At 36.8% G+C, this 72089-nt stretch overlaps 1 protein-coding gene and 1 long non-coding RNA gene across 7 annotated transcripts in view; one reads left to right on the forward strand and one right to left on the reverse strand.

Moving 5' to 3' along the window:
• Positions 1 to 16763: 16763 nt before the first annotated feature.
• Positions 16764 to 43924, reverse strand: LOC149801887 (uncharacterized). Of its 6 annotated transcripts, none has more exons than XR_016420742.1 (5): positions 43821 to 43924; positions 24404 to 24651; positions 20961 to 20978; positions 19228 to 19337; positions 16764 to 16844 (listed from the first exon to the last, which is right to left on the reverse strand). It is a non-coding gene; the product is annotated as an uncharacterized LOC149801887 (long non-coding RNA). The 6 variants fall into 6 exon arrangements; XR_016420738.1 differs by having other exon boundaries at positions 20961 to 21007; XR_016420740.1 differs by lacking the exon at positions 20961 to 20978.
• Positions 43925 to 68365: 24441 nt separating this feature from the next.
• Positions 68366 to 72089, forward strand: part of LOC149801888 (uncharacterized) — a 7204-nt gene continuing 3480 nt past the window's right edge. The window contains exons 1-3 of the mRNA XM_089956267.1: positions 68366 to 68558; positions 70173 to 70230; positions 70611 to 70798. Of these exons, the coding sequence (XP_089812393.1) occupies positions 68424 to 68558; positions 70173 to 70230; positions 70611 to 70798 (381 nt within the window). The 5' untranslated portion in view covers positions 68366 to 68423. The remainder of the gene's footprint in view (positions 68559 to 70172; positions 70231 to 70610; positions 70799 to 72089) is intronic.

Genomic DNA, 72089 nt, shown 5'->3' on the forward strand with positions numbered 1-72089 from the left:
GTTAGTCATGATCTAGGTACGATCAAATTTATGTTTTTTAGGGGGATGTTTTCCTTCACGTTCGCGCTTTCACTATAAGAACCCACAGTGTTCGTTGTTCAAACCATTCTGCAAAGAATAAAAAGAAGATGGCGTCAAACCAAATCGACAAAATACAAACCTTGCAAGACGTTTTAGACAACTTAGGAATAATGGAACAGATGCTATTAAGACTGGTTGAAGACCATTATTCCTATAGTCCCCATCGTGTGAAGATGGAAATTAATAACTTAAGGAAAGCAAAGGACAAGATTAGTGGTGTCATGAAAGAGATCAAGGAGGAGAAGGAGGATGAAGAGGAAAGAATAAGAATACGCAATTGGAACGAAAAAATTGAAAAAGAAGAAGAAAATGAAAAGAGGAAGAAAGAAGAGGAGGAAGAGAAGAAGAATGAAGAGGAGGAGAAGAAAAAAAAGAAAGAGAAGAAGAGTGTAGGAGATAAAATAAGAACTTGGTGGAGGAAAAGAAGAAATTAGAAGAAGAAGAAAAACCCAAAGGCCCTTTTCAGGGCCAGCCATATATCTCGAAAAGAGATAGTCTTTCCATTGCCTACCCCTTTTTTAAAAATTTTTTTTTAAAATTTAAAAAAAAAATCCCATGTTAAATTCCCCTTGTACGTAGAGTGACCCACGATTTATTGCCATGTTAAATTCCCCTTGTACGTAGAGTGACCCACGATTTATTGCCATGTTAAATTCCCCTTGTACGTAGAGTGACCCACGATTTATTGCCATGTTAAATTCCCCTTGTACGTAGAGTGACCCACGATTTTTCGCCATGTTAAATTTCCATTGTACGTAGAGTGACCCAGGGGTCCCTGTAATGCTAATTCCCATTGTACGTAGGGTGACCCCTTTCACTACTTTTAATTTATAGCGTAAACGTGCTAAGAAATTGAACAATTTTTTGAGGCTGCAACCGCCATAAACAGAAATACAGCAAATAGAGCTTGCTGTATTTCTGGCAGCCACAAAAAGGAGGGTGGGGCAAATAACAAAAGTGTCCAGCATCAAAGAAAAGATAAATGTTGATCAAAATTAAACCAATGAATTCTGTATTGCCAGGGCAGTTGAGCACCCTCATACTCCCCGCTAGTTAGGATATATCCAGCATGTATGGAGGATTGGGAAGAAACTTTAAAACGGAGGCGCGTACTTCCTGAATGCCCTGTTGGTCTTCCGGAGCTGTTAGAGTACCCTCGTAAGCTCCTGGCGGTCGAAAAGGTAGGTAGACACAGATTAGTCCGGGTCGAGTGAATGATATCCCAGCAAAGCACGGTCAATGCCTATGGTTCTAAGTCTGTAAACCCACGAGACCTGAAAGAGGAATTAGCACAAGGCGCAATGGCGATCTTAGAAAAAGTGATTAAAGGGTTACAAAGCTGAAACCTTTCTACCTAACCTTATGCATTTCTCAAATGCATCTGAAAAGGCCATATTGATTATTTAAACTGATAGAGAGAACACGGTCAAATCGTCCGATGAGAACCCTTTATATAGCGTCCAAGCCAGCTTCCCCAGTGTATGTCATGCCCTGACCAAGATATGTAATTTAAGGCAAGAGTACAAGTTTGCTATCAACTGCTGGCTTAGTGCAGGTGTCAGACATATACATAGACATATTTTCAAATCCATCAGCTAAAACATATATGCATGAACCCGAAGAAGCGAAATGTACAACAACCAATGTTTTGAAAAATTAAATTTTTTTAAGAAATAATTATGTTGTATATTATTTCGTTTTTTTTTCCTTCTTCTTTTCTATGGATTAAATACATACGTCTCATCAAATCTCGGCAAGTGATTGCCATTTTGGGACCAGTGAAAAGTAAGGTGGGGCTAGTGAAAAGTAAGGTGAGGATAGTGATGAGAAAGGTGGGACAAGTGAATTTCTGAAACCACTTGTCCTGGACTAGTGGTCAAAACAAATATTTGCTCAGCCCTGGAAATGCATGATTTTTGTGTCATTAGAAGATGGTTTGTTTATGGTTTCAACTAAGGCTTGATTGTCAGTGTGGAAATAGATACATTTATTGGATAAGTGTTCTCCCTAGACCACAACTGCCAGAACGATGGGGTATAATTCTAGAAGCGTTATATTTTGATATGCCCATGTCTGATCCCAGATGCCATAGAAATAGTGTGTGACCCGGATGGCACTGTATCCGACTGAGGCAGAAACATCTGTGTAAAAGTCCAACATGTCGGAGGTCAGCCAAATGTCAGGTAATAATAAGGATCTACCGTTAAAACCGGTTAAAAAGTTTTGCCAGTCCCTTAAATCTTCCTTTACATCTTTTGTTAATCTAATGTGGTTTTGCGATGCCAATTGTCAAGTTGATGAGTCGCCTAAGAAAAGCTTGTCGCGGCAAAACAACCGCGCAAGAAAAGTTAAGAGTACATATGATGGATTGCAACCCCTTGAGGGTAATTTTATTTCAAGCAAGATATAAATGTAAGAATGTATTACATTTTTCTAGTCTGTCCGTGAGAAGGCGAACCTCCATTCTCACGAAATCCAGTTCGTATCAGAGTTACAGCATCGTTGTTGACGGAGGAAATGTTTTATCCGCAGCCATAGTAACGCCGATGTCGGCACATACAGTCAGGAAGAGATCGAGCTTCTGCTGGTATTGGACACGAGTTGCACCTAGTATCAAAACTCGTCCAAAATATGCGTCATGTATGTTATACGTAACTTTGTGTTCGCATTGAAGATAATTGCAAAAGGTCTCAAATATCTTGCAACTGGAACTACAACCCATTGGTAATCATTTGTCAAAACAATACATGTTCCACCACAAAAAGCCCAAACAATGATATTGCATGGGACAAATCTGAAGAATATGGAAGCATTTGATATGTCTGTTTTTGCCATAAAATCCCCCTACCCAGGTGTTTTATACATGTAGCGAGCCTACTGCGATATGGACGTTCCTATTTTTTGGAACAATGCTAAGTTCAGGGCCAGTACTGTGCGTATCTAACTGAAATTTGAAACTAACATCCTGCGAGTTATTCATAAGGGTAGAAAAACCTATGTATGAGTCCGCCCATTTGTTTGCCTTAACTTTATCAGGGATTAGAGTTGACGGAGTAAACGACGAGCGTACACATTTTCATTGTGAATGCCCCCGGAGGCAGAAACGATTTGGACAACGTTACCTGTATCCACCGCTGTACCTGTAAGTGAAGCCTTAGTTTCCACTATGGCGCGGGAGACCATGGATGTTGCTGGTTTGTTGTCTGTTGCTACGGAGGGTCCAAGTTGAAACCCAGTTTGTGGACCATTTTCCATGGACGTTCTGCGCATAGCTACAAGCTGATCATATTTGGCATGGATCTCCTGTGTCACATGGGTGGTGAGCCTGTCGGAGACCTCTTGCGTTATAACATTAAGAAGATTGGGGTCCATCCAAGCCCCTTCGCTAGATGATCCAGGTTGAGGGATGGCGGCCGTTGGCGTTGACAATGGTGCCTTCTTTATAGACCTATTCACCGCCTCTTGGATTTTGGACTTTGATTGTCTGGCTCTCTTCACTGCCATTTGCAACGCAGCCCTCTATGTAAGGGGCATGCTGTAACGAATGCCAGAAAAAGTTATTTACATACATTTCAGTGTATTACTACGTAGTAATCGTTGCAAATGAATAACCTTTATTGTAATGTTATGAACACCACTATTCACTGTAGTGGGATGAGGCACAAACTTGCTAATATGAAGAAAGAAAAAATGAAGAAAAGAACCAAATTTGAACGTTATGAAAAGTATGGGTCATTGTTTTAAGGTGCGGAATGCAACATCACCAGTATCAACAGAACAATTACAGGTCAGTGGGCCTAAACGAGCTTGGAAACACAATACCCATTAACACGGAACGAAGTGTTGGAAAAAGAAAGCATGAATGACTAATCACGTGTCAATTAGTGAGGTGCGGGACCCAAGTACGCCAAGCATGAAACTCGTAGCAACCGTAAAACGTAAGGAACCAACTGGTAAATACACATGTCACTGATACGGAATCAAATGTTAAACATACAATCCAATGGTACGGAACCAACTGGTAAACACACAGGCCAGTGATACGGAATCAACTGATAATCAAAAAAAAATCCAGTGGTACGGAACCAACTGGTAAAACACAAATGCCAGTGATACGGAATCAACTGGTAATCAAAAACTCCAGTGGTACGGAACCAACTGGTAAAACACAAATGCCAGTGATACGGAATCAACTGGTAATCAAAAAATCCAGTGGTACGGAACCAACTGGTAAACACAAATGCCAGTGATACGGAATCAAATGGTAATCATAAAATCCAGTGGTACGGAACCAACTGGTAATCACAAAATCCAGTGGTACGGAACCAACTGGTAAACACACAGGCCAGTGATACGGAATCAACTGGTAATCATACAATCCAGTGGTACGGAACCAACTGGTAATCAAAAAAATTTCCAGTGGTACGGAACCAACTGGTAAACAAACAAGCCAGTAATACGGAATCAACTGTGAAGCAGAAGGCTAACATAGAATCCAGTGTTACGGAACCAATTAAAATAACAGGGTCCAACTAAATACTGCTGAGCCCGAGAAAGCCACACAAGACCTCACAAAATCATGTAAAGTCAAATCAAGAAAGCGCACTTACATTGTCAATCCGATTGATGAACAAACCAACCAAACCGAAAGACCACTTGTCAACACAATTATGCAGAACGAAAGGACCGAAAATTGGGCGACAAAGTTCGAACAATCCTAAAGTATTAAAGTATGACACCATCATGTTGGAAATGTTTGTTATCATTCCACAAACGGCTCCTCCGACCGACCATTGATAGAAAATGCAATCTTCCAATATGTTACAACGTTTCGTCCATAATCGACACAACATAACAAAGGTACACAAAGACAGAAAAAAAGCGTATCACAGGGTTCATACCGAATTTAAGAATGACGAATTCAAAGACGTTCCAAAACAAGGACCACAAACATAGATTTCCAAGACCTACGTTCGCTAACATTTATTGTATATGAGAAAACAAAGAATGCAAAATAATATAATATTGTTTAATGATTAAATGAAACTGAACGGGTCTTCAAAAGAAAGAAACTAGAAAAAACTCTACTACATCTAAATCTAACAACATTGGACAATTTTATTTGTGATTAAGGAAAGAAATTAAAATGTTTGAGTTTATTTCAATTTTCAAATACTTTTAAAGACCCCAGAGTAATCAGCTTGATTTTCCCAAACTTTCAAGGCCTTGAAAATGGTACCTCATGCACGAGACGATGGGAAGTATATATACGTTTAAATTTATGGTTCTCTGATTTAAAGTTGCGTACGACAGAAAGATCGAGCCAGATAATTGTGTCGACTATTCTGCCCCAACCCCATGCATATAAATTTTAGAATAGCGCCGAATATTAAAATCGGGACGCAATACATCGTCTATTTCTGATTTCAAATGATACTGCAATATTTTACAGATGGAATGACCCAGTATGAGTGAGACATAATGTATAATAAAAGAAACGTTAGCAGAATTTGCGGAATGGAAACAAGTTAATGTAAGTAAATACTTAACTTCCAGGACTATTCCACTCGGTCCAAATTCCAGGCTCAACTGAAGCCGCAGTCCTTATCAAAAAGAATCCCTCCGCGCGTTGCCGTAGCGAGTATTGCGATTGGCCAGGCAGAACACGTGATTAAAAGCTTTAAATATATTGGCCCTTGACAGCGCGTTACCCGACAAATCTGGCGGGAAATTGTAGACCCAATCACACATCCCATAAATGTCCTTACGCGAGCGCAAATCGTTATATATATATATATATATATATATATATATATATATATATATATATATATATATATATATATATATATATATATATATATATATATATATATATATATATATATATATATATATATATATATATATCCATAAGAGCGTTGGAAGAGTTTGGGAACAGCATTAGTCGTCATTTAAGAAGAATTATTATTCCTAACAAAGATCTCTATCCTGTTAACATTTTAACGTCAGTTGAAATATCAAATCAAAACAGTTCAGGTATGAGACAAAAGTTAGGACTCATCCTAATTTCCTCCCAAAATTCCCTAACGCTCGTAAATCTTGAAGAGCATTTATATAGTCAGCGAGGAGTATGTGCCCGAAGACCATTGGAAGAGTTTGCCAAGAGCTTTAGTCGTCATTTACGACGAATTCGTATTGCTAAGGAAGATCGTTATGCCGTTAACATTTTCAAGGGTTAAAATGACTGAAAGAGTTAGAGCGGAGCTACAGCATAATAACTATCCATTAAAAACAATAACGGTATATAAATCTCGCATCCTTCACTGAATAGTTGTCACGTATTGGCTAATACGTTTCCAATGATCTGCCTTATTGGCGTCAGCTGCAATATCAAATCAAAACAGTTCAGGTATCAGACAAAAGTTAGAACATATCCTAATTTTCTTCCAAAATTCCCTAGACGCGTAAATCTTGAAGAACATTTTTGTAGTTAGCAAGTGCATTTGCCAATATTTTGCAAGAAGTAAGATTCCAATGTAAGATATGTATCTCGTTTACGTCTTCAAGAGATAACAGCTATCCTCAGATGCCCTTTTGTAATTCTTACAAAAGTCTTCCAATTATATTATCAAATCTGGTCAACTCTTTAGGCATAAGACAAAAGTTGGTTCATATTCTATAACTTTTCAAATGCTAACGTTGGTTAAAGCTATTGAAATGCTCTTGAAATGCTCCGAACTCCAGAAGAGCATTGGAAGAGTTAGGGAAGAGCTTTAGTCGTAACGTAAGATGAATTCGTATTCCTAACGAAGATCTGCATCCCGGTATCATTTGCAAGTGTTAATATGATTGGAAGAGATATAGTGGAGCAACAGCATACTAACACATCATTAAAGACTAAAACGGTATATAAATCTTGTTTGCTTCACTTAATTATTCTAACTTATTGGCTAATACGTCTCCAATGATATCCCCTATTGGCGCCAGTTGAAATATCCAAATCCAAATTTTCTTCCAAAAAACTCCCTAACTATCCTAAATCTTGAAGAGCATTTATATAGATAGCGAATACGTTTCCAAAGATTTCCCTTATTGGAATCAGTTGAAATATCAAATCAAAACAGTTAAGGTATGTTACAAAATTTGGAACTTATCCTAATTTTCTTCCAAACTTCCCTAACGCTCGTAAATCTTGAAGAGCATTTATACAGCTAGCGAAGAGCATTTGCTAATACGTTACAAGAAGTAAGATTCCAAAGGAAGATATGTATCTCTTTAACTTCTTCAAGAGCTAAATGGACTGGAAGAATTATAGATGAGCAACAGCAATCCTCAAATGTAATTTAGTAAATGAAACAAAAGTCTTCCAAGTCAATTTCCAAATCGTGTCAACGCTTCAGGCATAAGACGTAGGTTGGTTCTTATGCTAAGCTTCTCAAATGCTATTGAAATACTTTTAACTCCAGAAGATCATTTGGAGAGCCAGGGAAGAGCTTTAATCGTGATTTAGGTACAATTATTATTCCTAAGAAACATCTTTATCTCGTTAGCATTTTTAAGTGTTAAAATGATTGGAAGAGTCATAGTGAATCAACAGCATATTAACAAACACTTAAAGACGATTACGGTATATAAATTTTGCCTCCTTCACTTAATTATTGAAACGTATTGTCCATTACGTTTCCAATGATATTCCCTACTGGCTTCTGTTGAAATATCAAATCAAAACAGTTCAGGTATGTGACAAAAGTTAGGACTCATCCTAATTTTCTTCCAAAATTTCCAAACGCTTGAAACTCCTGACGAGCAATTATATAGTTGGCGAAGAGCATTTGCCAATACGTTACAAGAAGTAAGATTCAAAAGGAAGATTTGTATCTCGTTAACGTCTTCAAGAGCAAAATGATCTGGAAGAATGATAGCAGAGCAACAGCAATCCTCAAATGTCCTTTAGTAAATCTTGCAAGAGTCTTCTAATTATATCCCCATATCGGGTCAGTTGACATATTACCTCAAAATTCTTCAGACATAAGACGAACGTTGGTTCAAATACTCAAGTTATCCAAATGCTTTTGAAATGCTCTTAACTCCAGAAGAGTATTGGAGGAGTTGGGAAAGAGCTTTAGTCGCCATCTAAAAATAATTTTCATTCCTAAGAAATATCTGTATCCCGATAACATTTTCAAGTGTAAAAGTGATTGGAAGAGTAGTGGAGTAACAGCATTATAACTAACCCATAGGACCATAACGGTATATAAATCTTGGTCGCTTTACTTAATTTTTGTAACTTATGGGCTAAAACGTTTCAAGTGATGTCCCTTATTAGCGTCCGTTGAAATATCACATCAAAACATTTCAGGCATGTGACAAAAGTTAGGACTTATCCTAATTTACTTCCAAACTTCCCTAAAGCTCGTAAATCTTGAAGCGCATTTATATAGATAGCGAAGAGCGTTTGCTAATACGTTACAACAAGTTAGATTCCAAAGGAAGATAAGTATCTCGTTAAAGTCATCAAGAGCTAAATGGACTGGAAGAATTATCGCTGAGCAACAGCATTCCTCAAATGCCCTTAGTTAATTCTTACAAAAGTCTTCGAATTATATTCCCAAATCGGGTCAGTTTACATATTACCTCAAAACTCTTCATGCATAAGACGGACGTTGGTTATTATGCTAAAGCTTTCCAAATGCTACTGAAATGCTCATAACTCCTGAAGAGCATTGGAAGAGTTAGGGAAGAGCTTTAGTCGTAATTTAAGAACAATTATTATTCCCAAGGAAGAGCTGTATCTCGTTAACATTTTCAAGTATTAAAACGATTGGAAGAGTTATAGGGAATCAACAGAATGATAACAAACACTCAAAGACGATAAAGGTATGTAAATCTTGCTCGAATCACTTAATTACTGAAACGTATTGGGTAATACGTGTCCAATGATATCCCCTATTGGCGTCAGTTGAAATATCAAATCAAAACATTTCAGGTACGTGACAAGAGTTAGGACTTATCCTAACTTTCTTCCAAAATTCCCTAATATTCGTAAATCTTGAAGAGCGTTTATTTAGTTAGCGAGGAGCATTTGCCAGAACGTTACAAGAAGTAAGATTACAAAGGAAGATATGTATCTCGTTACGGTCTTCAAGAGCTAGATGAAGTGTAAGAATCATAGCATAGCAACAGCAATCCTCTAATGTCCTTTAGCAAATCTTGCAATAGTCGTCCAATGGGATTCCAAAGTCGGGTCAGTTGACATATCACCTCAAAACTCGTCAGGCAAAACACGATCGTTGGTAGTTATCCTCAACCTTTTCAAATGCTCTTGAAATGATCTTAACTCGAGATGAGCATTGAAAGAGTTAGGAAAGAGCTATAGTCACCATTTAAGAAGAATTAGTATTCTTAAGGAAGATCTGTATCCCGTTAACATTTTCAAGTGTAAAAATGATTGGAAGAGTTACAAAGGAGCAACAGCATTATAACAAACCCTTAAGGACTATATCGGTATATAAATCTTGGTAGCTTCATTTAATTCTTCTAACGTATTGGCTAAGACGTTTCAAGTGATCTCCCCTATTGGCGTCAGTTGAAATATCTAATCAAAACAGTTCATGATTGTGACAAAAGTTAGGAATTATCCTAATTTACTGCCAATATTCCGTGACACTAGTAAATCTTAGAGAGCACTTATATATAGCGAGGAGCATTTGCCAGTAAGATTCCAAAGGAAGATGTGTATATCGTTAACGTCTTCAAAAGATAAATGAGCTGGAAGAATTATAGCTGAGCTAAAGCAATCCTCAAAAGCCCTTTGGTAAATCTTACAAGAGTCTTCCAGTTCTATTAACAATTCGTGTCAACTCTTCAGGCATGCGTCGAACGTTGCATCTTATGCTAAAGATTTTTCAAATGCCGAAATGATCTTTAAACCAGAAAAGCATTGGAAGAGTTAGGGAAAGGCTTTAGTCATCTTATTATTATTCCTAAGGAAGATCGTTAAAATTTTCAAATGTTAAAATGATTGGAAGAGTTATAGTGGAGCAACAGCATAGTAACAAACAACTAAGCCGATAACGGTATACAAATCTTGCTTCCTTCACTTAATTATTAAAACTTATTGGCTAATTCGTTTCCAATGATATCCTCTATTTCCGACAGCTGAAATATCAAATCAAAACAGTTCAGGTACGTGACAAAAGTTAGGACTTATCCTAATTTTCTTCCAAAATTCCCTAACGCTCGTACATTTTGAAGAACATTTATATAGTTAGCGAAGAGCATTTGCCAATACGTTACAACAAGTAAGATTGCAAAGGAAGGTATGTATCTCGTTCACGTCATCAAGAGCTAAATGTAACGGAAGACTTATAGCAGAGCAACAGCAATCCTCAAATGTCCTTTAGTAAATCTTGCAAAAGTCTTCCAATGGCATTCCAAAATTGGGTCAGTTGTTTATTACCTCAAAACTCCTCAGTCATTAGACGAACGTTTGTTCTTACGCTCAAGCGTTCTAAATGCTCTTCAAATGCTCTTAACTCCAAAAGAGCATTGGACGAGTTAAGGAAGAGTTTTAGTCACCATTTAAGAAGACAATTTTCAAGTGTAAAAATCATTGGAAGAGTTACAGTGGAGCAACAGCATTATAAATAACCCTTAAGGACCATAACGGTATATAAATCTTGGTTGTTTCACTTTATTCTTCAAACGTATTGTTGGCGAATACGTTTCAAATGATCTCCCATATTGGCGTCATTTGAAATATCAAATCAAAACAGTTTAGGATTGTGACAAAAGTTGGGACTCCTAAATTATACTAATTTACATCCAAACTTCCCTAATGCTCGTATATCTTGAAGCGCATTTATATAGTTAGCGAAGAGCATTTGCCAATACGTTACAACAAGTTAGATTCCAAAGGAAGATAAGTATCTCGTTAACGTCTTTAAGAGCTAAATGAAGTGGAAGAATAATAGCTGAGCAACAGCATTCCTCAAATGCCCTTAGTTAATTCTTACAAAAGTCTTCAAAGTCCCAAATCGGGACAACTCTTCAGGCATACGACGAACGTTGGTTCTTATGCTAAAGGTTTACTCCAGAAGAGCATTTTAAGAGCCTTAGTTGTCATTTAAGAAGAAATATTATTCCCAAGCAAGATCTGTATCTCGTTAACATTTTCAAGTGTTATAATGATTCGATGAGTTATAGTGGAGCAAAACCATAATTACAAACAAATAAAGACGATAACGGTATATAACTCTTGTTTGCTTCATTTAAGTATTCTAACGTATTGCTAATACATTTCCAATGATAACCCCTATTGGCATCAGTTGAAATATCAAATCAAAACAGTTCAGGTACGTGACAAAAGTTAGGACTTATCATAATTTTCTTCCAAATTTCCCTAACGCTAGTAAATCTTAAGAGCATTTATATACTTAGCGAAAAGCATTTGGCAATACGTTATAAGAAGTAAGATTCCAAAAGAAAAATATGTATCTCGTTAACGTCTTCAGAGCTAGATGAACTGGAAGAAGTATAGCAGAGCAAGAGCAATCCTCGAATGTACTTTAGTAAATCTTACAAGGGTCTTCCGATTCTATTCCCAAATCGAGTCAGTTGACATATTACCTCAAAACTCTTCATGCATAAGACGGACGTTGATTATTATGTTAAAGCTTTCCAAATGCTACTGAAATGCTCTTATCTCCAGAAGAGCATTGGAAGATTTAGGGAAGAGCTTGGAACGTTTGATGGTATAGTAGTGTGATGGATAGTTTTTTATGATGTGATGGATAGCATACTTTTTGGCTTTCATCTCCTCATGCGCCCTAAGCTAACACAGAGCATGTTGGGATAGCGAGTGTGGGGGTGATTGATGGCAAAGATTATGTAATGGATAGTAATTTTATGAGGTGTTGGATGGTATAGTTGGTGTTTGAGGGTATGTTTGGGAGATTTCATCTCCTCCTCTTAAAGTTTAAGAGAACACTAGGCGATTGGGATAGTCTGCGTAATGAGTGTTGAATGGAATAGTTTGTGTGATGGATGGTATTTTTGTGAAATTATGGATAGCATTTTGTCTATTTTCATATTCTTCTCCTACATTCTAAGCTAATACACGGCGTTTTGGATTGTGTGTTTGGAGGCTCTTTTGTGTGTATGTCCGTGTTTTGTTTGTCTCAAAAAAACACTTTATAATCCCTTTGTCCCTAAAACCCTTTCTGAGGCCATTGAGCCCACCTCCTATTAACTCTTTAATCCGTTTAACATAGAATTTCCCATACTTACCTACTGAGGTCAGGTCGAACACTGTTACTATGTCAACTTCCAATTGAGGTCATCTACTTGTAGCACAGCTACGTATTGAGGCTATAAATATATAATTCGGCTTTTCTAAAGTATTTCCTACAAGATAAGATTATAAATAGATACTAGTGTTTTTTTCCATAGGATTTCATACAAGTTGTTGCTATAAATACATACCAGGATTTTTCCATGGGAATGATCTACAAACTGAGGCTATAAATATATACCAAGGTTTCACCATAGGATTTCCATACAAGAGAAGAACCCCAAACGACCTTTTTCAGGGTCACTTCCTTACCTTGAAAATATATACACTTTCACTTTTACCCCCAAAAAGTTTTGTCTTTGTGTTCTATGAGCATTTGTTTCTTTGCGTATGTTTTTTTTTTTGTTTGTTTATGTATGTCTAAGTTTTATTTGTCCTATAAACCCCTTTGTCCCTATAATCCATTTCAAATAACCTTTTCCATACCTACCTACAGTAATGTGTATTGAGGTCAACTCGAATATTGTTACAATAGTCCGCCCAATTGAGGTCAGCCACTTGCAGCACTTTCTATTTTTCCCTAGTGTCCAGTGCCTTGACTTCACCCATGTTCCATTTTCTTGTCCTTAGTCTGCCTCACCATGTTAAATTCCCATTGTCCCTCGTTTCTATATTCACCCTAGCAATTTGCTTGTCCCTAGATTTAATATTCACTTTTTAAAAGGTAAAGTTCCCAATGATCTCCAAAGGTCCCCCATTACTACTGATAGTTGGGATGTGACTAATTACATTATCAAGACTGTTTCCAATCTGAGACATTGTACCCATCTGTAAAGCAAACACAATTAATGCTGTGTTTAAAAACAGTATTTTACTTTAAATGGGACTCCAATGCTTGGAAAACTCTTGATTTATCGAACTGAATCTGATAATGATGCGTGTACGAAAATAAAGCACATTAAGCGCTTCACATCAATCATAGGTCACATTGTATAAGGACTATAGGAGTAATTGCTAGTTATGTTTGATGGCCTACATCGTGTGTGATTCGTCCTCTCCACTAAATATACACCATACAGAGCGGAAAGTACTACATCTGGATAATATGAATGAATTGTTTGTTAATATGGAGAAAGAATATTATAACAATATAGGTCAGATAACGGAATCCATCACATTGTCTGCACGCACCAGCACCATGACCCTTCGACCAAACATACCCCTCCTCTATTCTCTAACCTCTTTGGTAATATTCTTTCATGCAGGTACGACAGAACTAAAGCATACAAATTGAGTCATGCTGTACTTGTCGAAGGACCCGTACCATTTTAACATTACCACGTAATTCACAGGTGTTCAGGCACGTTGAAAATAATGTGTGGTGTTGTTTTTAAATTAACGCATGTTTTACGCTTTGATATACATTTCGGATCTGGATTATAATCTATGGAATGTGATATACTGAAGAAAAATCAAACACAGGAGAAATTGTAAAAGAACGGGAATAATGGCTTTAATTTTCAAACGCTTTTATTTTCAATTTTAAAAATTAGGACTGAATAAGTAAGAAAAGGGGAAATAAACTACGCATTAATTTACCCTTTTCTCCATTATCTATGACTTTCAAAAAAACTTCGTAAACACCCTTAAAAGTTGCTTACAGTTACATATTACGCCAATACTTGTATGCATGTTGGCATGAAGGTTGGTAGGTAGGTATATACGACTACATGCATCCACCATGTATGCATATTGTATGTTATATTTTTATATATATATATATATATATATATATATATATATATATATATATATATATATATATATATATATATATATATATATATAATATCGCTGACCTCATTATTATTATTATTGAGGGGGTTTTTTTGTTTTAGAATCCAACTGTTCACCTCAGATAGAAACCAAAATTATCTTCGAAAAAAATTTTAATTGGAATACTCATTAAAGAATTATAGGTCATTCTTTTTCTAGCTCACTTTCATTTTATTTTGCATCGGGACTTTCTCACTTCGTCACGAGGTACAAACCATTCCTGTCAATTCCAAATTTCAGCCTTGGTATCTGAGAAGAGGACTAGATTAATAATTATATAAATAATATTTACTGATTTCCACTCTACAAGTCTGCAGGTATATTTTCATTGAACTATATCTGTACAAATGTCTATTTGTTCGATCGTGAAAATTTGTCATTCGTCTCCCATTTATTCGCTACACAAAATGACATCAAAACACGTCAAATTAGAAGTTTATTTTGTTTTAAGTGAGGTAAATCATATACATATGATTTTATCAGTATTTTAAAGCTGCTGGTGTTATCTCCAGGTCAGTATTAATAGCATATAGACTCAGTTGCAACGCCCTTTTCTCTTGAAAACTATAAAGCTTGGAAGAAATCTTTATTATTTCTGTAAAAATGTTCTTCTTTTTTAAACAAATTTCCAACCCTCGCCATTTGTTCAATTCTGAAAGATAGCATTCTAGGACAGGTACAAAATCTTATATGCTGAATTCATTCATTTGTAGTTTACTCGGTATTGACTTGTATGTGCTTGACCGACTGTTAGGATTGTCATTTCGGGGATGTGTTTACTTGACCGACTGTTGGATTGTCATTTCCGGGATGTGTTTACCTGACTGACTAAAATAAACTAAACAAAGCTGTTGTCAAACTTGCCAAAGCCGTTGGCAAATATTTGCTTCCGTTGTCATTCGATCAAAGTATTCATCACCTGGCAGAGTAACTGCAAGCATGCATATACAGATAAATAATACTTGTAACGTTGATAGAGATTTGAAAAGACAGAAAGTACCAAACACATATGACTAAGAAATAAAAGGAAAACACCTGTCGAACATTAGTAACTGTAAAAATGATGGATGTATTTATTACAAAATAAGACGTATTTATAAGAATTATATAGAAGACATACTAGTTCAGCTATGTGCAAGATGAGAAATTGTGGCATTCAATCCAAAGCAATTCCTTTCGCTAATTAAAATGGAGCAAAACCTTTGTAAACCATTCCTTTGGAAACACAAAATTTCGAAGTGTCAGTGGATATTCCCTTTCCTATTTTTTAAAGTTGTTTCTGCATTTCTTTTAAAAAGAAAAAAAAAATGTTTGTTGATGAAGTGATGACATTCTCTTGAATCGTGATTGATTTTCCACAGTGTCTAAATAGAATTGGTCTTCCCAACCATTTCCAATATTAAGTGACTTTGTAATCTAATCCAAGTCTAGATTTACCAGCTTGTCTCTTTATTACTCTTATAAATAGCCATTGTGTTATCTCATTATTTATTCGTTATTTAATTATTAATAGATCGGCCTTTCCGTCGTCACCCCGCCTATATACAGCAGTGATTGCACTCTTTGGTATGTTTCCCTTGTGAATGTAGATATTTCTTTCATCGTCAACCTGTTCTACGCTTTCCTCAGGTAAAGTAACTTCAAGAATGATCTCAACCCGATTCTTGTACGCTGAAAGTACTCTGTCTGCATCGCCGTAGTTATTATAAATCACTTCTTTTCCTGTGCTTTTAGGACCGAGTTTTGTCAGATAAACAGCTCGTCCGAATGCTGCGTCACGAAGTTCGTCTGTAGACTCTTTGATTACACCACTCTCCATTATTCCTTTATACCCTTCCCATGATGTGTGATGGTAAAGTTTAACTGTAATACAAAATTATTTATTGACTCCTCGCTCACCAATCTATGATTGCAAGACATTCCTATAGTCAATGACTTATTTAGTCCTATTTGAATCGTTCCCTAATGTTCAAGTTGACCCGCTAACTACATTATGCACGTTAGGGCATATGAACCCGCATGCAAGGAGAATACAATAATGAAGATTATCATTAACTCCCTGACAGTAATCTAGATTTCAGACTATAAGCCAATATTATTCCACATGCAAACATAGTGTAATAGGGGAATTAATATCAAATACCTGACTGTATTATAACGCTTCACTGGGAAGTACGCCTCGCACCTAAGATGGATGCGTTTGATGAACCATACTTATTTTTCTTTTGTGAAACTTCTGATTTAAAGCTTTACTTGTCTCAAAGTTTATTGACAAATTCTTCATATGTATATGTTAGTACTTGTCAGAAATTATAAAACTTTGATTCAAAAGCAAATAATACAAATGTACTTTATAATTTAATAAAAGAACTGCATGTCAATCTGGACTATCGGCAAAACGTACCGCCAGCAAATTAAAAAGATGTGCAAGATACTGCGACATTATTATTCTGTCTAAAAATATTTAACGTGGTTTTTGATGGTTGACCTCCTTAGCCCTAATGTATTCATGTTGTGAAGGGTAACAAAACTTCAGACAGAGGAGAGATACCTACCGTACATGGAGATGATATACTGAGACCGACTAGCAGATTGGTGGGTGAATATGGGTTTTCACTATAACGATTTTTCACTGGAAGATAAAGTAAAAATAAAAATGGTATAAACAAAAATAAGTAATCAATTGCGAGTCAGTTATAGGAGAATGAACTCATTACTTGCTACTTATGCGTTGCCCCTTTTTTGTTTAGAACGATTAGAACTGAATTTCTCGAATAACATTTGCTATTAAAAATATATTGCCGCATTTCAAAGTAACTTTATCGGAAAAAAAATAAAAACAGAAGTTTATATATAAAGCTGAAAGTGTCCAATAAAATTTCCCTACACACACATCTCTCTCTCTCTCTCTCTCTCTCTCTCTCTCTCTCTCTCTCTCTCTCTCTATATATATATATATATATATATATATATATATATATATATATATATATATATATATATATATATAAAGAGAGAGCGGATCCTCGTTAATCCGGACTAAGTTTATCCGGAAACCTCGCTATCCGAGTATAATTCAACGTTAATTTGCTCCGCTAATCCAAAAATCTGTGTTCCAAATCCAAAAGTCTAAATCGAGGAACGAAGTGATAATTACTGCAATACTTGCTTCAATAACCCGAAAATAATCTCCTAAGATAAGAAAAATAAAAAATAGTTAAATAACAGATTTGGAGGTGTGTCAGTTTAACCAATCTCTGGTTAAATTCTAGTACCACGTAAAATTCTAATATCATGTGTTTCGGAAAGCGTAAAGCAGCGTGACCGTATTGTACCTAACAGTTGCATAAACAACGTCTGTTGCTACTCGCCGACGGGGCGTCAATAATTATAATAATTAAATAAAGACACTGGGATCAAATCGTCCACACATTTAACATAACACATGGTTAATAAAGTATGTGTGTCATTAAGTATCTTTGTTGTTTATTGTATATAACAGTCACAGTTTGTTGATGGCTGTACAAAGAAAGTTCATTGATTTAAGCTTTGGACAGTTAAAGATTTCATTTCATAATAAACAGCGACGTCAGTTTTTGGCTCATTTGCGGCTGTTAAATAAGACTTCTAAAAATAACTATTAGTTTACTATAAGCCTTTTAACTGCAATATATCAGATTGTATTCGTTGTACTTACTACCTTGTGTGTCATGGCGACACCAGTGCCATGGCGACACCGTCAAGCAATAGTAGATTAGATGAGATACCGGCCAGCATAAAAAGGATTTCCCAGTATTTTTTTAAACTGATATTTATCTACAAGTGCATGTTATAGAAGAGTGAAATAAGCACAAGACAATACTGAATTAACAAATTTATTTCAACCATCGTTGAATATACATGTACAGCTAGCAAATACGTGTACATGTATGCGATATGACAACATTGTAAAATAAAAATTGTGCGTGATATGTATGTATGTTTGTATGTATGTATGTATGTATGGATGGATGGATGGATGGATGGATGGATGGATGGATGGATGTAATCGCCTTGTCTACATCCTTTCTTGATTTCAACCTTCATGAACAGTGTCATTTACAGTGACACAATATTAAATATTTTCGTAAAAGTCAGTGCTAAAAGTAAGAAGAAAAAAACCCTACAACTTTAACAATAAAAGACCATGTAACTCGCATTTTTTTCGAGCAAAACGTAACTTAATAAAAGTACGGAAATTTTTTCCTTCTTAACTGAATTTCATGAGGTCTGTTTGATAGCTATTTATAATTGATGAAAGTAAGTTTAAGTTCATTTGCAATGCGTTTCGATGTGAGTTTTTATAAACGTACAGTAAAGAAGTGGCTTACTATTTTCTTGAAAAATTTATTTGGCTTATCTAATATATATATATATATATATATATATATATATATATATATATATATATATATATATATATATATATATATATATATATATATATATATATATATATATACACTCTTATATACATTATATATATATATATATATATATATATATATATATATATATATATATATATATATATATATATATATATATATACACACTCTTATATAAATATACATAAACGTAGACACACACACATTAATATATTTTAAAATGATATATATACAAATATGACCAAGAGATAAGTCAAGATTGTAGATGCATCAACGATTTTCATAAATATATCTAAACCATTTCAATCAATAAACAGAAATTATGCCTGTGATATACTACTAAATTAATAAATGTGTGCCATTCAGTTTCAAAACATTCCAGTTTATTGTTTCTTTTGGTTAATGACATCTCACAGATGTAGTATCATTTTAAAAAGTATTTAACCAAAGGTAGAGATACGGGTTTCCTTTCATGGAACATAATATATATGTATTTTTTATATATCAGCAATAAAAAATTAATTGATTTTCCATTCTTGAAGCCCCTTATTTGATACTAATCTTAACAGAAAAGAATCCGTTCTATACCTTGTTGCGGTATCCGCCGCAAGTTCTCCGAAACCAAGAAAATCAAGCCATGTTCTTCTGTTTCTACCCTTCCAAAATGCATGTGGTTTTTTTCTTGATGCATTTCTCTCCTGTTATCAATGAGCCAAAATTCATTTGTGATATCTATCAGTTTCTTTCCTGGTCTTGAGTTGTTCAATGTAACATAATTATATGTATCATGTAACCATGGTAATGCTTCATAGCTAAATTAAAAATCTCATACTACTATTATGACACGAGTCATTTCAGTTTTCAACTGTTGATAAAAATTAGGAGAGTCTTTATTCGGACCATAACTATCTAATAACGATACGTTCTTATTTTGTATTCGCACATCTATAATAATCTTTTTCCCTCCGTGTCTTTTTGTATTTGCGTTACTTTAAATTCGAAATTGTTGTTAAGAACTTCTGCTGCTCTAGACTGACTTGAAGAATTACTGAAAAGGCATTCCTATCAATACAGACTATGTATATAATATTCTTCCTTCGCAGCAAATATGTATCGTGTAGAAAGCAATTTGAAAACTGTTTTTGTTTTAAAAACTGGAAGACATCTCTCATCTTGCATTTGTCAATTAAACCCACACAATTCATGGATGCAAGGACCATTTTATCAGTCATCAGGAAAAATCCGATAGTTACATCTATATGGAAAAGCTACTCTGGGCAGAGATATCTTGCAGTTCAATAAATCAGATCTTAATATAAATGTACATAAAATACTAAGACGCAAATACAATTTATTGGTACCTTTGCCTCTGACATAGCAAAGGACACCATTAAAGAGAGAGAAATGACGATAGTGTGAGAGAGAGAGAGAGAGAGAGAGAGAGAGAGAGAGAGAGAGAGAGAGAGAAATATTTGGATTTTTTACGTAGCTTTAATTCATTCATATCACTACGATGTCCGCAGTGTGGCAGTTTATAGGGATGTCTAGCACTGGGGCATTATGCCACAGACATGTAACGTGATATCCCACCCAGTCACATTATCCTGACACCAAGCCAAACATGCAAAAGTCTTACCCGTCACACAGCAAAAGCATGACAATACTATGGCAAATGTAAAGGTCCTACCCGTCACACATCAAAAGCATGACAATACTATGGCAAATGTAAAGGTCTTACCCGTCACACAGCAAAAGCATGACAATACTATGGCAAATGTAAAGGTCCTACCCGTCACACAGCAAAAGCATGACAATACTATGGCAAATGTAAAGGTCCTACCCGTCACACAGCAAAAGCATGACAATACTATGGCAAATGTAAAGGTCCTACCCGTCACACAGCAAAAGCATGACAATACTATGGCAAATGTAAAGGTCCTACCCGTCACACAGCAAAAGCATGACAATACTATGGCATGGCAATACAACCTAAACACAAGCAGTAGGTGTACGGCAATAAGGCAAATACAAGGGCTCCAATTTAATGCTAAATACATTTCACAGTCAGTGCAAATTTAGAAAGATGTCATAATTAATTTACGATGTTTTATATTTATCAGGCAAATATTATGTTTTTACTGATAAAGGGATTTCAGACTTGACCATTCGATTAGTGTTGTTTCTTTAAAAAAAAAAATTGAAAGAAAAATAATTTACTTTAAATAACTAATTTATGTTAAAACGAATTTACAGTAATGTGTAGCACCTGATACAGAAGGTAAGACAAGACAAGGAATTAACATATTTCACACTATACTTACACTAGTGTGTCCCGTTTCCTTGAGAGAACAACGAGGAATCATTAGGTCTGTATGTAGTAAAGTTACATTTGGTATACTAATCATTTCCTAAAATGAATTACATAATTATGTTATTCATGTTAACATATTTGTTAATTTATATTTAAGTTATGTATCTCCCTTTATCATACTCGTATTCAATGCCTAGGACCTATACCGAAACCTAGTAGCTAGCTTGAAATTATATTTTATACTTTCCAGTTTGTTTTAGTATATTCTAAAAACAAAAGCCAAAAGAAAAATAAACCAAAAAATTAGATCTAATTCTGGAAGTAGGAAGAGTCTATTGTATTAAATATGCCATCTCTCTGGAAGTATCATTTAAAAGAGAAAAAAGAGGATTGATAAATATGTTCCTGATATAATGGAAACGTAGAAGGATTGTGACTGTGAAATGTGTACTATAGCCTACATTCAAATACTACTGAATCTAACAGTGTCTTGTTTCAGTTTACTAGTCAAATATTAGATAACGCTTCTTTCTCAACTATCTATAGCATCCTTCCTTTTCTTCCAACCACACATCTAAGTTTTCCCCTTATTCTTATCTAAACGTTCTCAATTTTTCAAAATGACATAAGCTACCTAAGCCAGTCTACCTCTTTCTATTTTTATTCCAACTGACAGGTCAGTCACCATTTTCTTCTTGGAGCCTTGCATTAATTTAGCACAGGACAACACCAATTCCATATCTACCCTGCAAATGAATCTTATTATAATGGGAGCTGGATCATAAACTAAAATAGGAGTTATGTGTGCATTTACACACCATATGTCGTGTACTCTTTGCTTGTTGACACCTAAGTCTTTCTCTTGCACTTCTTTGACCACTTGATAGATCTTCTCACCAGGATCATCTTGTCTCACCCAGTAAAACAGAAGGTTCCATTTTCTTTCATGCTTTTCCATGAGAAGAATTTTTCCTTCCATATGTTTAACTGACTCTTCTATCTTCTCTTCCAGGGTCCGGAGCTATTGCTTACTATCGTTCTGCAATTATGTCATTCTCTCGTCTCTAAAAGTTAGGTTCTCCTAAGTATCGGTAATGTTTAGTTTCACTGCTTTAATCTCCACCTTATCAGCCTGAATTTCTGACTACAGTTATTTTTATTCTTGTACATGTTGTTTACTTATATAGTGTTTTATCTTCTAAACTTCTTCTCCTTTGTAATTTTGATCTTCCAGAGCAGCTTGTTGTCTTCTTTATATGACGCATATGGTATAGAGTCACCCGTCATTTCAGATTTTAAAAAAAATAATTGATCCTTCATATACATTTTAATCAAAGCTAGCATTGGTTCCAAGTTGAAATTAGTGAGGACGACATATTTAATATTTTTTACTCTTGAATTTATTCAAAGGGTATGTGTTATAAATCTTTCAGTAGAAAATTATTACATCTCGAAAATAATATGTGTTTAGCGTAGAGAATCAACAGTTCTTTGACCTAGTTTCTATACATGCATCAAATACCATTGTAAAAACAATTTATTACATTTGGTATACGTGTGCCGTTTTGCATCCGTATTACTTTCGCGCCAGATATCAATTAGATTATATTTGGTACAAATATGAATTACTGCAGCTCTTGCCTTTAGGTTATATAGGGAATAATAATTGATTATGTTCGGTACAAATATCAGTTACTGCAGCTCTTGCCTTTGGGTTATATAGGGAATAGTAATTGATTATGTTCGGTACAAATATCAATTACTCAGCTCTTGCCTTTGGGTTATATAGGGAATAGTAATTGATTATGTTCGGTACAAATATCAATTACTGAGCTCTTGCCTTTGGGTTATATAGGGAATAGTAATTGATTATGTTCGGTACAAATATCAATTACTGTAGCTCTTGCCTTTGGGTTATATAGGGAATAGTAATTATATGTAATAGGTTCTTGATTCATAAACTAAGCTGAAATCGCCTCCACCATGTATATGCTGAATTTTTACGTCCTCTATATTTTGTCCCATTTCAATGTAAAAAGACTGTAGTGTCAATGTTAGGACTGTAAATGTTTATAAGCGTAAATTTGTAATGTTGCGTTGCATCTAGTAAACTTAACTATTTTGTTCCGCAGATAGTTCAGCAACTTCCAAAGATAAAATGACAAATCACGAGTCCGTCTGCTAGTTAAGAGAAAAGACCCAGGTGATGTACAACGCTTATGTCCTCAACAAATATCTTTGTTCCTATGTTTGCTTTTGAATTATCCCACCTTTTTATTCCGCGTAAGTTTCAGTCAATTTCTTCATATCCTTATCTTCCAGTCCATACAAATAATAAGGTTGTTCCTGTTTATCAAACTCTTTTCTTAGAAACGTTATTACAAGGTTTTATTCAGTAATCAGTTCGTTTTAATTTGCTAGGATTCTAGACCCTGGATTTTCTGGTTCAGATTGTCATTCGCGCATTGTAATTCTTTTATCTCCCCTCTCAATTTTTCCACTTCCTAATCACCTTTTGCATTTGAATGCATACAACTTAGCTGAGTTTGGACACTGTTTTTTAAAGAAACATACACTTTGAATACCATTTCATGCAAATTTAGTGAAATTGTTTAAATTTGTTTCAGTGAATTCTATTTTTGTATAGCTCTGCTTCAAAGACATCACCACCGACTGACTGCCTAAAAGAGGTTTGATAGAGGTGGAGGTGGTGTGGTGGATACCTTCTTCTTAAAAAAAAATAACGGGATATTGTCACATATACATCTTCCCCAACATAGGGTGCTTCTGTTGTTTTTTCAATGTTCCCTTACTTTCTTTCACGACTAGACGTTTTCAAATTTGCATATTCACGAGAACCTGTTACGTTCTGCTACGAGTAAATATTCTGAGACATGGTGCATACGATGCACGTAACCGTATACGACCATGCACGAAATACCTCGCAACGGACATTTGTTTATGGTGATTAATCAACACATGATTATTAGTACATGTTAAATGCCTTAAAACATCATAATTGTGTCAACAGGTTTAACAAAACCCGTCAGGGGATACCGGACACACTAAGAAAACAGTTCCTCGTAGTGAAAAATAAATACTCGTTCAAAAGACTTACTATATTATACTTTGTTTAGCAGTATTTTGGGTGTTTCCAGTTCGACAAAGCCGAAATTGTAACTCCCGTTCTTACAGTCTAGGTAGAATAAAATATAACAGTAACATTTTTATTTTCAGATTGCTGTCTTAAATATATAAAATGTACAACTTTGATAATTTTCATTCTCTGTCAAACGAATTAACATTTAAACTGCATATGTATTATTTGAATAGAAAAAGCATACACCTAGGTCGGAAATACTAATATTTTATCGATATGTATGTATGTATGTATGTCTGTATGTCTGTATGTATGTATGTAATCATGAAGGAAGTGGTTAGTTACATATTTACCTTTCTTAGTAATCTATTCCACAGTTCAAGTGCTAGCGTTTGAGACTGACTCTCATTTAATAACTTCAACAAAATGAAGACTGTACCTTCTGTCTAATGATTCGCTTTTCCAAAAATTTACTCGCTTTGTTTTATTTCCATTGTTTCCATTTTTCCAAGAAATTGTTGACCTTGTTTCATTTCCATTGTTTCCGTTTTTCCAAAAATTTGGTGACCTTGTTTCCTTCTCGTAGTTTTAAGATTTAAACCTACGCAAAAACCAGGTGAAGTTGTTTATTTCAAGTAAAATGCAAGCCAATAAAACTAGCTAATGATTTGAACAGCTCTGATGTGTGCCTTTCTATAAGCAGTTTTCTTAACACATTCTGTTTCGTTTTGACCTTCAATAAATTGAGTATTTGTAAAAATATTTTGAACGAAATTATTTGTGTCTATGTAAATAATAGAGAGCATCATTATATCGTTATTGTCTTAGTATTACGACTCTTTATTTCATTGTATGTGTGTACGTGTATGGAGACATGTTTTCCGTTTGAAAATGTTTGAATTTCTGTGTGGTTATTTTCAAAGTAAAACTGTACCACGTCTTAATATCCGTTAGTAAATATGCAATTATGGAACAAACGTACATATACTGAAGAAAGGTACCTATGTATGGATGGAAGGATGGATGGATGGATGTTTGTATGTATGTGTGGATATACGTGCATATGTATGTCTGTATGTATTATGAACGCACGCACGCACGCACGTACCTACGTACGTATGTATGTATGTATGTATGACTGATTGACTAAGTGGATGCCAAGAAAGAGATTAACCATTGTTAGTAAATCAACATACAGAAAATAGTTCCATGCAAATATTATAAATATATAAAACGACATATAATGATAAAAGAGAAAGTATCAGTCTCTGTCAACACACACACACACACGCACACACACCTATATATGTATAAATATCCCAATCTATACGTGAAGATCCCCTTTTTATATATAAATCGCGCCGACTATTTGTGCAGAACCCCTGTTATGTATAAATACCCCAGTCTGAATGTGCAGATCGCCTGTTATGTATAATTTCCCCAGTCTATACTTGCAGATCGTCTTTTATTTATTAATACCCAAGTCGGTATGTGCTGAGCCTATGTTGTGTATAAATTTCCCAGTCGTGATGACTATTTTTAAGAACTTTCAAAACAATTATGTAGCCGAGGTCTACCATACGTATATTTCTGTATTTCATTAGTCAGATATCGCTCAGGATTAAACTTCACGTTAAGTCAAGTAGTAAGGAAAGTTGTCCAGTATCAATGTCTATGAAATGGCGGTGTTTTGTTGTAATGTAGTAGTAAGGAAAGTGACCCATTATACGGGTAAAGGGCATGGTGGTATGTTTTGTTGTAATGTAGTAGTAAGGAAAGTGACCCATTATACGGGTAAAGGGCATGGTGGTATGTTTTGTTGTAAAGTAGTAGTAAGGAAAGTGACCCATTATACGGGTAAAGGGCATGGTGGTATGTTTTGTTATAATGTAGTAGTAAGGAAAGTGACTCATTATAAGGTTAAAGGGCATAGTGGTATGTTTTCTTTCGATGGAGTAGTAATCAAAAAGGCTCAGTAGTAAGGTTTAGGACATGGTGATAGGTTCGTTTTCTTTTGTGTTCTTGTTTCCTACGGTTATTGGACTTCATTGCATTTTGTGCCTTTACACAGTAATGTGGTAAACTGGACTGTGCCCATGCCAAAAGTCCTTAATATTACAAAATGGATTAATGTCATCGTACTCTGATACTAAACGAGACCACACCCATATACTAAAAGAAGTTAAAGAGGTTTAATTAGTTCCAAGTACTAATCAGAGTAGCAGCAGAGAGACTGAGCCCACCAACTATTTCGTCAAACAGGACCATCTATCGAAAACTTTTCTGATAGAAGGTCTTATTTCACAAAAAATAGCCTTCTATTCAGAAACTATGATAACTAAATCCTCTTTTCTGGCTAGAAGGGTTATTTCGACAAAGATAACTCACTATAAAAAATATTTCTTCGGGTGTGGTGTCGACGAAACAATTGAGGGCTCAGTCTCTCTGCTGCTAGCGATGTAAATATTTTTAATCCTAAAGGATTTCTGCTGTGAATTAAAAATTTAAGTTAACAATAATGGCTAACATTGGAGAAGCATATTCCGCTAGACTAGCTCGAGAGCGACTAGAAGCAATAAAAAAATTTCTTCCTGTACGAGATTCTGTAAGACAAAAATTACAGGTGAGACAGCAAGTTCAGGAAGGTTTCGCAGAGACCACAGGGGAATTATTTAAACCTATCACTGCAGTCACTGGAAAGGTTTTAACCGCAATCGCAGGAAGAACTCCCGAGGAGGTTGCAATCGAGGGTGGAAAACCACAGCGAGGTTTGCTTCAAGCAATAGAACAATTTAGTGAACAACAAGTAGCAGCCGCAGCTGATCCAGGTGCAGTAGGTCCACTTGCAACTGTCAAAGAAACATTTATAAACAAATTTATCGAAGATGGTATCAACGAAATAAAAAATATTCCATTGAGTAACGTATATGAACTTAAACAGTTTTCTGTTTGGATCGTTAAAAATTATAATCGCAGACATGAATTTTTAAACCCAGGGGCTGCTAAGGGTATGTCTCAATCTGAGTGGAGGGATTATGTGTATAAAATAAATCGAGGTATCTCCCGAGTATCTCCAACTGATGATACCTGTAATTTTATAAAAACAGGAGTAATTGGGGTTAATAAAGAACTGAGAAAACAAGCAGAAAAAAAAGGAAGAAGAAAAAATCGCGAAAATACAAGCGAAGGAAGAGCGAAAGAAAGTTACAAGACAGAAATATCAACCACCACCTGAACAACAGCAGGAACCTAAACGACGTGGAAGACCTAAAAAAGAGAGACCAGCGTCATCTTACTCTGCTCTAGAAGAAGGGGTTCCAGAAGAAAGAGATATTCTTGAAGATTTGGGGGTGTTTGAACCTAAAACTGGATCGGGTTTTATTCCCTGCCCTGATAATATCATCAATGATGTATCACTGCTAGAAGTTCTCATCGGAGGAAAACGAGCTGGAAATAACTCACCAGAAATAATTAATGAAGCGGCTGATATCTGTCAGCGACTATTTCGCGGCGGCATCATGGATTCTCATATCTATCGAGAACTTATTGATGAGCTCATCGACGATTAGAGAAATAACAATTAAATAAAATGATAGTACACAATTCTCATCGTAGACCAGTCATGGTCAGGGTTGTAAATTCACGAGTACCTGTATACAGGATGACTTATGGAAACGGATTAGGCGATGTTGTTCAGGGTTTATTTGCGAGAATGGCACCCAAAGCAATACCGATCGCAAAACAATTATCGATGAAAGCCATTGATGTTATTAAAGATAAAGCTATTGGCGCTGTTGGTAGCGCTGCCGGTAAAGCATTCACGGCAATCAAAGATAGACTAGCACGACTGATACGCAGAAAACCTCCGCCGGTAAAATTACCAGCCACCACAGACATGCCAGCGGATGTCAGTAAAGTAATAAATCAAGCCGCAAATCAAAAGCTAGCCTCGCTAGTCAACGAAATTCCTGAACAAATAAACACAAGTTTGGTCGCGGGAAGTGGTCTTCGTTTTAGACGGTAACTTTTACAATAAAATGTTCAAACGGGAATCCGACCCAGCATTCGACATAAACGAACCGGTTCTTAAAAATGAATCAGTGCGTGATTATCAGTATTACTCTTATGACGCACGAGAACCAAACAGACGAGGACGAATTGAACTTCAGGTTCAGGATACCAGTAGATATTTTCTGCCCGCTGAAGCATTTATTGAAATAGAAGGAGAAATTATAAAAACAGATGATACAGTATACGGGGATGCGGTTAAAGTCGGTTTTGTCAATAACGGAATTATGGCGCTGTTTGATAGTGCTATTTATATGATTGATGGAAAAAATATTGAAGCAATTCAGAAAGATGTTGATGTTGCCACAACAATAATTGGTCTAGCGAGATATTCTGATGATTATACAAGATCAGCCGGTCCATCAATGATGTTTGCCAAGGACGCATCTAATTTTCCTAACAGTGATCAGTTTATTATTAGACGACCAAGAAACCGTGCTGCTCCTCCTGTTGATGCTGAAATCGAAGACATGATTATTAACGCTAATACAGAATTTAATTTAGGTTTCTCTGCACGTAGACAAATGCTAAAAGGTAATCGTAGAAATTTGTCATGTGCCATTCCGCTGTCGCACATCTTTGGATTTTGCAGAGATGTCAGAAAGGTAATTTTTGGAGCAAAACATACGGTCGTGCTTGTTAGAAAAGGCGACGACAGTGATGCGCTATGGCGACCTCTAGGTGACCCTGGTAAGGTAAACATAACAAAACTATCACTGTGGATGCCGGTAATGACTCCTTCAATTACTGAAGAACCACGACTGCTTTCTTTTATGGATCAAGGTGGTAAAACGCTGCTATCGTGGCTTACAACAACCACAGATAGTATTCAAAGTAACGTCAATGGTATATTCACATGGCATATAGCATCACAGCAGGGGGTTGCCGCGCCGCGACATATTTTCATTGCTTTTCAGGATGTTACACGAGTGGGTGATCAAACACGTTCGCATATGATATTTGATCAACTTGGTATCACTGACGTTTCTCTGAGAATAAACGGGCATCAAGAACCATCTGAAAATATACAATTAAATTTTGGTAATAATCGTGTTGCACGTGCATATCAACGATTGACGAAATATCTAGCGCTTGATTTAAATATCGACACTGGTTTGCAAATATCGCAATTAGATTTTATATCTCATTATCCAATCTATTACTTCTCGCTGGAGCATCTTGATCTAACCAGACAGTCTGTCGTTGATATTCACTTTCGGGCTACTGTAGATAGAGACCTACTAGCAGCAGGAGCTATAGCTAATTACAGACCAATCGCGGTCATACTTTCCGATAAATCAATGTTGCTTGAAGGTGCTGGCGGCCGAATGAGAGTCATCGATGTACCAGTGGAAAATATGTGAACAATTAGATCAATATCGTATTAAATAAAATGTCATATCATCACGCTAACGTCGCTCTGACCCCTGGTCAGATTAACAAACTAAAATCAAAGCAAGCATCAGCGTCAGGAACGTCAATAACACTTAAACACGGACAACTTAGTGGTGGTCAAAATAAATTATCGGTTACTCAAACACAGCTTAATCAAATCAACAAAGCCAGAACAATAGGAAAGTGAATCAGACTTGATTTTACTGCCACAGCTGTCCGTGACATGGTTAAGTCCGGTGGAATATTTCCGCTTATTCCAATACTTGCCGCAACACTAGCACAAGCAGCAGCCGCAGCAGCAAAGGCAGCAGCGTTAGGAGCAGTTGGAACCGCAGCAGGAATGGCCCTTAAGAAAGCGGTCGGAAAAGGATATAACAAACAAGGAGGTTTCCTTCCTGGTCTTGGTGCTATTAAATCCCTGCTTCCGCTGGCCGCAGTAATGTCAAAAAAATTAGGATCAGGATACAAAAAAAAGAAAGGGTCCGGTCTCAGACTCCCAGGAACCGCAGCCGCATGGTACCCAAAACGGTTTTAAAAACGCTTCCAGCAAGTAATTTTGATTTACTTGATGCTGTTAAACAATTACGTATAAAGAATTTCAGAGATGTATTTATTCGAGATGAATTACCAGCACGACCGCATAGCACAGAAACCGGAATTATTAATCTCGACAACAAAGAAGGTCCTGGAACTCACTGGGTTGCTTACGCGATCGATCCACGTGGAAATGTATATTTTGATTCGTACGGGCTAGCACCGCCAGTTGAGTTTCTCAGGTATACAAATAATACTTCACAGCGACGAAGACTCCTATGGCAGTCAATGTTACCAACACAAACACTGACTGATCCGCCCATTTGTGGTCAGGAGGTTTTAAACGTTCTTGACGCGATAACAAAACACCCTAAAACTCCTCCGCACAAAGTCGTGCATGAATACACGTTGAAATCACATCTGTGATTTCCAAATGTGATTTCCAAATTTAAACAACCCCATAACTAATAATGGTTGATATTTACGGAAGATCAAGCAGAACCAAGGAAGAAAAGAAAGATATCGATTTATCGAGGTATGCGACCAAAGATGAAATTGATAATCTTTTAACGTTAACCGGGATAGACCCAGATGAGGTTGTTATTTTTCAGGACAGGCACGGCAAACTAAAAACCAGTAACATTAAGTGGAATGACATAATTCGCAGGGTTATTGGAGCTACCACGGACAACATTGTTGTATTCACTGACAGCGGCAGAATCAGAGATTCGTTGATATCAATTGCGGCGCTTCGAGATGATGCACGGAAAGCCGCTCGGGAACGTGTAGCGAAGACCGGTGATACAATGACAGGAGAACTCAGCATGAACGGTAACAAAATAACTGTGTTAAAAGATCCGGAAGGTCCCGAAGATGCCGCAAACAAACAATATGTAGACACCATTGACGGTAAACTAACCACGTTGCGGGCAGAGTATGATGTTCACGTGGGCGCGTTTACAAGACTTCGAAGAAACTTCGCAAAAGCTGATGAATCCATTGATAAGTTCTTTGGGGTTCCTCGGGTCATCGACATGAAACTTTCTGAAATCATACCAAATCTTACCGTTAACGCCAACGATATCAACAAGATTAATACCCGGTTAGGTGTAGTCAGAACAGATAGAAGTTTTTCAGATCAAATCGCGTTGATAGAAAATAACATTAACACGATCAAACAAACACAGCAAAACATCGTAGCGGGGATTCCTGAGATCGTTAACAAAACCAGTCTGATTAAAGTCCCCACTGGAGTTACCCCCGGGCATATCACCAACATCGTATACACGGTATCATCGGGATTCGCAACATGGTCCCAACAAAATAATACTATCAAATATACAGCAACAGCCACTGGCGTGTATAGACTGTCTGTATTCAGTGCCGCTAAGTTTGAGATCTTTACAGCATATCCCTGGAGACATTCCTCCGACAGGTTTTCCGGGGTTGTAACTGTAATACTAAACAGCGGGACCGAAGAAATATTTATACTTGAAGCCGCAGACAAGAAATTAACCGCAACATCTTACTGGTGGTGTTTGGAATTCGTCGCAGAAACACCTCAATTGGTTACCCTGTGATTTAGTCACAGGGTAAAATAATAAAATGAAATCAGCATCAACGACAACACTAATGACAGAGTCATTAGACGCTCAGCAATATAGATACGATCAGGTACGCGAATGGCAGTCAACGCTAAAAAACACTATTGACAAATGCGCAACAAAGATAAAAAAATACAAACGGCGTGTAACTGTGCTAGACACAATAGTGTATTCGGTATCCGCGGTAGTTGCATCCACGGGTGTGCTATTATCAGCGCTGACACCAGTGACAACTGCAATCGCGATTACAATCACAATTTCAGCATCAACGACGATTGCAGGAGTTGCTAATATAATTGCGAAAAAAATATCCTCGTGCGCGCTAACCAAATTACACGAGTATGAAAAGTTAAACAACGCGGCCACAAGCACCTACTCGAAATTGTCCTCGTTGATATCATCCAGCCTTGACGATACAGTTATATCCGATTCCGAATTCACGCTGATCGCAGCAGCATACAACGGTTACGAGCGCACAAGGAATTTTAATTTGAAAACGATGAAGATAAATAATGACGGAGATACTTCAAGAGATAGCCGCAAATACAGCTCCGGTAAAAACATCAATGATAACAATATCTTCGACGCAACCAGAGTTTAATATTAATTTTCCAACTGCAATTCCAGTTACCGAAATCGCGTTGGCACAATTACGAGTATATCACAGTTGGCCCAACATCAGGTCGACATCATTTCACGGACAATCTCCGAATAATTCATTTGTATTTTCGTATCAGAATAAACCCAGTACCGAAGGTACCGACGGCACACCAGATTGGAACGTCATTTATTTACCAACAGGGTCTTATCAGATAGAAGAAATCAACAAAGAAATACAGCGTCAAATAAAGCGTATCACCGGAAAAGAATCAAAGATCAATATATCAGCACACGAGCCAACGTTGTCAACGATCATCGGAATCTCAACACCGGGTTACCACGTAGACATTTATAACAGTTCAATCAGAACAGTATTAGGATGGCCAGCGGAAAAACCACCAGCGATACCACCACCACCTGTCCGATTATATCACTGACGAACCGGAGGAAGAAGATTTTTTCGAGGAGAAGGACCTTGTAGTAGAAAGGATGCGTACTCTCGGGGCAATGATTGATCCAGATGGTTATAATCCAGAATTTAGATTTAATTTTTTATTAGGAAAAATCGGCTGGTATTTGTTCTACAAGAGCAGCATTATTTCCAGAGCTTTTTATTCGAAGGAGGAGATTACTGATCTATTTAATTATTATCGTGAATTGCACAATCAACGACTAAAGATTTTACGTTCGCGCTTTCAATCACATATCAGCGATATAACAACCCCCCGTAATGATATCATCAGCGAAATCAAAAAATTAAATAAAATCGCAAATTACATGAACACTTTGAACAGTAGATTAGTTGAAAGCATAGTCGATTCGATCAGGTACGAAAAAAGACAAATAGAAGAAGATAAAAAAAGGGTAGCAAAACTGAAATCGATCTCTGATCAGCCTGGAACCCCCATATATCCTGAATTAGTATATCTTACAGAAAAAATAAAAAAAGAAGAAAATCTACGTGCTCTCCGAGAAGCATTAGTTAAACTTAAAATCAACGAAGATGAACTTGCAAATTATAAATTTCCAAGATACGTTTCCCCGGTCATCTTACGAAAACACGTCACTGATGTCATCGATGAATACTTCCCGGATATTCTTGCCGCGTACAATAAACGATTACTACCACAACCCATTATCCTCAGCGTTGACAATTCCACAACCGGTGATGGCAGACATATTTCTCCGGGAATCGTAAATATCACTGATGTCGTCGCGGTCAATCTTGTATGTGACGCAATCGACGGTAGTTACAACATAGACACAACAGTATCAAGTCAAGCCCAGCAAGGGTTTATACTGTATTCATTTACTCCTAGAGAACCACCTGGATTTTTGATTGTGCAAGAGCCAATCAATCCAGTATTGTGCAAGAGCCAATCAATCCAGTATTTCTGCGGTGTTTGAATCCGACGCTGACAAGGATGAATTTTAAAGTCACTGACCAACAGGGTAGACTTTTGGACCTACGTGGCGAGACTGTTAGTATTAATTTGCTGGTGAAATCCTAAGACTTTCAATTAATAATATGATATCATAATAATGTCCAAAAAATCTTCGAATTACCAGAAGTATGATGATGATGATGAAGATCTCTCTGACAGTTCTGACGCTAGCGTAGAAACACAAGGTTTTTCCGACGACAGTGATTTTGTTGTTAGTGATGACGAAGATGTCTCTGAAATCGCTAGCGTAGAAACACAAGGTGTTTCCGACGACAGTGATTTCGCTGACAGTGACAGCGACGACGATGATAGCCCGGTTGGCGTTTCCAGAGACATCACCATCAGCGACAGCAATGTCGTAATAAATTATATTAAATGAACGCGAAAATAATAGTATGTATCAACACGTGAAATGTTCCATCGTTGACAAGCGCGCGCTTGAAGAATTCATCCGAAAAATATTTACCGGAAATCATTTCCCGGGCGTTGTTAAAATAGTCATCGATAGGTACGGCAATGATGATTTTTTACTGACAGATTTTCAGCTGAAGCAATTCCGCGAAAACAATATCACGATGATTACTTGTGACGCAGACCAAATCCTCAATGTTGTTCACTCGTGCATTTCACGGGATCATCTTGATAAGATACTGCAGTGAAAATCCTTGAAAATATTTTACTTTATATATATTTTTTACCACTGACAATTTTCCTCGATTTGATAGGGTATTTGCTAGTAAAAACCAGTGAAATGGACAATTTCTCTGGTTTTGATAGGGTAATTGCTAGTAAAAATTAACAAAACAGACCAAAGTCACAGATTTGATAAGGTAATTGCTAGTAAAAATCAGAGAAATTGTCCAAAGTCACAGATTTGATAGGGTAATTGCTAGTAAAAACCAACGAAATCATGCAGTTTGTATAAATTTCATATAATAATTATTTCACTGCGGGATTTTATTTTTTCTTATAGTATTTTTCTGCAACAGACCAAAGTACTCATTTTGATAGGGTATTTGCTAGTAAAAATCAGAGAAATTGTCCATTTTCCTCGATTTGATAGGGTAATTGCTAGTAAAAACCAACGAAATTATCCAAGTTGCTGATTTCATAGGGGTATTTTGCTACGAAAACCAACGAAATCGGACAGTTGCACAATTTGGACAGTAAAAAAAATATTACTTTTTTTTTTACTTCCTTGACGCTGTCAAGGATTTCACTTCCAAGTAAATGCAATCAAAGTGAGGTATTTACTTCCTCGTGAATGACTTCGTCATTCGTGACAGTCATCCTTGATTTCATCATTGACGCTGTCAAGGGACATACAATGTTTCAATTTTCTGACCCGGTTATTAATTATCTTCTTTGTTTCATACTCAGCTGCCAGTGCCAGCCTGATCTTTTCGATTGCACGAGACAGTGGAACAAATTCATTTATTTGTGCCTCCGCTACGCTGGCCAGCGATTTATACAAATTATTTTGAATCATCTTTATGAATCGATATTGAGTAGGAAGAATATAACGCCCTGCACATTTAGCTTCGTATAATGATTCAAAATCAGACAGAATAGTTTCAACATTTAGTAATATATTAAATCCTTGTTTTTCTAATTTTTTAATAGCATCAATCACATTATTGATATTTTCTCGATTCATATTTATATATATTTTTATATCTTTAAAATAAAAAAACATCACATCTCCTTGAGCTTCTAGCTTATCATATGATAGGCTACCAAACTCAGGAGGGAGCGGAAACACTACCCCCGATTGAGCTCCTAAACTGCCAAATAACAGTCTAGAAATCCCAGAGGGTGTGTTTGCGAACGACGAGACATTCCCCATTTGTGAACCTCCTAGCTTACCATTTGATATGCTAGCAAGGCTCATATAGGGACAACAAATAGTATTTACATCTGTAAAGCTTCTAAATTGCCACCGCATTTTAGCAAACTTATACAGTAGTATAACTTATCTTAAGACGGCACAAACACATAGTATTTACATCTGTAAAGCTTCTAAATTGCCACCGCATTTTAGCAAGCTTACACAGTAGTATAACTTAATTCTAACATATCCTAGGACGGTACAAACATATAACTTAATTCTAACTTATCCTAGGACGGTACAAACATATAGTATTTACAGTAGTGAAGTGTGGCAGTTTATAGTGATGCCTAACACTGGGGGCATCTCCAAGCGAAAGTGAAACTGCCTGTGTGCATACCCCCCCAAATCGAATCCCAGGGGTAAAATGTACCTCCACGATTCGACGTGGAGGAGGATATGCACACAAGGCCCCTGCTTGGAGCCCCCAACTATTATAAAAACCCTATAAATCGGGCCCGTCGACAGTATGTCCGTAACGAGGATTCGAACATGACATTTGATAGCGCCGGGACGAAAGTCAAACGCGTTACCATTGTGCCACTTTCCAATCTGATAATACAGGGTTTAAACATTACTGATCTACCTGTGAAATTCATACAGGTAGTTATTTACTTCCTTGTGCAGAAAATCGTCTGCTCGCTGTGTTACCTATAAAATACCTGTAGCGGTAAGTTAACAAATTCTGAATTGAAACACTGATTTATGAAAATACTGACAAATGCGAGACTGTATACAGTAAAAAAATACCGCACTGGATACCTGTGAATGCGGAAGTGTTATAGCGCGCTGTCATCCTTGACGCTGTCAAGGTGACAACGGGGAAATAATTGTATCATTGATTTTCACGCAGTCACTGCAGAGTTATCTCCGTTTGGAAAATCCTCGCGATAACGAAATATAATTTTCTGATTATTATACTTTTTTTGCCAGAGCTGATTTGGTTATTTTTTCTGCGACTTTTCGTACTGAGGGTGAACAAATACCGAAATACTTGCCAGCTGAGGTCATTGAGCGAAATGTTATTTCTTCTTTTGTATTTAAATTTATAGATATAACTGCCCTAGACTCTCTCTTCCCCCCAGTATTCCCAGCCCTACAATTTTCGCTCTGCGTCACAACCCTCAAATTGGATAAATTATTATTAAGTTTATTACCATCAATGTGATCAATTACAAGACCTTTTTTGATCTCTCCGCGGAAACACTCGTACACAACCCTGTGAATAAGAAGAGATTTTTTTTCCAACAATAAGTATTAAATAACCAGCATTATTAACAACACCAACTGGTTTTTTCACTCTGCAATGTCTCACTATTCCCTCGCGAGATGCTTCGTAATTCTTGATTGTGGGATGTGGGACAAATTCTTGGCTCATTTATATAATAATGTATTCGTCTAATTTATAATTTGTCTGAAAACCTAGTTATATAATCGCTCTCAGATTTTAGCGCGTCTCCGTTATTTTTTTTATTGTAATATCGCTTGAGTTCCCGGTATTGTTTCCCCCCGCACCCCGCACATAATTGTGTTTTACCCCTGACACCAATACCACATCGCAGGCAGGGTATGGGTCCTGTGCTTCCTCGTTTGACGCTCTGTATGTGTTCACCGCAGAATTCCTTCCTGCAGGACTTACCACAGACTGTTACGGATCCAACTTTTAACCACTTGCAGTTATTCATTTGTATATATAATATTTTCTTATTTAAATATTTGTCTTAAATATAATATGACAGTGTTTTCGAAATTATCCGCAGTTGGCGCCGGTAGATTCGATCTTGACAGGCTAAACCCGGATCCACGACGACGGCATCTAACTGATCTGTTTGATATTATCAACGAGGGTAAAAAAGAATTCCGCGACGACGGCGCATCTTATGTATGGTCGACATTTAAAATTATCCGCGATATTAACAAGGTCAGTATCATTGACGAACTCTTCTTCGGTGATGAGGTCATCATCGATGCCACAATGACTGATGCCCGAGCAAGAACAATTATTGATTATATTGATTTTCATCAACGTAAACAGAAATATTTTTTCAGAATAAAATTTATCGTGAAAGTAGATTCCGATGAGTGAATTATCCGTGACAAACTCGACCCTGTTCTTGCTAACGGAAAGACCGCTCTGTTAAGTAGCAATTCCAAACCAGGAATGCTGACCGGGATTGATATACCATATTACGCTCGATCGTATCCTGTAACCGCAGTCATTTATGGAATATATCCGGTAAAAAAACCAAAAATTGATAAACTCACCCCGATGAAAACTTCGACGGTGCTGAATTGTGTAGCCGAGCGAGTAATGGAACATTTTAAAAACGCAAAACGAGGGAATGGTTTAACCGATCTGCGACGTGAAAAAATAACAGCCTGGGGTGAATCGGTTAAGGATACCGGGGCAACAATAAATGATGTTGCTGTGCTATCAAGTAAATTAAAATGCTCAATAACAGTAAAAACACTAACCGGAGAGATATTATATAATTCGAAGCATTATAAAAAGTCAGGAACACCGATTGAAATTATTGATCATAATTCGCACGCGTGGACTGGTGCGGTTACAATATTCCCACGAGATCGTGTTGTCAAGTTTTATCGCGGAAACATATACGAGGTTTTTTACGCGCTGAGTAAAACCGACCCTGTGTCAGTGTGGTTATTTAGGAGCTCTGAAGATGGCGACTATGATCAATTTGTGAGACCCAACGGAGAATTATACAGAACAGAATCGTTGCACCAGGAAATGAAAAAACTCGCAAAAACGTATATGAGAAATGCTAGCGATGAGCAGTTATTGGTTAATTGTTTTACAGTTCCACGTGTTGCCGCTCACGCCGCCAGAAAAAGAAATTCGTGGAGACCAACCCGAAGTCAGTTTCTCTCGGATATACAGTTAAGTTGTGTCGAGTATGGTCATGGCGGGTTATGGAATACCCGGTATGACTACCGGGATATGATTTCCGTGGATATGATTGCTTGCTACCCAAGAAGCTTTCTCGGGAACGGCGAGTGCCGCGAATACTTTAAGCGATTCGGACACCCCACGAACTCGATGACACGAGTCGCCGTAAACGGCAGTTTACCCGAAGCTGACCTGACAGGATTTGCTCGTGTGATTTCGTTTGAATTCGCCACGGGACTTCATCCGATTTGTTATGTTTGGTTTGGCAGACACTTCGTCGAAAAGATCTGGGTACCAATAGTGTTATTGCGATATATGCTTGACAGCGGCATGCTGGTATCGTTGACCGTCAGTGAAGCAATCGTATGTTATCGACCGCAGACATCAGTTTGGTTACCAACACCAGAACGTGTAACTCTCGAAGAAGTTATCGAAGAATGGACACAAGCACGTCCAGAAACTCCTCTTGATGCTATCCGCGAAGGAGCTCCTGAAATTCTCAAGATTAAACTCAAAAGCAGTGAAAGTACACCGAAAGATCTTGGACGAAGAATAATCGGTAAATTTACTCAGGGTGCAGCATTTGATCATAAAATGCATCACTCGCGGTTGATTATCGATGAAGCTGAACTAGATTTTATAATCGCCGACGCGGTTGCCAGAGACATATTTTGTAACAGGGAGGATGTGTTCTTGTCCGACGGGAAAAAGTTGGGCACAATTGTAAGTTATATCGACGGAGAATCGCCTCAATACACACATTTGAGATCTTCAATGCTGGCTTATGTTTCTATAAATTTGCTATCGATGGTAAATCGATTTCCTGACCCATACCATACTGGTATGGCAGTAAGAGTTGCCACGGATTCATTTTACATCGACAAGAAATATTCAGAATCACTGACCGATATAATGAAATTCTGCGGCGGAGATGAATGGGGTTCGTGGAGAATAAAAACGGAGATGCTGCACGAGTATTGTAAATCCGCTGATGTTGCAATCGAGGATGATTATTGTAAATCAACAATGCCAGAAATATCTTCCGCACCGTCTGTGGATGATCCAATCACCAGACACAAAACTGTTTATTTGAACGGGCCGGGCGGGTCTGGTAAAACAACTCGAGCGATTGAATTATTTAAAAAATCGGATATGATTGTGCTAATACCTACACACAGGCTTGCCAGAGAGATGAAACAGCGAGGAGTCAATTCTTGTACTTATCACAGCTTTTTCAAATACAGCGGCGGTGTGTGGACGCCAGATCGAATGGGAACAAAATATATCAATGATATAATAATTTGGGATGAGATATGTACGGTGCCACTGGAAACGTTAAAAACATTTCTTGAATGGCTGTTAACGAAAAATACTGCAGTGATTATGTGCGGCGATCACGGTCAACCACCTCCGTTTGTCTGCGCATCTCCGCATGATTGGCTGAGGAATTTTGTTGATTATTACGAAGAAGTGTCTGATGATTACCGAGCACTTGATGCAACGTTGAAAGAATTCAAAACACTAATCAGGCTACAACCGAATAAAATTCAATGTGAAATTATGCGCAAGATGATTCCTGAAACTTCGATGAGTGACTTTTTACGCGTGTGGAAACCAGACGATTTGATAGTGGTAAGTAGAAAGATAGTCAGAGACACACTTCAACAACAGCTATTTCGGTTGCAAAAATAAAAGTTTCCAATGTTGCCAACGCCGTTATGTTATAGACCAACTGATACACGGTTACAAAATATAGATGTTGATATTCCAGGAAAGACAGAGAAACAGAATTTAGTATTGAATGATATTGTGTTAGTTGACATCGATGCTGTCGACGATGCACTAGCGATGAATAAATCCCCGTGGACGCTAGGATACGCAATGACCATTCATTGTTCTCAAGGACTGACTATCTCTGATACAACTGTCTGGATCATTGATGATCGAATCGAATGGTCAAACTTAGTTTACCTAGCGGTGTCCAGAGTCAGAAGAATATCTCAACTGCGAAGAATTGTCTTGAAAAATCCTTCGGATTTTCATTCAAACGCTGATAAAATTAATAATGAAAACAACAGCGATGGTGATATAATAAGAAAAAAACTCGCCGGTTACAGACAGAGTGACAAAAAAAATAATCGCGACTTGATCTTGATGTTGAATTTATTAACGCGTTGAAACAACAACAGAATAATCACTGTGCGAGCTGTAATTGTATAATGCTATGGCAGTATTCGAATAAAAATTCAAGACAATTTACCGTAGACAGAAAAGATAACAGTCGTGGTCATACACGTGATAATGTCATGTTGACCTGTCTTGAGTGTAATCGACGTCGGGGTGCCAGCGCTAGTTAAGTCATTGAAATCACTTCAGTGATTTTGGCGGCAATTGTGTGTCCTCGGGAATTACTTGTAATTGCTCACGGGTGAATCCACGTTGAGGAGCAGTTGAATCCAACCTGTAGATTGCTGGTCTGCCAGTGGATCTTGTCACGGTGGATATCTTATGTGTGGTAACACTCCAAATGGGATCAGTCGCTCTTCGTTTACCACCTTCATGTTCACCTGGTTCATATAAATATCTTACAGTAACATTACCCAGTATTTACTGTTTTTCTTTCTTTCGTTGTAGTGGTATATTTTTTTTCGTAATCGCGATGGCAGGTTTCATGTTGGTTGTTCGAGTTATTTCATTATTTAGCGCAGTTATCACACCTGGTAATCTTGCAACCCATTCGCGCGATCTCGTATCCTGAATAAATTCCCTCGCATATTGATATCCAAATAACCGCTCAGCAAGTGTTCGATTGAATCGCTCAACAATTGCCTGATCACGGTGAATTTCAGTGTGTCCTCGTCGTATGGTGACTTTATGTTGTTTCATCAACGATGATACTGTACCTTGAAATTCTTTGCCAGGATCAACTTGTAATAAATTTGGCCATCGTAGAGGTCCTCGCCGATAAATTCTTTCAAACGCAGAAGCAACCTCAGATGCTGTTTTAGTTGTTAACGGTTCAGCATCTTTGTATCTACTGGCAACATCAACTATGGTTAACGCGTACTTGTATGTGCGTCTTCGGATAGTATCATGTGGCAGAAATAATATATCAGCTTGATGAACCTCATTTGGTACACTAACATCGAAATGCGCGAAGTGAATTTGTTTAGGACGCGGTAGATAAATTTGCCATATTGCCTGTCGGGATAACCAATTTTTGGCAGTAACCTCCGTAACTTTTGCTGCACTGGCAAGTTTACTAATTGCTGCGTTACCTCTCCAGTATCCGCTAGGGGAATAATAAATCGACTCCATTGGAAATGATTGCATTTCTATTAATTACCCAGCGCCTAATACAAGTTTAGATTTCATTGCAGTTTTTATCAACCAGGATGCTAGCCTCTCCTTGAAAGATTTATCAGGGATGGCATTTACCGCATGAATTAATTTCACATCCGCGAGATGACGCTGTTGCAAATCCTTGCTTCGGTAAGCTACATCATGAGCATGACACGCGCTAGCAATAGCGTTTATCGGATATTCACCTGGTTTTGGTTGATCCTGAGCATCAAGTCTGATATCAAGTCGGGTTCCTGGACCACAGTAATTATATCCTGGAACATGTTTTTCTCCTGGATATTTAGCCCACGGAGCTCCTGGTAATTTTCCTAACTTGGCTGCGATATCACCTCCGTTTTTTTTAATAAATCTAAATTTTTTTGTGCCACATCGTTCACACTTGCCTGTAAGCGCTTGTCGATTATTTTTTGTTGTAATTGTCGTCGTATCCGCAGTTGGGGTATGTGCTCGACATTTCACACAATATAAATTCATATTTATTTTATGATATATCAAATGGAGATCACTGACTTTTCTGCGTCAAAGCGACGAGAGCTAATCAAACATAACTCAGTGCTACCAAATTCAATCCGAATGATTATTATAGGTCCATCTGGGTCGGGTAAGACACAGTTGTTACTTAATTTAATAATGAAGTGGATGAAGTGGGATAAATTATATTTGATAGCCCCGTCTGTGGACGATCAGCGGTGTTATCAAGTGTTAAAAGATTTTAACGAAAGTGCAAAATCGATAATGGAAAATCAAAGTGATTTTCACGAAGATGTTATTGATTTTATAACTGATATCAATGAAGCACCGAGTATCGATGATATCGATGGGAGTATTAATAATTTAGTCGTGTACGATGATATCATGCTGGACAAACAATCAAACCCTGCCAGGATATTTTCCCGCGGCAGGCATAAAAACACCGATGTGATTTATGTAACTCAACGTTATACACAAATTCCGAAAGTGATCAGAGATAACTGTAACATTCTCGCGGTATTTAACGGCGTTGACGCACATACGTTACAAAATATTCATCGAACTTGGTGTAGCGGTGACATGGACATCAATAAATTCAGAAATTTCTTTAGTCGTGCTCGGGCAAAACCACACGGATTTGTAACAATAAATTTACATGATCCTCGGACACGGTATCGAGTTGGGTTAGATACAATTTTTAACTAGAAATCCTCAAATATTTACATCGCTAGCAGCAGAGAGACTGAGCCCTCAATTGTTTCGTCGACACCACACCCGAAGAAATATTTTTTATAGTGAGTTATCTTTGTCGAAATAACCCTTCTAGCCAGAAAAGAGGATTTAGTTATCATAGTTTCTGTATAGAAGGCTATTTTTTGTGAAATAAGACCTTCTATCAGAAAAGTTTTCGATAGATGGTCCTGTTTGACGAAATAGTTGGTGGGCTCAGTCTCTCTGCTGCTAGAGTCAATATATTATGTAGTATTGTCCATGCTGGTGCACGGAACATGTTAGTTGCCACGGAGGAAAAACCCGGGAAAACCCGGACAGACCCACGAGAAGCTACTGACAAGCTTTCTCACATACCCACACTGGCCGAACCCGAGACTCGAACCCACGCAGACAGAGGTGAGATGGCAGTGATCCATAACCATGAGCGCTTTAGACCACTCAGCCACTCGTGGCCCCAAGTATACAAGTAATAAAACCTATAGAACAAAGTTGAAGCAATTACTGAGTCGGCTAAATCTACCTGATTTTTTTAATAAACCGCAGAGTTCGAATATAACTTTAAGTCCTCTCACAAATTTTCTCTTAATTTATGCCTACTTGAGTTGATTAAAGTTAGATCATCAGCTCTGAATATTAACAGAGAGATAGACATTGTCCAGATGATCTAGTGTTGCCTACAAGTATGTTGCTGTTATTTGATATCTATATTAACGGCATGGATTACAAAATGTTGTACGTTATCAATATATGTATACTTACCAAATCCCTTCTGAACGTTTATCCAGATACAGTATTCTACTGCAATATTGTGTTATGAAATCAGCAAGTTTCAATCTGTATATACTGGTAGGGCGGATCTAATAACTGACAGGTGTTCCGACCAATCAGCGTTTTCAAAGCTGCAGGTGATTTAAGATTTAACGAAACTGAAACTGCTGGCATGGTAGTTGTGTGAAATCTAGTATCTGCCAGATTTGATATTTTTTATAAAAACTTTGTCGTCTAGTTAGACGGAAGTTTTATATCTCGATCATTCTTAAACCTCCGTTTCTTGTATTTTTATTATCCGCAACAAGTCCTTGACCGATTTGTCTCTATATGTTTATATTCAATATTTAACAAACACTCGAAATAGTAATATTGCGGAAGATTCATATACATGTTCAATCAAGTTACGTAGATGTGTCACTGGCTGGCTAAGAACATTCTTATAAACGAAGCAAATTAAATCAGTGACAGTACATATAACAATGTAAATAGATGCAAATAAATAAAGTATATTTATAACTCCATGTATATGAGAAAGATTTCTCCGTATGAATGAATTAGGAATGAGAAGTGGTAATTGTGTAAAACATCAATATTTTTGAAAAACAAATTATGGATCAGTACCGTTCATATAGTTTGTAATTAAAGGTAAAGTTTATTATACATACAATCTATATTACATAAGCACTGGGGGGGGGGGGGGGGCTTTGTGTGTGTGTGTGTGTGTGTGTGTGTGTGTGTGTGTGTGTGTGTGTGATTTGGATTTTTAACATAGCTTTAACAATTTTTCAGTCATATCGCTAAGATGTCTGCAGTGTGACAGTTTACAGTGATGTCTAGCACTGGGGCATCATGCCGCAGACATGTAGCATGATGTCCCACCCAGTCACATTATCCTGGCACCAGGCCGACCAGTGCTAACACTAACCTCTTAATGCTGAGCGACAAGCGAGGCAGCTGTTAGTACCATTTTTGTAAGTCTTTGGTATGACTCGACCGGGGTCGAACCCACGACCTCCCGCATTCGAGGCGGACGCTCTAACCACTAGGCCACAAGAGGAGGGGGTCAGGGTTTTCCGGACCCTCCCAACCGATTAAAGGAAAACTGTACACACTCGAAAGTACAGCAATTTGTTACTTGAAATTTGACTATCTTCTATTCTTGTGCACGTTTATTGGATATTATGCACACTCTGCGTAAACAGATAAGTTGACTTTTGCTTTGGTGCCCTTGCGAGGAAAGTCGGGGTCCTTTTGAAATTTTGGAAACCCTTCTCAACACTTGATCTGATCCGGCCCTGCACTTTGGATTGTTAATATTTAAGTTGTCATGATATGGTGTGACTCATCGAACGATAGAATCGATAGAGCATGTTTTTACACAGCACTTTACTCGCAGCTAATCGGCAAACGGTGGACAGCATTGTTTAGTGTGTAGCAACGAATTGTTCCAACTCACAAATTACCATTTTAACATTCAATATTGTGGTCAAAATGATAACTTAAAACATAACCATTTATACTTTCGATCATCTAATTTCTACGAACTGATTTAAGCAATGTATACAACGCTTGACTAATTGCCTACTAATGGTAGGTTCTCCATTTTTTTTTCAGACACTAGTCAAAGGACAAGAAAGTTTGGAAAAGTGAATAGTCCTGAACAATGTTTTATTTGTTCTGTTTGTATGATTCATATTTTTTTCATTTTGCAGAGTCTTATTTCTTTAATGTTGTGCAGGGGCAGTAAAAATAATTAAGCGGGTATGATTGTAATGTACTCTTCATTATTAGGTACTGCAATATGATGTAGAACTGTATCTTTTATGCGTGACTTGCTGTCGTATAGACATGCAATTCTGTTTTAAGATTGACTAACGTATTCATATTACTAGTTTACTTGCCTATTTCAGAATAACAGGTATTATTATACATTACAAACAATCCAAACTATCGAACGGATAATCCAAACTATCGAACGGATATAAAGTTTCTAACCATAAGTACCAATCCTTTTAACAATGAGGGCTAACGGGAAGGATACTGAAAATGAATATTGCGAAAAGTGACCGAGAAGAAGAAAAGTTTCGTCTAGTAGGGTCTAATTGTTTTAACAACAGCTACACATTCAAGAATTAACTAGATAAACTACCATCGATCGATATGGCGGCCACAATTATGGTCCCGAATTTTCGCATACCGAGATAATGTTTTGTTCATTACACCCCGAAAATTGTATCAGATGTAAAAAGTAACAAAAAGTAGTTCAACTAGTCTTTACTGGGTAGGCGATCGTTATGATAGTTTCAATATCCATCTTGTCAGGTTGTGGGGAAAACCTGCTGATGCTTCATTCTTCATGTATACACATATTTTCTTATAGTTAATTTGCAGCAGGAGCAAATGGAATAATGTCAATACATAATATGTAAGATTACGACTTTAGACCGATTTTGGACAAAGAAACTGCCTGTGTGTTGTTTAACCATTACGCAACGACCCGTTCGTGGTTAACTTCAAAAAGGAAATTCTACGACCAGGTAGAGGCGCCTTTGATTATTTTGCACTCAGTCAGTGATGTCACGACCGGCTTGGAGCAAGTTCGGACTTTTCGGGACAGGAAATATGAGATTCACAGGTAAGTATTAAATTGCCACAGGTCAGTTTTCCAAAGAGACCAGGTCTTATCCAATCGAAACCGAGAGATTCAAATCTATGGCGGAGTCTCAATAAGCAATTTGTTCAGATTAAGTCCATTTTTAGTTAGTACATGTTTGAACGCCGCTAGAGGTGGATGATAGAGAAATAGGAAGACATTAGACTGTACTCTGAATGCCGAATTTTGTACTCTCGTTAAAAGGTGGGAAGGAATTCTAGTGAAAACGTTTGGATAGGGAACAAAGGCTTCTTGAGGAAGCTTTACGGGTGGGTGTAGATTCGACACCCGAGGATCGGATAGAGGGAAGACACGTGGAGAGCACGTGAGAGGTCTATTGTGACGTAAGCAGTTTGTGGAGAGGCGCAGTGCCGGAAGGAACACGTGGAAGAGGGTACCGAAAGTGTCGGAAGGACGGATCCGGAAGTGACAGGAGAGCACGTAGTCAAGGATACAGGAAGTACCAAAAGATAAATAAGAGGCCGGGAGATCATAGAATCAACATCGAAGGGAAACACTTTCACTTAAGACTTTTTTTTTTCACAAGATGATAATACATTGGCAACTGTAAATAGATCATTGTTTGTATTTGTTCGAAAGAAACAACCATTGAGAAATTTGTTGATGAAATAGTTGAATACGTTTGATATATTTTATTAAATTGTGATACATTTCACCTTGAGATTTTTATACACCTAGACCGTCGGCATTGCTGACTGGAGGCTCGGGGCTATTTAAATTTTAGTTGTCAACCTTCTCCGGTGGTAGAAATAGTACCGCAAGAGGCACGTGTCACTCGTAATTGCAAAAACCGATAGCATTTATATTCTTACGAGTCTATGCTCTTAAAATAAGTAACAGACAAGAGTGAAATGCAACAAGATTTGTAAAATTCAACAAATTGTTTATTTCACTACAATACAAAGAGAAAATAAAAAAAGAACTTAAGGCATTGTGAATTAAATCCCAAAGTAATCATAGAATTAAAGACACAGGTCTTAATAATACATGTTCTGAATAAATTTCAGTGGAAGTTCAAATTAAATCCAACGCTGAAAGTGTTGATGGGCCTATGATGGCTTGTAAAGTGTCGATGTGCCAACAGTCTTTTGTTCGATCACAATAATACTATCAAGAAGAAATCCTTATTTCAGAATAAATTGAGTCTGTATTTCCAAGAATGTTCTCAGACTAATTTTGTATTTCCAGAGATTAAATAATTTTAATAATTCCAAATCAAATAATGTGCACAAGAATAACATGGTTCTGATTGGATGTTAAAGCAGGAATGAATAATCTTTCCAGTGACAAGATTTTATTGTCCTCTACTTGACATCAGGTCACAATTAGCATTTTCTAAAAATAACTATTACCTAACGGAAAATAAACTTCTAGAAACATCTTAATGTTTACAAAATAAAATGTTAGTTATAATTAGAAAGTCCGTTCCTAAAATTATAATATAGAACCTGAACTATGTCAGGTACGCAAATTGTATTTGAATTCCAAAAACCTAGACCCAAACCTGAATAAATTTTTTTTTACTTCTAGTAAGAATGATCGTGATATTAAACCCATGTACATAGAGAATATTTAACTATGTATTGTTTACAGAACAAAAAAAGGAATCAATAACAAGAAGTCGAACATGCAATTTGACATAACAATAGCATTTAATGAAATAAAAAATGTTTAAAAAACTATTTAACAAACAATGCAAATAATATATATAAAATCAATAAAATAGACACTAACAAATCAGTGGGTCTTCGTGGAATTAAACCTTAATATCTGAAAATGTTGGCTTTATCAATATCTGAACCATTGAAATATGTTGTTGACTGTATCACCGCCTGTACATTTCCAAAGCCGTTGAAGTTAGCAGATCATAAGGGAAGTGAAGAGTATGACCCATTCAACAATAGACTCATATTTGTTATATCTGTACTTTAAAAAATATTGAAAAGCATGTCAGCAAATATATTTTATGATATCTTAACAAGTGTCATCTACACCATAAATCACAATCAGGTGTCGGACATAAATCATTCATGTTAAGGTGCATGGGCGACGAAACATGTAGACCAATGGCTACTAACTATCGAATCGGAAGAAAGTACTGGTGCAGTCTTCATTGATTTAATAAAAAAGCAATTTAAAATTGTAATTTGTTGCCTGGGCAGCTAGAGCGATATTCTGTTTACTTCATTAATGACATTGTTGTGATTTTTCGCCGCTTGACATCGTCATTGTTTGTTTTCGCGTTGAAGCTGTCCAGCTCGGTCAACGCGGCACTACATTCAACTGCTGTTACGGTGGCCTCCGAATATAGTTTGGTAATTCGACACGAACTACTTTCCACGGTTGTCATGATTTCAATATGGCGACTCATTTTCGTCGGAAGTTTTGTGCATAATATTTTTCTACCAGGATTAACTGAGAGCGATATATCGCTGATATATATTCAAAGGAGGCTTCTCTGACTGTAATTGAGGTAGCTATTTCAAGTCCCACTGTGGCCGTGCTGGTATTAGCACAAGTGACATCAATGATTTCACTTACACGTTTGTATCGCTGTAGTAGAGTATACACTGGCGTTTACTGATCTCGGGAAGCAAGCATGCCTACCTCGTTAATTTTATTATGTCGATACTATTGAGGGTCTATTATATTATAATGCTGGCACTTTAATTACTGATTCACATGTACCCGCTCTGCGCTTATGTGTGAAAGGTCAATGCAATAAACATAGTCTGCTTGTGCTTAATTGTTGTCATCTGGACTAAATTCGAAACAGTATTTAACTAAACTACTCCCCACCCCCTTTCAGAATATATCCAGAAGTCCTTTCCAGTTTGATTAACCCTCCAGTGGACTCAGCGGTGGTGTATGAAACCCGTGGGATGGGGCTTAGACACCAATGATGCATTTTGCCTCGCCATGTAATAAAACTCGATAAACGCCAGTCCATATTAATCAAAATAAATTACCGCGAGTGGATTAGCCGAGTATATGACCCAGTGAGTACCAGCGATATCAATGGAATCTGAACTTTAAATTTCCGTTTCACATGGCAGTGGCGATTGTGGTAATACATCGCGCATAAAACACCCCTGAAACATTTTTTTTTAGTACCATATCAAGTACAGTAGTTCAAAATTTGACATCTCAGTCCCGGGCTTATTTTTCATCCAAGGCCGGCAACCTGGCAGCGGCTATGAGCTACTCTCCACATGCAGACTTTCCCAATGGCATTCCAACCACACCAAGCATGGTGACCATTGCAACAGCAGGCGTTGCAGCGGCAAACAACCCGGGTATTGCAGCGAGAAGTGAGAATATTCCGCCAGTTTGGGCATATCGGAGTCCTCTGCGACTGATAGTATTATTTTCACACTACGCCGAAGTTCTCATGCTTTACTGAAATGAATTCATCTGTAGCTCCGTTTGTGCTGGACGATTTGGGCCATCGCTCAAATGGGACCACTCTAATTGTAGTGTTGTCCCACAGTTATTACAGGAGGCTGATCGTAGTTTTGTAATCTGACTCTGGATCGGTTTAACATTCACGTGGATGTATGACATATTTTAGTGCAATGTGTATGTTCCATTAGAATGCTAGCACTCCACTACCTGTTTTCCACAGGTGCGTCCTCGACTTTTATTCGTCCACGGGCCCCCTAAATGTCCAGTGTTTTGTCCGACAACACAACACAAATGCGATACGTCTAAACCCAAACAATACTCGTGCCTATGTTATCCACACGGGCTCGGAAGTACATGTCAATCTTGTAATTCCAGTGAATAATATACTGAATAAATAAATCCACCAAAATTAAAAACTGAAACAACAATAAGAAAATTCTGCTTCAGATGTTAAAGCAAGAGCGAATAATAATGTTTCAGGCAACAATATTATATAATAAAAAGCTAAGCCACAATACAGAGTAATGATATTGTCCGCTCTACAACTTTCAAAATTTCCCAAACGTTTAGAAATTTCCAAGTGAAGAACTGAATGTCATAGACTCAGATTTAGGTAAACATGTTTACCATTAATAATTATTTGAATATTTATTCTATAATCATGGAGAACTATTAGTTAAGTATTATGTCGTTTCAAAATAAATGTCATTGGTCACGTACACCATTAACATAATTTTGGCAAAAGGCAAAGAACAAAATAGAGATATACATAACACATAATCATCGAGAAAAAGCCAACAAACAAAAGTTAAATATACATAACTAAGGGCAGTAATAAGTTGATAATGTATGTGACAATTTGATGAATTTAATTGTATCAAAACGAGATATAAAAAAAGACTGAAAGCTTTAACTTGCTTGTTATGCCCAATAGTCCTTATAGATTGCTTTCCTCACTTTTCAAACTCTGCAAATCAAATACGACCTTGAAGTATTGATGCACGAGGACATCATATCTGCTATGTTGAATATCTCACGACTACTAGGAAATACTTCGCTGACGGTATTTTATCAATATTACCTAAGTTAACTTTTGTTTTTCCATGAAGACTTGCTGAAAGTAGATTTGAAATACTTGGTGACCCTGAGAGTACATTTATATTTTGGAAAATAAAACTGGGTCAGTTGTATTTGTATAAAAATAACAAATCATAGTATACAAAAAAGACTCACCATGATTCATGTAAAACCGTGTACTCGAGTGAGATATGAAATTATTATAGCACATTATCGTACATACAGTCCTTTTCAAAATCAGTGTAAGGTTTTAGCCACAAATTTTAAAAAAATTCTAATCTATGTTTATTTTGTTTTATATCTTATCCCACATTTTCAAATCCATAATTGAACCCTTGTTGCTCATCCATGTGTTAAACATGGGGAAACGACGTCCATGTGTTAGGCACGAAAAGCCAGATGTCTATATACAAATGGCATTTGCCACTCTAGTAAGTGTTAAGCCTGAGTAACAAACATTGGGGTCAAAACAGGAAGTGGTTCGTATTATGCAAACACAAAATTCTAGTTTTCATTATATTATCTGTGTCGTCTGCATAAGACTTTGCACTTGGTTGACCTTCACTTTTGCAGAAGATATTTTGAATGTGTGTTTTCTGGAACCCAGTGGTACTTTTCAGAAAATAAATGTTTTAGCAATTCATCGATATATTTTGCTGACTAAACACCTGTGTACATATATTTTGCGCTACATTGGATTTGCTTTGATTTATCACATGGTCTTTCAAAAAAGTCATTGCTGATATGCATTGGAAAACAGAACAATATAATGCATATGTCAGCTTTGCAAGAAGTCATATTGTAAATGTTTTGTAAGCTCTACATAGTGAGAGCATTCGTTAATATAGTTACAGTGTCGATGTATTTTCAAGAACTAAAATTGAAGTCATTATTTTCTTTCTCTTTTTAAAAGTGGATTTTATAATAAGTGTAAACCAAAACAAGTAGTTACACATACACTTAATGTAACAGGAAATCAACAAGAAAAAAATAAATAAAACGACCCAAGATTCTGAGAAGAACACGGTCTATACGGTTAATAATTTGCATAAAAACAGTTGTCGTAAAATCTTAGATCATAACTGTTTGTCTTATTTAAAATAATCAGTAAACATTTTGAGTACACGCATACCCGAAAGTTTCGCATCTACCATGCCAAAAAAGAGTTTTAGTGAGAAACGTTTGATATATTTTGATTGTAAAATATTTGTCAAGATGAATGTTCATAATGATATCGATCATTATTTATGCCATGAATCGCATTAATGTATTATTGTTATACAGAGGTGATGTCAATAGTTTTGAAGCTATGACACCGGTTCTTAGTCTCTTGAGGAAGAGAGTAACGACTGGAGACGAATGTGCAATATGCAGGTAATATACCAGGACTAAGGATCAATGCATTTGTCTTTTGATGCCCAGTAAGTGTGTATACAATTATGATGTGAGAACCGCAGTAGGGTATAGCTTATGACCAAGGAACAAGGTCATCGGTGTGGGAATAGACTCTTGGTTCGGTATCAACTGCATGTATGCTTTTATCTTTTTATACTCACAGTGTATACTTATTTATATTATGTGGATATCAACCATAATATACGAGCAATAATGTTATGGTTAGATTAGTACACATACATAATGACACTATACCGCCCCTCTCAACCTTCCGCCCACACCGTTCCCGCACATACACATAATTCCATGTGCGAGGGTTTATGAGAAAGATTAATTTTGAAACAAGAAATCTAGCTATAATAAATTTGTAAATATAAATAACAGCTGTTTGGTCATATAACAACAATAATAATTATAACACTTATCCTCATCGACTTCATAATCAGAATCATCATCATCACACATTAAATGTTTGGAATATTATTTCTCAGTTTAAAAAGCCTTAAATGTATGTGCAGCTGAATTGTAATATGTTCGCTTATCTTACAAGTTAAAAAAAATTAAACAGGTATATGGGTACAGACAGCTAATAGTGTTACTGCAAATAGTTGGCCAGATTACTATACGTTTGTGCTAAGGTCATCAGATAACGCTTACAGTTTGTAATCATCAAATCACGCTTACATCTTATGAATGATCTATCTGTAACACCTTTGCATTAGCGGATACAATAATGATGCAGCATCTGCTATTATTATTATTATTATTATTATTATTGGAATATTGAAAATGGATTTCTAGATTTCTATTCTTTTAAGAATACATCTGCGGTTATAAGAAGAATTGTATGTTCGTACTCGGTAAGGATGTGTGTGTATGTGTGTGTGTGATTTGGATTTTTAACGTAGCTTTAACAATTTTTCAGTCATATCGCTACGATGTCTGCAGTATGGCAGTTTAATGTGATGTCTAGCACTGAGGCATCATGCCGCAGACATGTAGCATGATGCCCCACCCAGTCACATTATCCTGACACCATGCCGACCAGTCCTAACACTAACAGAAGTATATGGGGCCACCCTAGCGACAATGAGAATTAGCATTAAAAACACCCCTGGGTAAGATTAGCGACAATGGAAATTTAACATTAACCACCCTGGGTAAGATTAGCGACAATGGAAATTTAACATGGGCAAAAAAAACCTGGGTAAGATTAGCGACAAGGGAATTTTAACATGGGCAATGGAAATTTAACATGGGCAAAAATCCCTGGGTCACTCTGGGGACAAGGGAATTTAACATATGGAAATTGAACATGGTGAGTGTGTATAGCGTCAAGGGGAATTGAACATGGTGGGACTGTCTAGGGACAATGATGGTAGAGGGTCAAACACAACACAGACAGAGACATACATACACTAGTACAAGCGTGAGATTTATATATAAAGCATTACCAAGACCTGAAATCTTGCTGGGGTGTTCAAAAATCTGCATATTTGTAATGATGCTATAAATAGCTATAATCAAGGAAATGTTCAACGACAAAAATGGATGTGACTAAAAGTAACGCTAAAATGACGAAATTGACCCAGAATTTAAAGGAAAATAAACATATCCCCGAAAATTAAGTTACAATGGTTTAGACTAAAATGGATAAAATTAGTAACTACTTACAATATCAACTTGTGTGACGATCGTGGATAAACACCCATGTATCTATTTATAGCTATAATCAGCTAAAATTCATATGAAATCCCACTATCTATTTATACTACAACTTGTGGGTTATTCCTTTGGAAAATCCCACTATCTTTTTATAGCCTCAGCTTGAGTGACGTTCCTGTTTATGAATTCTAGTACATATGTATAGCTACAACCTATGGAAATCCCCAAGTCCATATTTATAGTCTCGAAATTTCCAGCGTCAGTGACGTCACTGTACTGAACACTAGGGGATAAATGTCAACAGTGTTGCAAGTGGCTGACCTGAATACACGCTACTGCAGGTAGGTAGGTAGAGTGTATCTGATAGGGATAAAGTGAGTTTTTATAGGGACAAACAGAGACCAATACACACACACCCACACCCACACAACGTACGCGCGCAGACATACGCACACACACACACACACACTGCCTCTTACGTTCTTCTTCTCTCTCACTGAAATCGTGCGATCGTTTCATCTCGATTGCTGATTCAGAAATGATTTAACCAAGTTCATTCTCTCCATATATACCCTCTCTACCTCTTGTTGTCACAATGACTTGGTATATTTCACAAGGGCAAGTGAAAGCCAAGCATATAGGAGCCCAACGACAGCGGTGCGTCTTAAACACCTCATGCATCTTGATGACCCTTCGATTCAAACCCTCCACGAAAGAAAAAATTTGCAAGAAAAAAACCCAGACAGTTGGTGTCTTCAAGAGAGCTAGAGACGCCGGTACTGTGTCGCTGGGACACGTACGTACTCCAGAAAACTACGCCACTCGACAACGTTGTCTCCTTTTCTCAGTCACTTCTACTTTGTCGCTGAATACATTCTACCAACCCTGTTTTAACACACGTTTCTTCATCTGATATTTTTAAAAAATATACTAAACGCATTTTTAAAAGAACTACCCTTTCTCGACAGCAGTGACGGCGTCTCCTCCTGCTGTTACCACTGTTGCTGCACAAAGATGATCTTTCCTTAAGATCAAAGTATGAGACAGAGCAAGTAAGTTGTGAAGTTCAGCGGAGGTGTCTAAACAACAACTGTCAAGCCCCTATGTTCCATTTCTGTTTGTGATAATAACTTGTGATACTTCACATTTTCTAACGTGGAAATCTTTACAAACCGTACAAAAGTTATATGACTTTGGCTTCTGACAGTTGTACAGACTCTTCACTTTATAAGTGTCACGAGAAAATAGTGTATCCAAGTTTTACCATTTTCCAAAACACCCACACACTTGCAACGTGACCAGAATCTGTACTTCTTTATTTGTGGATATCCAACAGACCCGTCCCAGCATATATAGCTGGTTAAGAACTGTAGGAATATCACCTCATTTTTTTTCCAGAAATATCAAAGCTTTTATGTGTATCTTCCCTATTCCACCCTTTATTAGTGCTTAGGTATATTCCCTAAAAACACAAACAATTTGGAACAAAATTAAATTTTGAATTACGGTTTCTCTCTGTTTATACATTTTTTTTTTCAAGTTGTTGGTACATGGCATATGACATCCAAATACTTTCTCAAACAGAGAGGCATTTCTACACATGTCATTGCCTTTGTTAAATTCGGTTTTGTTGGTTAGTCATCGTTAATCTTTAATTCTATTTTTATGATGTATTTCTTTTTTGCTAGAAGATTTAATTTATTTATGTTGTTTAGTCTGTTGCTGCAAAAAAGAAAATGCATGTATCTATAGCAAAGTGTTTAAGTTTGTTCAGTTTTTTATTTCAAGCTCTACAAAAGGTATCAAGTTTGTCTTGCAAGGGGATTGAAACTTTAAGTTACGCGGACGTGAAGGAAAACATACCTTTGTTACTACAATTTGCTGTCTTTGTGTTCGTTCTAATCATGCTTGCCTTATATCTTTTTGTTTTAGGATCATATTTCTTCTGATGTAAATACATACATCAATGGATAGACAGCTTGGGTTATCATCCTTGAGGTTCACTGTACTTTTAGTTTCTTTACTTCATACAAACCCCAAAATCACTAGCTTGAAGGGAAAAAAAATAACAAAAAAACTGACACCTGGTACTGTAACACATCTGTCTCTGTTGATGTGAGTGTGCTTGACAAAATGTTTGAGTAAGATTAAAAATGTTTGTCAGTTTCAAAACTCGAACCAGTACTGTGGCCGTTTAATATTTTCATGTGGCAAGAAGAAATGGTACAATACGCAACAAAGGGATTGTACATTTACACTCCAATCTGTCTGCACTGCAATGGTAACAACGCTCTTGCGTTGACATTATTTTGTCACACTACCTAAGAAAAAACAATTCATCACTCATCATAAACGATTTCATTGGCTATACATATTTTCTTACCGCTTTCGCTTCGAATTGACTTCAGTACCTTTTCGCACAGTGACAAGATTGGACGTGTTTTTTTGCTTTTTTTTTTTTTTTATTCTGCGGCTGGTCGCTACACTACTTGCTCTGAATTTACAACCAAACATTGTGTTACGCATTGTAAGTGACTTCATTGGGCCAACCGATATTTTTACACTTCTGTCTCTATTCATGTGAGTGTGCTTGTCAAAATGTTTGAGGATAGGACGAACATTGTTACAATTTTTTCCTGAACCCATGTTTTGACTTTAGAATTCAGAGTTAACCATAGGCAGGGTTATACAGTGCAATGTCGCTTGCTTCATTCTTGAAAAAGCCGTGTGATTGTCTTTTTTTCTGAAAAACTGTAAATCTAATGTTAGAAGAAAAAAAATTCCGTGACATGTTGCAGTTCCAAAATAGGATAAAGTTAAGATACCAGAATTGTGCAAACTCAAGCTTTTATTTTATCCAAAGATTTACTGATGGAAGAAAAAAAATCGTTCTACAATTTTTTAGAGTGTAAACTTTTGAAAAAAATAAGATGACAAACGGAACAGTTCGCGTAATTATGGTGACCACTGATCACAGTTTTGGAGAGGTATCTTCAAACGGGAACATATTTCATTAGGGTATAAATCAAAACCAGAGAGAGAGAGAGAGAGAGAAAGCATGTATTCCTACTTTAAAAATATCACGACACGTACGTTTGTTTTTTTAGGGTATATTTTCCTTATGAAAGTTTCAAAGAAACACTCATTCCACTTACATAAGATAAGATAAGAATTCTTTATTTCAGACTACATAGTCTATACATCTAAATTAAAATACAGATATAAAGTAAAATCACTGAAAACATAAAAGAACATACAGAACATAACAATCACATCCATAGAAAAAATACACCCTTTAAAAAATATCACAGGAGTGAACTGAAGACGCATGTGATTAAAGAGTGACCACAGAAAAGTACATCCAAACAAGTCGTGATATATTTCGTAAAATGACTAACATAATTTCCATGAGTCGCCCATGGCGTGATCATTTGTGTGTTAGTTTTATTGTTTGTGAAGTGACTAATGGTCAGGTACAGAAAAACGCGTCTGATCATCTGGCGGTGCGAATAACAAGTGAAACCCAATTTTAAGCTAAGGCGGTGGAAAATATCGACTGACCAATGAAGTCACTTACAATGTGCAACACATTGTTTGGTTGTAAATTCAGGACAAGTAGAGTAGCGACCAGCCGCAGAATAAAAAAAAAAAAAAAAACACGTCCGATCTTGTCACTGTGCGAAACGGTACTGAAGTCAATTCGAAGCGAAAGCGGTAAGAAAATAAGTATAGCCAATGAAATCGTTTATGATGAGTGATGCATTGTTTTTTTCTTAGGTAGTGTGGCAAAGTAATGCCAACGCAAGAGCGTTGTTACCATTGCAGTGCAGACAGATTGGAGAGTGTAAACGTACAAACCCTTTGTTGCGTATTGTACCATTTCTTCTTGCCAGATCAAATACTAAACGGCCACAGTACTGGTTCGCGTTTTAAACTGACAAACATTTTTAATCTTACTCAAACATTTTGACAACCACACTCACATGAATCGAGACAGAAGTGTAAAATATCGGTTGGCCCAATGAAGTCACTTACAATGCGTAACACAATGTTTGGTTGTAAATTCAGAGCAAGTAGTGTAGCGACCAGCCGCAGAATAAAAAAAAAAAGCAAAAAAACACGTCCGATCTTGTCACTGTGCGAAAAGGTACTGAAGTCAATTCGAAGTGAAAGCGGTAAGAAAATATGTATAGCCAATGAAATCGTTTATGATGAGTGATGAATTGTTTTTTCTTAGGTAGTGTGACAAAATAATGTCAACGCAAGAGCGTTGTTACCATTGCAGTGCAGACAGATTGGAGTGTAAATGTACAATCCCTTTGTTGCGTATTGTACCATTTCTTCTTGCCACATGAAAATATTAAACGGCCACAGTACTGGTTCGAGTTTTGAAACTGACAAACATTTTTAATCTTACTCAAACATTTTGTCAAGCACACTCACATCAACAGAGACAGATGTGTTACAGTACCAGGTGTCAGTTTTTTTGTTATTTTTTTTCCCTTCAAGCTAGTGATTTTGGGGTTTGTATGAAGTAAAGAAACTAAAAGTACAGTGAACCTCAAGGATGATAACCCAAGCTGTCTATCCATTGATGTATGTATTTGCATCAGAAGAAATATGATCCTAAAACAAAAAGATATAAGGCAAGCATGATTAGAACGAACACAAAGACAGCAAATTGTAGTAACAAAGGTATGTTTTCCTTCACGTCCGCGTAACTTAAAGTTTCAATCCCCTTGCAAGACAAACTTGATACCTTTTGTAGAGCTTGAAATAAAAAACTGAACAAACTTAAACACTTTGCTATAGATACATGCATTTTCTTTTTTGCAGCAACAGACTAAACAACATAAATAAATTAAATCTTCTAGCAAAAAAGAAATACATCATAAAAATAGAATTAGAGATTAACGATGACTAACCAACAAAACCGAATTTAACAAAGGCAATGACATGTGTAGAAATGCCTCTCAGTTTGAGAAAGTATTTGAATGTCATATGCCATGTACCAACAACTTGAAAAAAAAAAAAGTATAAACAGAGAGAAACCGTAATTCAAAATTTAATTTTGTTCCAAATTGTTTGTGTTTTTAGGGAATATACCTAAGCACTAATAAAGGGTGGAACAGGGAAGATACACATAAAAGCTTTGATATTTCTGGAAAAAAAATGAGGTGATATTCCTACAGTTCTTAACCAGCTATATATGCTGGGACGGGTCTGTTGGATATCCACAAATAAAGAAGTACAGATTCTGGTCACGTTGCAAGTGTGTGGGTGTTTTGGAAAATGGTAAAACTTGGATACACTATTTTCTCGTGACACTTATAAAGTGAAGAGTCTGTACAACTGTCAGAAGCCAAAGTCATATAACTTTTGTACGGTTTGTAAAGATTTCCACGTTAGAAAATGTGAAGTATCACAAGTTATTATCACAAACAGAAATGGAACATAGGGGCTTGACAGTTGTTGTTTAGACACCTCCGCTGAACTTCACAACTTACTTGCTCTGTCTCATACTTTGATCTTAAGGAAAGATCATCTTTGTGCAGCAACAGTGGTAACAGCAGGAGGAGACGCCGTCACTGCTGTCGAGAAAGGGTAGTTCTTTTAAAAATGCGTTTAGTATATTTTTTAAAAATATCAGATGAAGAAACGTGTGTTAAAACAGGGTTGGTAGAATGTATTCAGCGACAAAGTAGAAGTGACTGAGAAAAGGAGACAACGTTGTCGAGTGGCGTAGTTTTCTGGAGTACGTACGTGTTTCAGCGACACAGTACCGGCGTCTCTAGCTCTCTTGAAGACACCAACTGTCTGGGTTTTTTTCTTGCAAATTTTTTCTTTCGTGGTAGGGTTTGAATCGAAGGGTCATCAAGATGCATGAGGTGTTTAAGACGCACCGCTGTCGTTGGGCTCCTATATGCTTGGCTTTCACTTGCCCTTGTGAAATATACCAAGTCATTGTGACAACAAGAGGTAGAGAGGGTATATATGGAGAGAATGAACTTGGTTAAATCATTTCTGAATCAGCAATCGAGATGAAACGATCGCACGATTTCAGTGAGAGAGAAGAAGAACGTAAGAGGCAGTGTGTGTGTGTGTGTGTGTGTGCGTATGTCTGCGCGCGTACGTTGTGTGGGTGTAGGTGTGTGTGTATTGGTCTCTGTTTGTCCCTATAAAAACTCACTTTATCCCTATCAGATACACTCTACCTACCTACCTGCAGTAGCGTGTATTCAGGTCAGCCACTTGCAACACTGTTGACATTTATCCCCTAGTGTTCAGTACAGTGACGTCACTGACGCTGGAAATTTCGAGACTATAAATATGGACTTGGGGATTTCCATAGGTTGTAGCTATACATATGTACTAGAATTCATAAACAGGAACGTCACTCAAGCTGAGGCTATAAAAAGATAGTGGATTTTCCAAAGGAATAACCCACAAGTTGTAGTATAAATAGATAGTGGGATTTCATATGAATTTTAGCTGATTATAGCTATAAATAGACACATGGGTGTTTATCCACGATCGTCACACAAGTTGATATTGTAAGTAGTTACTAATTTTATCCATTTTAGTCTAAACCATTGTAACTTAATTTTCGGGGATATGTTTATTTTCCTTTAAATTCTGGGACAATTTCGTCATTTTAGCGTTACTTTTAGTCACATCCATTTTGTCGTTGAACATTTCCTTGATTATAGCTATTTATAGCATCATTACAAATATGCAAATTTTTGAACACCCCAGCAAGATTTCAGGTCTTGGTAATGCTTTATATATAAATCTCACGCTTGTACTAGTGTATGTATGTCTCTGTCTCTGTTGTGTTTGACCCTCTACCATCATTGTCCCTAGACAGTCCCACCATGTTCAATTCCCCTTGACGCTATACAGACTCACCATGTTCAATTTCCATATGTTAAACTCCCTTGTCCCCAAAGTGACCCAGGGATTTTTGCCCATGTTAAATTTCCATTGCCCATGTTAAAATTCCCTTGTTGCTAATCTGACCCAGGGTTTTTTGCCCATGTTAAATTTCCATTGTCGCTAATCTTACCCAGGGTGGTTAATGTTAAATTTCCATTGTCGCTAATCTTACCCAGGGGTGTTTTTAAGGCTAATTCCCATTGTCGCTAGGGTGGCCCCATATACTACTACTAACCCTTAATGCTGAGCGCCAAGCGAGGCACCTGTTAGTACCATTTTTCTAAGTCTTTGGTAGGACCCGACCGGGGGATTGGTAAGGAAGTAAAGTATGCTTTTTTATATTGCCAGTTGCCAAGATAATGTCACTTATTTTAGTGCGAAAATTATCATTTGCATATGATAGGCATTCTATTTTGGCCTCGAGTGACCTGACGTTATGATGGTATGTAAAAATCAAGCATCCTCTGATAAAGCCGTGACCGGTTATGGGAACAATACTGTCAGATTCACGCAACATATAAAAAAAGTCTCGCTTAATCATATATTTTAACCACCCATCCAGGACAAATGATCTCAGAAAACTCAATTATCCCAATTGCATTTTCACGTGTCACAACATTTCAGTGTTTTCCCTTGGTTCGACAAGATATATTTTAATCAGTGTTAAAAACAAAAGAAACATTGTACTTCACATTTAAAGGGCCTATTTGTTTATGTTTTGTCATTCTCAGGATATCGTATGTACACTATCTTGAACTCCGATATGGTAGCATCAGTACTTCCATCAACTATATTGAAAATTTGCTGGGATTCAGACCTTCCCTAATTTCTTCTCTAGAGACTCGATCTATTGACAGAACGAAGTATTTCTTGTCAGTCTCTTCCTATCACAAAGTTAATAACCGTTCTTCTCCTGGCTGCACGCCACATTTCCATCTGACAAAGTTAACAACCGTTCTTCTCCTTGCTGCACGTCGCATTTATTATATGTTCTTCTCCTGGCTGCACGCCGCATTTCCATATAACAAAGGGGTTTTATATTGGGCAAGTTGTAGACTGTGATCAAGAGAGTTTATTTACTTAGTTTCATTGTCATTTAGTTTTAAAATCACCTTTCTTAGTGGAATGTTAGCAACTCTTACTTTAGGGATTTTGTAAACATGCTGGCTAATATCATGCATACGAAACCTCTGTGTGTGTGTGTGTGTGTGTGTGAGAGAGAGAGAGAGAGAGAGAGAGAGAGATTTACATTTTAACTTAGCTGTCACAATTTTTCAGTCATATCAGAACCATGTTCAGTTTGGTAGTTTATTGTGACACGTGACATCATGTTCCACCTAATCACATTATCCTGGCACCAGATCACGTTATACTGACACATCCTGAGCGCCAAGCGAGGCAGCTGCTAGTATAATTTTTTTTTTTTAAAATAAGTCTTTGGTAAATTTCGGCCGGGATTCGAACCTGCGACCTCCCGCATTCGAGACTGGCGCTCTGGTCGCTTAGGCCATCAGAGTTCGTAGGCTCGTCCATTTCGAGGCAATAACATGATATCTAGGGGTATTGTTTGAATAATTGCTAAACATCTTCCCTTAAGAATCGAATAATTCAAGCTATGTGTAGTTATCACCCCAATGTGGCTGAACGTTTATTTGTCTCTTAGTTGTGTCACATTTGACTTTTTTCCAGCCTTATGTCTCTATGGAAAAATAGTTACCTCAGACAAAGTGGCAGCCTTCCAGTTTAGCTGCATCTAATAAGTTACGGTGTTTTGTGATACTGAAAGCAAAACTGTACCCGGCAGTGAATACAATTCGTTCTTATTTATTGGAGCCCTGGAATAAGACGAATTCCTTTATAACAGCTGATTTTCTGTTTGTTTTAACCCATGAGGAAATGTTCTGCTAATGCCATGACCTGGAGCAAAACTTTCGACTGCCTCTGAAAAAGTAGATGAAGCCATAATACTTCACATGCATGTATACCATAGAGTCACGTGGGAAGATGCTGTTCAACTTTTACAGTTATTGAAAGTTATAGTCGCTGTCTTATCATCATGTATAATGACTGCTTTAATTACCGGTATTAGTCTATCAAAATATAATAAAATACGTTGTAATGCTATAGAATAATCCTGACATCCCATCGAATTAAATAACACATTCTTATAGGCAACCCATTGCCTTTATTAGTTTGCTCTGACAGGTTCCAGAGAAGAAAGAATTGAATCTGTAACCAACCTTAGTAATAATTGCATTAAAATAATAATATACTTAAAGTCGTCTTGAATGTTGCTGATAAATAAAAGGTTAAGTAAATAAATATTAAACATGAGTATATCTCAGTGCATATACTTCTGAACTACAGGCAACGAATCCAGTACAGTACAGTACAGTTAAACGCATGACTGGAAGATACGTACACGATTGGCATCAACCATATATTTTACTATACCATGTATTCGAAACATGTACAAGATAAGAAAATTTAATCATTAGTGGGGCTAGTTTGGAATTTGTGGATTTATAAATATCATTTAACTGGCGTGTTCACTTTGCTAGTGAGTCTGGAATATCTGATCTCCTCACCCCATCCTTTCCCTCTCTTTTGGACAGGTTGTATGATTATCAAGTACATCAGTTGATTCAAGCATTGACTAATTAGTACATCACTTGATGCAAGTATTGACCGACTGAGTTTCATGCTCTTGACTGGTTATAATGGTTTCAAATAAAAATCATATTTTGTTAATGATATCATATTTCTTGACCGCTTCCCGTCCATGTAAAGTTGGGAGGGGAGGATGATCTGTGTCAACGTAGAATGAAGAGGTTTTGATGCAAGGTGTGTGCTCTCAAAGCAAACTTAACAATACTTTGCTAAAAATGGATTCATCTTATTTGTTCCATAGGCATACTTCTTCAGTCAGATATCGATCTCACAGTGTCTGCGCAAATACATCGGGCACTTCATAACTTCTGCTCAATATAGATAATGTTAGATAAAATTAGCTAGGACACGTGACAGAACACAGATTCTTAAAGTGTCATAAATGTTTTTTTTATAATAATTTTTTTTAAATTTAAAATATCAAGAAAATCATGAAACCAAGATTTTGCTTGATGTAAAAAGCGAGAAGTCGAGTTGGAGGATTGTATGGATTTCCTTTGTAAAAAAAAAGATCATGACAACAAATAATACGATCACGTGTCACCTAAATGTGTCGGCTTGGTCGCTAACAGCAGCTAAACCTCAAGATGGTTTCCCGTTCATTTCTGTGATAATATAAAACTATGTACTGTTGTCTCCTATCGTTGTAATTAATAGTCATGCAGTTTTGATCAGAACTATTCATAGCAATAGATAATGCAAGTCATTTATTGTGTAGCGGGGTCGTGTGGAGCATTCGTTGTATATCCAAGTGAACGATTAACCTATAGCGCACTCGCTCGCTCTCTCTCTCTCTCTCTCTCTCTCTCACACACACACACACACACACACACACACACACACGAGCGTTTTAATTAGATATCTACTCCAATAATAATCACTACTATGGCAAAGCATGCCAGACACTGTATTTCATGTACCTAACTTTCCTAGATACTATTGCATATATAGTCGTGCATTTTCATGTATGCATTCATATTGATCACTTGTGTTAATACAAAGAAAATGTTAAGTTGGGTTATTGTAGCCTACATTTATTGCTAAACTGTGTATGCTTGTCTATTGATTTCTTGTACCTGAAGAAAATTAGGTCGCATCACAGTGTAATAAGGGAGATAACTTTTTCAGGTTTGGTTCTTATTTAATCATAGAATAGTGACACAGATATACCGACACCGAAAAATCTAAGAAAAAAAGCTAACTTACACAATAAAAAAAAACGATTTCAATTTTACAATATTTGCAACACAAGTATGAGAAACTAAAAAGATATAATTAATTTCTCTTTCTTTAATAAAAGCATTTCTCATGAAATGAAATGATATCATTGCTATTTGGTTTCTAATAGGTATATTTCGTCTGTAGAACAAAAGTCCGGATTTAGACAGGGGTATATATACCTCACCGAAATAAGAGCATAGTACGAATGACAGGGATACCTTTTTTGACGTTGAGTCCGAGTATGTATTCTGATTCTTTTTAAATTAAAGTAAAATAAAAAGAGAACAGCTGTTTAAGAAAAGCCCGCCCCCACGGTTACATATCCGTTATTCCTTTCCACATTAAGAAGAAGAAAACAAAACAAGTTTGTCAATTGTTGTTTTATTCACACATGAAGTATCATAATTTCGTTAACTGTTTCAGATATCAAGATAAATATGATTGTGTTTATGTCCACGAACACTGAGTGACCCCCACACAGGATTAACCCATTGGCTAATAAGGTTATAATATTATGCCCCGTATTTTGTAGGCCCTCATTTAGGTCTCCATTCCATTGTTTTTTTCAATATGTAATGCATACGTAGGCCCATCCCTCCTATTTGCCTTAGGACCATCTTAAACTAAATCCTGTCCTTTGTGACCCATGCTTAAAGGTGATGTTTTGACCATTAGGTTTGAGTTGCCAAGCAAGAATGAAAACCTTGCGAGGTCGCTTTTTGCTGTGCGCCATTCTTCTGAGTTGAGCATTGACAAATAAAATATTTAAAAACTTCATTCTGTTTTGGGGTGTGTGTGTGCGTGTGTGTGTGTGTGTGTGTGTGTGTTTGGAATTTTAACGAAGCTTTAACAATTTTTCAGTCATATCGCTACGATGTCTATAGTGTGACAGTTTATAGTGATATCTAGCACTTGGGCTTCATGCCACAGACATGTAGCTTCATGTCCCACCCAGTCACATTATCTTGACACCATGCCGACCAGCCCTAACACTAACCTCTTAATTCTGAGCACCTAGCAAGGCAGATGTGTTTACATGTCTTTGGTATGAGTCGGTCTGGGTTCGAACCCGCGACCTCCCGCATTCGATGCGTACGTTCTAACCAATAGGCCACTGGAGTAGTCTTTGATCCTAGTAACTGGCTAATTATTTCGGATATCTCCACGGGACCGACTTCCAAAGATCAAACAAGTGATCACAAACATCTAAGAAATCCTTAAAACGAAGCTCAATAAACAAATGCGCATACTCCAAATTTATTACAATACATCCGTAAACTTAATAGCTGACCACTGCACGTCCCCCCCCAAAAAAAAACAAACAAAAAAAAAATCGCGGGCGCCCCTGTTCCCCACACAGGAAAATATCGTAGCTATTTGTAGAGTCCTGTTGTTAATAATCTCGTACAGCCTAGACCGGGATTAATGTCATGTATGAAAACACATAAATGAAAGGAATATTTAAGTGGTGAATGAGACAAACAATGCAGTAGATCACATGTTCTTAAAGATCACATCGGCTGTCATCCGGCTTGATCTGTTATTTAGGATACACAATTGGTTGAGGTACATGGAAAGTGTTTGCGATGGTTCAAAAGTTCATGAAAATAAACTAAACACATTTGTCTCGTCACTGTTGGTGTATTTACATGTATCTGATATAATTCTGGTAGGCATTAATTTACTAATTGTACACTACCTAAGCTGAATTAAACCAACCCCCAACCCCCCGGACAATAAAAACCAGCGTATTAATTTTAGTATTGCTTCCTTTAATATGCAGACACAGGTTTCTGCTAATATTCTAGTTAGTTACTGTGTGATAGTATTACAATATTTCATGTATAATTGACACCATACAGTTAACAATATGTACTTTACAATGTATAATTAACAATGTATAATTAACAGCGTACACTTAACAATGCATAATTAACAGCGTACTCTTAACAATGTATAATTAACAGTGCATAATTAACAATGTATAATTAACAGTGCATAATTAACAATGTATAATTAACAGTGTAAATTAACAATGTATAATTAACAGCGTACACTTAACAATATATAATTAGCAGTGCATAATTAACAATGTATAATTAACAGTGTACAGTTAACAATGCATAATTAACAGCACACCATTGACAATGTATAATTCACAATGTATAATTAACAGCGTAAGATGAACAATGTACAATTAACAATTAATAATTAACAGTGTACAATTAACAATGGCTAATTAATAATGCCTACTTTTCCTTTATTAATCAAGATTATTTAACTAAAGGTTATTGTTAATGAGAAGAGAACTGGCCATAGATCATTTTTATCAATGTTCTGACTTATTTGTACCTTTTATGAATATTTCTGTAGATAAATAATGTTTGAATGTAAAAACCCCATCACATCGCTCATTCGCCACAATACATTGGCACCACGCTTATTTCAAATTAGCATCACTAATTTCTCTATCACCAATTTGTTTAATTTTTTTTATATTTTTTTTTAATTTTTGCAAGTAAAGATCAACGTGCGTGTGATTACCAATATGACTGAAAGCAAATGATATAAGCAAATCTAAAGGTCATCCTTTCTCTGCATTGGCTTCTAACAAAATTCAACAGTTTGGGTGTTTGTTAAAGCCGATTACTAATGTTTGGTCATTTTCTAATTGCGGACTACATGTTGTTGTTGTTGTTGTAGGGTTTAACGCCATTTTTCAGCACACGATAGGCTATACATGGCTGCTAGTATTAATGGTGGAGGAAGAACCCGGGAAATCCCCAGAAAGAACCACCGACCCTCGAGAAGCTACTGGCAAGCTTTCTCACATATCCACATTAGCCGAATCCGAGACTCGAACCCACGCAGACAGAGGTGAGCTGGCAGTGGTCCGTAACGGAGAGCGCTTTAGACCACTCGGCCACTGCGGAGTACATGTAAAAATTGCCTACTTTCAAAACTGAATAGTCTGACAACTTGCAACCCTCAAACTTTGAGCGTTTTGGCGACGCAAGTTTTCCAGTCAACATCGAGAATTTAATGTTTTGAAAACGCACATTAACAAAGGTTTAAGAATAATTTGAATTATTTCAAATCAACTTCAAGCCATATATACGTATGACTCTAAGAAGTCGTGACAATAAAAGTAAAGTGATTATATGTGCCTGACTCTTAAGATACCTATACGAGTCCCCCAAATTAGTGGGCGTAGTGTCAATAAATGAATCGCCATTATACGAGTCCCTCACACTAGTGGGCGTAGTCTCAATAAATGAATCGCCATTAGACGAGTCCACCACACTAGTGTGCATAGTGTCAATAAATGAATCGCCATTATACGAGTCCACGACACTAGTGGGCGTAATGTCAATAAATGAATCGCCATTAGACGAGTCCATCACGCTAGTGGGCGTAGGGTCAATAAATGAATCGCCACGTATCAAGATATGCTTCACTTAACGCTGAACGTGTCTTGAGGCGTGTCTTGTGGTTGTGTCAGAGACCAAATATATACGGAGGAAAAACAAGTTAATCAGACATTAAGAATGTCGCGAATAGGTTCGTTGCTTATAACAGGAGGAAATGGAGGATTAGGGCTAGAAACAGTTCGACAGCTGGCTTCCATGGAAAATGGACCCCAACATATTTTCGCCTGCTGTGAAAGTCTTGACAATATCAAGGTAAGTATACTTGCATACTCGCACGTGTTTCTTCAGTTGTATGGATTTTGTACCTTTACTTTTTCCTCATCTGGGCCTCAGTACATTTTTGTACATGTTCAAAGTTTCGGAGTAAGTAAGTTGATCTTTGTTGCATAACCATCATGTACCTTGAGTATTCAGGATTCAATATTTTCTCCCTAAAAGGGAGTTAATTTTGCGCTGTTAATTATACACTGTTAATTATGGATTGTTAATTATGCATTGCTAATTGTACGCTGACATTATATAAAGGATAATGTAGGAAGTATGAAGATATTTTATTCGACGTACTTAGTTACTTTTCCCGATTCACATAATAATTACTGGTAGAACTGTAATGATGTTAAAGAATGTTGTTACCTTATTCATTGGTCAATGACGACACGATCACCGCATTTTGACTGGTTATAAGTGCTTCAGTCGATACACAGAAAGTCCCAACCGTTTTGCGGGGTGGGGGGGGGGTTGTGCTATATTTTTCTTGTAGCTATTTTCATCATCGAGGCGTCGTTTTTAGTCAACGTTTTTAGTTGGTATTATTTATCTGCCTGGTCTAGTACCCAGTTTGTCGTTAATTATTCATGTGGTGGGTTCCATTTTGGTCTTCATTCTTAACAGAGCATTCAATATTACCGAACATTGTGACCATATGTAGCTGGTACTGATGTTGATATACCAGTACAGTGCCTTAATATTTTGTTTCATTTTTTGTAATATGCTCAAGCAAGGTTAGGGATGAATTGAAATATTGTTATCCACGTACCGAAAGAAGACACATGGAGGGTTAGGATGCTGGGGATCAATCTACGCCCTCGCCCATGTATTTATTATTCAATCACAACAGTCGTGATGTGTTAATGCAATATAGATATGGCTTATAGTTACTCTTCTGTAGCAGCTATTACAAGTATATTTATACAATATATATTAATAATGGTATCTTGAAATGACAGTACATTTAATTAGCAGGTCTACAACCAAGAAAGTATAAGCTTAACGTTTCTTTTTTTTTCCAAACAGTCTAAGTAAATATGATATTTTGAATGTAATGGAAATAGTCTACAAACAGGATTGTAATGGTATCGAATATAAGCTATGTTACAGTTGAAATCATACATTTCCAAATAAATACAAGACTGCATTATGTTTTCTTGACATGTATTGAAGGCGTGACTTCTCAAGGTGCTGAGTGGCTCTATGTGACCTACTGGTGTTAGGCGCTCGCCTTTAAAGATCACTGACATTTCACCTCTGTCCGCGTTGGAGTTTCGGGCTTGTTCAACGTGTATATCCAAGAAAGCTTGCTAGTAGCTTCCGCGGGGGGGGGGGGGGGGGGGGGGGGGGTTCACGGGGTTTTCCCAGGTTATTCCTTAACCAGATATATTGGCCACCATGTAAAAGCCCATCATGTGCTGAAAAATGGCGTTAAACTCACTAGAACAACATCAAAAAAGGTACTGACCAACGGACATAAAACTTACCTGCATATGTCGATTTTTTTATACCGAATATATGCTACAAACATTCTTTATAATGCGTATGAATACATTTTGGAATAAAGTAATAAGCAGACTGTTTTCACATTTATTGCAGGATTTAAAGCAGATCCAAGATAATTCCAGAGAATGCCTCATTCATATCATGAAGCTAGGTATGCAAAAAGTGTTTAAAGATACTATTGAAAATTCTTTTGTAGATAGAGACTAGATCAATTGGAAATCATACAGTTTTCATGAAAAGTATATTACAAAAGTCAGATTTATTAAAAGAGTTAAATTTGACCATACTATTTAGTACATTCTGTATATTTGCCCATTTATAATGGGTGGGCATTATCTTTTATCGTCATTATCCACAGTCTAGATGGTGATCACATTACTTAGCGTATGAATTTCTTTCATGTGATTAATAATTGACAGATGCAACTCTTTTCGTTTCTTGGTTTGTTTGTTTTTTTCTTTTTCTTGCATGCAGACTTAGTTGGCATTGTATTTCCGTCTTAAAATGTAAGCATTTATAATATTTTCTTAGATGTTACAGACAAGGATTCCATTAACAGAGTAAGAGATCAGGTGCAGTCCATTGTTCAGGAAAATGGTTTAAATACTCTCATTAACAATGCCGGGATAAACACCCATCGAAATTTCGATGATATAACAGCAGAGACAATGCTCTTAGAATACAACGTCATGGTGGTTGGCACAATGATGATGATCAAGGTAAAGTTTCAAATATTTAGCAGATATTTATTCATTTCATGATCGTCTGTAGAAAACAAATCCATTCAGAATTACATTGCGTTTGTGTGTTGCTTGAAAGACGTGTTTACGGTTGGTTTGGCAGTGGCATGGCAACACACATAAGGATGCTTCAGCATGAAGAGAATATCTTTGACAAAGATAACGCTCTACGCCTAAAACAAAACTAAGGAAAGTTAATTTTAACAACAGGTCTTGACGCCAAGAGTGTCCGCATAAGATCCACAAATACCCACGGTGGTATTAACGGCAAAGTCGAGGTTACAATGAAACTTTCAGGAGAAATTCAGTACTCAGGTGTGTATGTATGTCTGAATCAATACCCGATTGATCTAGTGTGTATGTATGTATGTCTGAATCAATACCCGATTTGTCTAGTGTGTATGTATGTCTGAATTAATACCCGATTCGTTTGCATATTTTTGTTGATCAATACGTCATTCGGAAAATGGACACTTCCAGAAACAAAGCTTTGTACTCTATATGTGCATAGGTAATCAATCCAGATATAGTTTAATTACACACATATTAGACAGTTACACCTGTTTGTACTTTTAGAGGTGTGAATGAAACTAAAATTGATTTTTATGTCAAAACTTTTTTTTAAATATATTGCACATCCACGGGGGTAAGACCTTAGGAACCCGGAATATAGCATACTAGTTACTTGTTTATTATCAGATAATTTTATGAATAAAAAAAGTTGGATTTCTCGTAACACATTCTAGATCGTTTATTGCATTTAAGGTCGATACGGTATAATAAATGGTTTCAGAATATAACTTTTCTTAATGGATGCTCCCTTGTCATATGCGTGATCTTTAAAAGTCTTGAAGACGCAAAAAGAGCATGGAATTGTTTGTTTTTTTAAAAAACAAAAAAGACATAACGACTAACCACACACATTAAAACTGAATTTTCAGTGCCAGCTGAGAGAAGTACTGAAAGACACATTTCTAAGAGAAATTGCTAAGAATATAGTTGCATAATATATCCAATTAGCACTGAAAATGAAATAAGATGGAGAACTATACCTCTGTTAGAATATGACAATGCAGGCTGTTAACATTCATGAAAAGGAACATCAAGATCTATTGGTTTGTCTTTGCACCAGCCAACCCCCATCCATTATGTGTTGTGCAATGGAGATATCGTCCTTCATTTGATACAGGCTTGAAATCTCTGAAACCGGTAAACTAAGATCTGTTCTGTACACACGTATCTGCATTATCATTGCAGTTATGCGTTCTTT

This window comes from Sinohyriopsis cumingii, chromosome 4 (genome assembly GCF_028554795.1).
Source record: "Sinohyriopsis cumingii isolate HCF-2022 chromosome 4, ASM2855479v2, whole genome shotgun sequence".
NCBI lineage: Eukaryota > Metazoa > Mollusca > Bivalvia > Unionida > Unionidae > Sinohyriopsis > Sinohyriopsis cumingii.